At 52.3% G+C, this 69,608-nt stretch overlaps 2 protein-coding genes and 1 pseudogene across 2 annotated transcripts; 2 read left to right on the top strand and 1 right to left on the bottom strand.

The window, feature by feature from the left end:
• Positions 1-11,347: 11,347 nt before the first annotated feature.
• On the top strand, positions 11,348-41,159 carry KCNN1 (potassium calcium-activated channel subfamily N member 1). The gene is made up of 9 exons (XM_021009009.2): positions 11,348-11,641; positions 16,130-16,609; positions 18,621-18,716; positions 22,729-23,147; positions 27,703-27,844; positions 28,135-28,245; positions 28,564-28,691; positions 35,409-35,478; positions 35,935-41,159. The coding sequence occupies exons 1-9, from the start codon at positions 11,348-11,350 to the stop codon at positions 36,163-36,165; spliced, it is 1,971 nt and encodes a 656-aa protein (XP_020864668.2). The 3' UTR covers positions 36,166-41,159.
• Positions 41,160-42,789: 1,630 nt separating this feature from the next.
• ARRDC2 (arrestin domain containing 2) lies at positions 42,790-65,130 on the top strand. The gene is given in 10 exon segments (XM_021009010.2): positions 42,790-42,865; positions 57,002-57,318; positions 57,629-57,651; positions 57,653-57,696; positions 58,110-58,257; positions 59,314-59,416; positions 59,984-60,240; positions 62,803-62,965; positions 63,473-63,624; positions 64,072-65,130. Coding segments are annotated over 9 exon segments (1,212 nt in total). The 5' UTR covers positions 42,790-42,865; positions 57,002-57,050; the 3' UTR covers positions 64,126-65,130.
• On the bottom strand, positions 43,392-52,434 carry LOC144457105 (uncharacterized; annotated as a pseudogene).
• Positions 65,131-69,608: the final 4,478 nt, after the last annotated feature.

Here is a 69,608-nt window from a genome sequence, read left to right as displayed (position 1 = left end):
GTTAGGACCGTTGAGGTCCACTTGGAGGGAAGTCTCCCGTGGAGCGTCCCCGGGATCTGTACTATTTCTACAGCCAAGTGGATGGAGGGCAGGAGGTGGCCTGCTGGTCAGAGAGACGGGCTAAGGCGCTGGAGGACCCCGAGCTTCTCCACGAAACCACAGCCCATATTTTAAACATTGCTATGCTTTCGACGTGCTCTTATGGGAGCCAGTAATTGAAATTGAAGCTAACTCTCCCCCACCCCCAAATGGCAATGGAGCCCTGGAGGGGTGGCATGAATGGACTGTAACACGTGACAGAGGAGGAAACACCCGGGGAAATCGTGGAAAGGAAGTCATCAAAGAAATGCATGCGCTAAAATGGGCTGTTCCTATATGGTGAGAGCCAAGGATAGCCCTTGAACAGCCCAAGTTCTCCTCTGGTAACCTAGATACGTCGAGAGAAATGGGAAGCCCGGCCCCACCCCCAGCGAGTTGTCTGGACCCTGGGAGATGAGCTCCCAAGGAATTTTTTAATAATGAAAGATAGGAAATGTAGAACATCCCAAAAGGATGAGCACGAACTCCGTGCACATAGTAGAGCCACACCTAATACACGGTTCTTGAGCTCAACTGGATCAGGACAGGATAGACCGATCTAGGAAGATGAAACCATGGGTGGGGCTGGACCAAATGTAAATTCTTCCATTTGGGTCCAAAGAATCATCTTCCAAACCACAAGATAGAAGAGGCTTAGCCATCCCAACAGTTCATCAGAAAAGCCTGAGTCTTATTGGACTTCAGGGTGCCTTTGGCGGCAGTCCAAGAAGTCAATGCTTTTAACGGTAGGATGGAGGAATAGAGTCCAGCACCCGGGAGATATTTAGTTCCCCTGCCCTCTTCCCTGGTCGTACCCTGTTTGGAGTATTTTAGGCTACAGGAGCTGAATTTTAGTAAATGATTAGACAAGGATAAAGTACAGATGAGCCAGAGGAGCTCAATCAGGATGCTGAAGAGGCTTGAGTTCGTGCCACTGTAAAAGGATCAAAGCTTGGAGAAAAATGAAACAGGAGGGGGACATGACGGCTGCCATCAAGTATTTGTGGGGCATTCATGAGACTTGTGCTTGGCCCTAGAAGACAGAGCTAGAACGAATGGGTGTCATTTGCAAAGAGGCAGATTTAGGTTTGATTTAAAGGAAAACTTGTTAACAATGAGAGGAGTGGGCTGCCTCCAGAGGTGGTGGGTTCTCTGTCACTAGATATCTCCAAGCAAAGGCTGGATGACCACTGAGGAGGTAGGTTATAAAACAGAGTCTGTTTCAGGCATAGGTCTGAGAGTCTGTGGTTCTGCGATAGGGGAGGGTTAGCTGGAGGGGGGAAGACAAGGGAGTTATAGGGAGGGGGATGAGGGAAGGGGAGGAAGATAGAGCCACAATCAGCTAGGATGTGGAAGGTACTGGGACTCCTGGAGAAAGGCCCCTCCTCAAGCTGGTAGCTGGCCAAGGCAACAGCCAGCTTGTCAAGAGAAAGGGGGATGGGATGCAGATGGGAGGGAGGATGGATGGATGGAGGAGGAAAGGGGGGAAGGGAGTGGGAGGAAGAGAAGAGCCCTGGGCTGGGAGTCTGCAGACCAAGATCCTGCTGTCTCTGTGACCTTGAACAAGTGTCTTCACACCCCTAGCCTGTTTCTCTTGGACTGCAAACTTGGGGAGCTGGGCCTGCTGATTCCTAAGACGTCTCGTGTCTTTCTCCTGCTCTTTCTTTATTGCACACAGACACACACGCCCTCTATCACCCTCCCCATACACACACACACACACACAGAAACACACGCCCTCCATCACCCTCCCTATACACACACACACAGACACACACATGCCCACTCACACGTGCCTGAACATACACACACATGCATCCTGACACACTGAACACCTGGCATCTTTCCCTACTCTGTTTCCTGGCCAGCACTGAACCCATACAATTCAGCCCTTCTCACCCCCTCTGACTGCTTTGTTCATGTGTGTGCCATCCCCAGTGCCCACTCAGATCCACACATGTGGCATCCTGCACACAGCCTCACATTTTCCTTCTCTCCTGACCCTCACGTTCTCCTTTGGTGCCCTTGTGCTGTCTTCCTCACCCTTGTGTTCTCTTTCATTAGCATCTTTTAACACACCCCCATTTGAGCTCTCTCTCTCTCTCTCTCTCTCTCTCTCTCTCTCTCTCTCTCTCTCTCTCTCTCTCACACACACACACACACACACACACACAATTGTATCCTCTCTTACACCCTCTGATTTCTACCTCATATCCAACATTACACAACCTTGTTCCCTCATGTGCACAATTGTGTTTCTTTTTCTCACCCCCCCTTATATTTCTCCACATACCTTTGTATATTCTTTCTTTCACTATCATATTCTCTCCTTAAACACCCTTGTTGTTTCTTTGACACATGACATACATGCCCATTTGTGTTCTCTCTCACATACCCATTCTCTCTCTCTCTCTCTCTCTCTCTCTCTCTCTCTCTCTCTCTCTCTCTCACACACACACACACACAACACACACATACATCCCTGTATTCTGTCACTCACACACCTCCGTATTCAGATGCCCACCTTCTTTCTCATATTCCCTTTGTTCTCTTATCTGTCTGTCTCACCTCCTTTCCCTCTCCCTTCTCCCCTCTCTTTCCCTCTCTCTCTCTCTCTCACACACACACACACACACACACACACACACACACTTATTCTTTCTCACAACAACGGTGTGTGAGCAATGAGAGACAGAGACAGAGAGATGAGAGAGGGGAAGAGACAGATAAGAGGGATAGAGGAAAATGAGGGGGAGAAGGAGAAAGACACAAGAAGACGGAGAAAGAGACAGAGAGATGGGATAGGGAGGAGAGAGGCAGACAGAGAGGGGGAGATGGAGGAGAGGGAGAAAGAGAGAGAACTTAAGATATATGAATGAATCATATTCGATGTTCTCTCTCTCTCTCTCTCTCCCTCCCTCCCTTCCTCCTTCCTTCTCTCATCTTACAGTGTTCCCTCTCTTACGCCCCACCTCATTCTAGCTCACATATCCATTGTTCTCTCACACACACTGTTGGGTTCTCTCACATACCCCCATGTTCTCCCACACACATATCCCTGTTTTTTCTCATTTACATGCACCATTGGTGTCTCACACACACACACACCCTTATGGTTTTTCTCTTACAAACCCTCATTCTGTCTCTTACACACTCTTGTACTCTCACACATCTCTCTCTGTCTCTCTCTCTCTCTGTCTCTGTCGCTCTCTCTCTCTCTCACACACCCCCACCCCCACACCCCTACCTCTATGTCCTCTCTCTTACATAGACACACACTCCTTCTGTACTTACACGTATTTCTGCTCTCACACACAAACATCTACTTTCCCTTACACACCCTCTTGTACTCACACACTTGTGTTCAGTTTCACACCCACCCATATTCTCTCACACATACCTCCATGTTCTCTCTCTCACCTCACCTTACTCTCTGACACTTCCATGTTCTCTCTTTCTCTTACACACTGATACCTTTTTCTCTCAGACACCCCCATATTCTCTCACACTTCTCTCACAGAGAGAGGTTCTCTGCCACACACCCCTGTGTTGCCTGTCATATCCACCCTTGTTCTCTCATACACCTACATTCAAGTACACCCTTGTGTGCTCCCACAAATGCCCCCCATTCTGTCCTCTCGCTTCTGTCTTTCTTACACAGACTAAGCCCTCCCAGATCTCATTCCCTTCAGCTGTTTTGTCTTCACTTTCCTGGGTGGGAGTGTGGGAGAGGGAGGACGATAGAGAAGTGGGAGCAGGGGTGGAGAGGGAAGTAAAGAACATGATGGAGGGAGCCCACCTGCAGGGAGAGAAGGGAGGGGTTGCTGCATGGACAAGATGGAGGGGGAGAATCTTATCCAATGACTGCAGCTCTTCCGTGCTGGCCCAGTGCTGTGGGGAGGGCTCTGAAGAGCATCAGTGCTATTTTTAGAACAAGAAGGAGAGAGAAAAGGAGAAAGGGACAGCCCCAGAGGAAGTCCAATTGGGAAAGAAAACTCCCCCATTCAGGGGACTCAGGAACACCCTGTGCTTGGGCATCCCTCACAACCACCAGGCTACCTAACCAGCTGAGAAGAGGGGAAAGGGGGGTGATGAGGGGCCTCCCCCTGTCCACCCTATACCAGTCCCCCTCTTCCCATCAAAGGTTAATAGTTGGGATACCCCTGGGTTGAAAAAGAAACCAAAGATGGTACAAGTCATTTCTAAGGGAAGAGGAAAAAGAGGAAACAATCTTTACCAAAAACAAAACTAAATTCACTTCTTGCATGTTTATTAGCCACAATATGAACCACGGAGTGTCAGAAGTAGGAGAGATTTTAGAGACCTTGTAGCTGGAACCCCTCATTGTAGAGATTGGGGAGTGGGGGACAGGTAGGGTCACGGTGATCAGAGAGGTGAAGAGCCCTGAGCTGGATGGGCTTACAAAGGGATCAGAGATACAAAGTCCAGACAAGATTCAACAAGGTCCCAGGACTCCAGTGGAAGCTTACACTGCAAATACGGCTGACATTACATGTCAAGTGTATTAGGGAGGTTAAAAAAAATGCTATGTGAATGCCATGTCCATCCAGGGAAGGCTTCCTGAAAAAGGTGGCATTTGAGTTGGGCTTTAAAGGATGGATAGAGATTTTTCATCATCATCATCATCATCATCATCATCATCATCATCATCATCATCATTATAATCCAGCCTTAGACATTTACTAGCTGTGAAACCCTGTGCAAACCACTTAACCTCTGTCTGTCTCAGTTTGCTCATCTGCGAAAAGAGGAATAATAATAGCGCCTACCTCCCAGAGTTGTTGTGAGGCTCTCATGAGATAGTAATATTTATAAAGCACTTTGCAAGCCTTCTATAAATGCTAGCTATTATTAATATTAGTATTAGTAATGACAATGTATATAGGAGGCAGCCAGGCGTAGTGAACAGGGTGCCAGAGTTGGAGTCAGAAAGACCTACATCTAGCAAATATTAACTGTGCAATACTGGACAAGTTTCTTGACTTCTCTAAGCCCCCAGGCCATTCTCTAAGGCTAAAGTATAGACCTGGCACTGATCCTTATCACTAGAGGGTATTTCCACACTGAGCATTCCCTACAGGCATGAGATAGTCAGTCTGGACCAAAATAATAATCATAATAACAACAACAATTACTACTACTATATAATTACTGACACATATGTTGCACCTTAAAGCTTTCCAATTTTTCTACACACAGTTATCTCAAGAGGAGGGTTTGGGGTGGGATGGGGCAGGGAGAAGACAATGCAAGCAAAAGGAATAAGTGGAACAGTATATAAGCAAAATCACAGAGATTGGAAATCAAGTGGCATATTTGGCAAGCAGATCGTAGCCTCATAGACCCCAAAACATGCAAAGGGTAGCTTTTGTGGAGGGCAGGAATTGTGAGACCAAAATCTTGGCACCAGATTGTTGGAAAGCCTTGAGTGCCAAGCAAAAGAGTTTGAATTGGATGCACTAGATATAGCTGAGATGGCCAGAGACCCAAATCAGGACCAGGGACAGCAGAGTTTAGCCTCAAGACCTGGGAGGAGGCTTTTTCGGAACACGGGGCATTGGCAAGAATGAAAGCCTGTACTAGCTAGGGCAAAGGCAGGGGGCGTAAATATAAGAGACAGTGTGGTAAAGTGGAAAGAGCGCTAGGCTCTCACTGGAGTCAGGAGTCACTCTAAGCCTCACTTTCCCTGTCTGCAAAATGAGAGTAATAAACAGGGCCTGAAGTAACTGACCAAACAAGCCAAGTGGTTTTGAGGCCTAAATGAAGTATTGGATGGTAAGGTACCTTGCAGTCCTTAAAGGGCTATAAAAATGTCAGTCGGCATCATCACTGAGGGAAGACACTTCAACACTTTGTTGACCGTGAGCAACAGAAGAGAAGGAAAAGTCAAAAACAGCACCAAAATTTTGAACAAGGGAGAGTAGGGCAGTGCTGGTGCCCATGACAAAAGAGAGGAAAATCAAGAGAATGGGGAGAGGAAAGACCAAATAAGTTTGTCCTTGAACTTGCTGAATCTGAGGTTCCAGCAGGACTTTTAGGTGAAAATGTCCTGTGGGCAGATGGAGATGGGAAACTGGAGCTCAGCTGTACACAGGGATGGCCATCCCCATGATCTGGCAGTCTCCCAGATTTGTTCCCCCTCCATGATGGAGAATGCCAAAAGCCCTCTGTCTGATCACTGCTACCTCTCTTTCTCCCTAACTTCTCCCACCTCTCTTCTTAGTCCCTCCACCCACCAACCCCAGTTCTCCCAGTCCCCCCCCATTCTGGCCTTGTTTCCCTGCCTTCATCATCTTGGCCTTAGGGTGGACCAGCTCAACAGAAGCTCTCAGTTACTCTTTGATCCTTTGCCCCCTCGTCCTATTAGCAGTTATCCTTTGCCAAGCCCCAAAGCTGTATCCCTTCCTCCCAGTTCCCAGTCCCATCTCTTCTACCTAGTTGTTGGTGAGTGCTGCTGAAAAAAGTCACCCTACCCTGAGCTAATTGGGTTCTCTACAATTTTATGTCCCCTGATATCAACTTGACCTTCAAGGTTGCCCACAATGCCTTTTTTCTTCCCTGTCAAAATTTCCACTGCAACTCTTTCAGACCTCCTTCTCTCTCCTCAAATCCCTCAACCCTCAATAGAGGACCCAACTCCTACTCCATCTAGAAAAGAAGCTATCCACCCACCAGCTCATCTACATCATGACTCAAGACCATCATTCCTCATTCTCTCCTCCTAGGATCCAGTCTTTAAGGAAGAGGTGACCCTTCTTGCTAAGGCCAACTCCTTTACTCATGCCCTCAACCCCATTCCCTTCTGTATCTTCCAAGAGTTTGCTTCTTTGGTCATTTCCTCTGTTTTTCTCATCTTCAGTCTCTCCTTATTCACTGATTTCTTTGATGCCATCTATAAACACTCCCAAGTCTCCCCATAGGCTTAAAAAAAAATCACTTGACCTTGCAATCCCCTCATGCTCTTCTCCTACAGTATATCTATTCTCCCTTCCATAAGTAGAAAGGGTCTCCTGTCCTAATTATCTCAATTTCCTCACCTGCCACTCACTTCTCAATCTTTTGTGATCTGATCTCCAAAGTTACCACTAGACTGAAGCTTCTCTCTTTAAAGTCACCATCAATTTCTTCACTGTTCAAACCAGTGGTCTTTCTCAGTCCTCATTCTCCTTGGCATCTCTGTAGCTCTTGACACTGTCAGCTACCCCCTTCTGCCAGACACTCTCTCCTCCCTTGGTGTCTGTGATACCTTCCTCTCTGTGTTCTTCTCCTACCTGTGTGACTACTTATCCTTACTCTGCTTTGCTGGGTCATCATCCTTCTCAATTTCTCCAAGTACAGGTGTCCCTAAAAGGCTCCATTCTGGGGATTCATCGCTTTCCTATGGAGATCTCATCAGTTAACATGGGTATACCTGAGTATCATTTCCATGCAGATTCCCACATCTGCACATCCAGCCCTAACTTCTCTCCCAAACTCCATTCCTACCTACATCATTATCCACCTGATGTCCCATCAAATTCAACATTTCTAAAACAGAACTCATTATTGTGTACTTCCCCCAAAATTCTTTGCTTCTCTTAAGGTCACCACCATAGCTCCAACCAACATAAGGTTTGCCACCTCACCCTCATCTTCCTTTTCCATTCACTTGCCAAGTCTTATCAATTCCCTCTTCACAGCTCAGATATCCATCTCTTTTCCTCCTCTCACCCTTTACCCTGTTTCAGGTCCTCATCACCTCTTGCCTTGACTCAGAGCCTTCTCATTAGTTGTCCTGCTTCTAGTCTCTCCTCTCCCTAGCCTGCTTCTACACAGCTGCTAAACTGGTATTTCTCAAATATAGATCTCCTCATCTTACTTCCCTGTTCACAAAGCTCCACTGTGTCTCCTTTGCCTCTGGGACAAAACACAGCCTGGTATTGAAAGCCCTCAGCAATGTGGATCCCACCTCCTCTTCCTGTTGGATTTCATAATATTCCCCCTTTTGTGCAATCTCTGTTACAGTCAAACTAGCCTCTGATTGTTTCCACCCATGTGATATTCCACCTTCCACCTCGATGTTTTTGTCCGATTATCATGTAGCCCCTCCTCATTTCTATCTTGCAAAACCCTTAGTTTCCTTCAAAGCACAGCCTGGGCCTCTCTGGACTGCCCTGCTTCTTCACAGTGTCTCCTTCACTTTTGAAATGACTTATTATTTATTGATTTGCTTTCCCATGGTCTCCCCAGTAGAATGGAAGGTCCATGTGTGTGAGGATCTCATATTTTTCTCTGTATCCCCAGTGCCTAGTACAGTGTCTGGCTCCAAGGAGCCACTTACTAAATGTTTCTTGAGCTTAATTGCCAAGGAGTTTCAGAACTGTACACAGAGATTTGGGAGTTCTCTTCAGTGGCGCTAATTGAATCTGTGGCAGTGGATAAGATCACAAATAATAACAACTGACATTTATCCGGAGTTTCACATGATCTCGTTTGAGGTGTCCTCAAGTTCCCCAGCCCAACACTCCATCCATTCTGCCACATTTTGTCTCAGTATTCCAGATGTGGTCTGACCAGGGCACACACAATTTAACAGGACCATCACCTCCTCCCTCTTGGGAGCTTTGCCTTTCCCAAGGCAGCTCAAGATCACAAGAGTTTTTTTGGATACCATCTTACCCTGTTGGCTCATAATCAGTCGGTAGTCCGCTAAAGCACTGAGATCTTTTGTCAGTCAAACTGCTATCTAACAGTTGCCTCCCTCGTCTCATTCGTGTAAAGTCCATTTTTTGAACCTAGATGGAAGACTTGACATTTATCCCTGTTATATTTTATCTTACTAACTTTATTAGCTCTGTGTTCTAGCCAGGCAAACTCTTTCTGTATCCTTTGCGATCCAGTGTGTTAGCCATTCTCTCCAGCTTTGTGCAGTTATTATGATGGGGTACTATGTTCTAAGGGGCTCCCCAGTTCTGACATTCTGTGTCCTAAGGGCCCTCCCAGCTCTGACACTGTGTTCTAAAAGCCCCCCAAGCTCTGACATTTGTGTTCCAAGGGCCCTCCCAGCTCTGACATTCTGTTCCAAGGGCCCTCCCAGCTCTGACATTCTGTATTCTAAAGGGCCTTTCCAGCTCTGACATTCTGTGTTCCAAGGGCCCTCCCAGCTCTGACATTCTCTGTGCTATGATCCCTTCTGACAGAACCTCAAGGCCGCAGAATCTCAAATATGGAAGGGACTTCAACAGTTAGCTAGCCCACCCTGCCCTTGTTTAGGAATCTCCTCTATTATATCTGTGACAGATGTTACACATCTGTCTCTTAAAAATTTCTGGTAAGGGAGAAATGCTACCTTCCAAAGCAGCCCATTTCATTTTTGGACAGCTCTAATTGGTAGAGACTTCTTCCTTCGATTGCATTGAAACCTATCTCTCTGCAATGCTCCCTTTTGCTCCAAGTTTTGTCCTGTGGGACCAAGCCTGTGGTCTAATGTCCATTTCTGTTTCGTCATGCTTTGTTTGAGGTTCCTTCCCAATTCTATGTCCTATATTCTAAGGACTCTTCCATGTCTAAAATTCTGTTTATTCAAAGGACCCCTTCCAGCTCAGCTGTTCTGTGTTCTAAGAGCTCTTTCAAGCCTAACATTGTGAGATTCTAGGAAGGCATGACCCAGACTGGCAGAGAAAGGGCCACCATAGTAAATAGAGTTGCTATGGGCAGATGAGATGGAGGGGCCATTCTCTTTCAAATCACCATCAGTCTGAGGAAAGAAAACCCAAAATAGAGGTCTGGGCTTCAGCTACTAGGCATGATCCACTTTCTACCTGGTGAGACTTGTTACAAGCCACTCTACTAGCGATACTGATTGACAGTTCAGCCCTCCAGTGAGAGAGGAGAGGCAGGACTACTTACCTATCATGCCTACCCTGGATAAATCTCATCCAAGGTCAAGGCAAATACCTGGTCCTTCTAGGCTACTGAGTGGGGCCCTTATATCACAGAGAGGCCCGGGTTCCTTGCCCAAAGCTACTCAGCCCTTTAGCTTAAACCTGTCCCTTAAACCTGTCCTTAACTTAAACCTGGGGACTAAGTGAGGGAAGACGGGGCAAGAAGGAAACTGAGCAAAGAAGGGATATCAGCATAGGGCTCACTTTGGTGTAATGGAAAGAGTCCTATGCTGGGTGGGAGTCAGGAAGGCCTGAGTTCTAGTCCTGAGTCTTCCCTTCATGCTGTGACCATACTCTCTGATCCTGAGGTTCTCCAGCTATAAAAATGAAGTACTGTTGATGTCAGGGCTATTGTGAAAGTACAGTGAGTTAATGTGTGTTCAGCTGCTCAGGCATTGTAAGGCCTTAAACCTGTATCTGAGGGAGAAGTGATTATGTTATTCTTTCAGGTACAACTCAAACACCCCCTTTGCCATGAAGCCAAATGATCTTTTCCTCTGAAGCCTAGGAACCCTGTATTAAGGCCAAGAGTCCTTAGCATGTAGAACATGGAACAAGGAATGTCAGAGCTGGAAGGAGCTATAGAACACAGTCAGAATAGAGGATGTCAGAGCCGGGAGAAGCCGTCGAATAGTGACTATCACAGATGGAATGATCATCCTGGAAAGGCCCTTAGAAATCATCTCGTGTGCTTTACACATGAGGACCCTGAGGCTGGGGTGCGCTGTGGGACTTCTCCAAGGTCACATAGGTAGTAAGAAGGAAAACCTCTGATCCCCTAGCCTGAGAGCACTCGCTTCCCTACAACGGGAATTTCTCTCCTTTCTCGAGCTGGGGACCAACAGCTAATCGAGACCCCCTCCACCCTCAGCGCCCCACTTCCCAATCCCGGGAGAAAAGAGACTCGCGTGGCCGAGCAGGTGAGCACACGGCAAAGGGAACGGGTGCGCATGGCACCAGCTAGAGATGCTGCCCTGCGCTCCCCGGGGCCCTGTGCTCACCGACTTAGCACGAGCCCGGGACCCCGTAGGGGAGCGGAGATGGGGGGAGGCGGGGCGGGGCGGGGCGGAGCTTCAGGGCCGAGCAGGGGGCGGGGCCTGCGGGGCGGGACGAGAGCGTCACGAGGGTCTCGCGCCCGCCTGAGCCCACCAATCAGCGGGCCGGCGCGGACGTCCCCGGCCCCCGGGAGGGCGCGGGCCCCAGTCGGGCGGGCGGCAGCGGTGGCTGCAGCGGCTGCAGCCCCCGGTAGAGGTGGAGACGGCGCGAGGCGGCGCGGCTGCTGCCGGCGCGGGGCGGGGCGCGGGGCGGCCGGGCCAGGGCAGGGCATGCACCAGCCGCCGCCGCCGCCCCCCGCAGCCCCCTGCCCGCGCCCGCCCCGCAGCCGCCCCCCGGAGTCCCCGGGCCATGGCCCGCCGCCGGGCTACTGGCACTGCCCACTCCCGCCGCGGCCCCGGCCCGCGGCCCCGGGGGGGAGCCCGCCGGGACCCGGGGCCGCGGCCAGGACGCGGCCGACCCCGCCGCCTCCCCCGGCGCCCCTCGGAAACTTCTCCCGCTCCCCCTCCTCCTCCTGCTGCTCCGCCCGCGGCCCCTGGAGCCCGAGCTCAGCCCCGCTCCAGCAGGTAGGCGGCCGGCTCGGGACCGGGCTCCCGGGAGTCCTGGGGCCCCCGGGAGGCGGCAGCTCGGGCCGGGGGCGCGGGGGGCAGCGGGATACAAGTTGGGGATAGCAGGCTACGAGCGAGGGGCTGCGGAGGACAGCAGGCTACAAGCGGGGGGCAGCGGGCAGCAAGTGGGGAGCTGGAGGTAAGGGGTCGAGGCGGGCAGGGGGTTCCTGGGGGTCGAGGGCTTCGGGAAGGGGTCCGTGAAGGGCAGGGGCCAGCCCTGTGGTTGGTGAGGCGACAGTCGCCTGGCTTCCAGTGCGCTGGCCAGGGATCTGGGCGGGAAGATTGGGGGAGGGGGTGCAGGGTCCCTCAGGAAGGAATCCTGGGAGTCACCTGGGACCCTTCCCCATGCCTGGGGCCTGGCAGGTGCCCCCCCCCACCAGTGCCTCAGCGGCAGGGGCGGGTGTGAGTGCGTGTGTGTTGATGCCGCACCGGGGAAAGAGACACAGACGGAGGGCGCCCGGTGGCGGCGTCAGGCTGGCTCGGGAGAACCGCCACTAATTGCACCCTGCTGATGGGGTTGCCACTGGGGAGCTATAGGAGGGAGCCCCGAAGCCCGAGACACTTAGCTTAGGCTGAGAGAGGCACCAGGCAATTAGTCGGGGCCGTTGCATAATGCAAAGACCTTCCTCCTTTGTCTGGAGGGAGAAGGAAGTCAGAGGCTGAGCCCCAGGTTGGCGAAGAATCCAGCCCCAAGGGGAGGGGAGGGTCCTTGCTTGGAGCCTATGACCCGAAAGAAAGGGGAGGACCCTGGCTGGGTAAGCTGCTCCCGTCCTTCACCCAGTACTGCCCATCTGCTCTGTAGGAAGGTAGCTCCCATCTTTCCTGTGCCCTATCCTCCAGACGCTTCGTTCTGGGAAAGTTGAAGTCCCTTTCCCAATGGGAGGGGATGCGGAATGCTAGAGCTCTGGGTCAGTTTTAAGGGGGACTCCCGCCCAATTGTTTCCTTCTGGGAAAGTTGAAGTCCGTTCCTGAAGAGGATGTGGGGATGTTGAGATTGAGAGTAAGGTTTTGGAGTAAATCTGGGGTGGTTCTACCTCAATCTTGTTGGGGCAGGAAAAATCAGTTCCTTTTCTAACCTCACCAAATCGGGAGGCCTGGGGGGAGCCTCAGACCCTTGGAGTTCCTCTTTTTCTCAGTTCCTTTGGAGAGCACCCTTCTCCAGGATGGTCTTTCCCCCTACCACTCCTCTGAGTCACTTGATTCAAACTAGGTCTCTGCCCTCTGCTTTTATTCTTGGAGTGGGAGATGTGCTTGGGCTCCCTGATCCTTTCTGTGACTCTGGGTCCCACATTTGACCTTGAGCAAGCCCCTTCTTTTCTTGGGAGTAAAATGAGGGAGCTGGTCCCTCCCAACCCTCATATCCTGCGTGCTGAGGTCCTTTTCAGCTGTCATGTGTCGTTCTAGTGTCTTTCCTAGCCCTCAGGATGTATTCTAAAGGCCCTCCCTCTCTGATAGTCTAGCTTCTATGACTAGTTGTTCCCAGGAACTTATTTCAGCCATATCATCACTTCCCAGGGCTGGTAAACTACATAGGCAGGGACCACCAGCATGGGGGGTGGGGGGGGAAGAAACCTTTCTCTTGTCTTCCCCCAGTACCACCTGAGGCAGCTCTTTCAGGTCTTCCACTTGACAGAAAAGCCACCCTCTAATCCCCGATTGCCAGAACTGGAAGGGCACTGAGACATCTTGTTCAACCCTCCCCCTGTTATTTTACTCAGTTAGGAAACTGAAACCCAGAGAGGAGAAAAGACTTACTTAGCATCAGCCATAGAGTGTGACCACAGCTGACTCCTTTTACCCAGTAGATATGAGGAAGGAGGGTTTTTCCTGAAGCACACTTGGTCCATTTGACACTGGGTACATCTGCCAGGGGCCCTTTTGGCCACTCCAGTCGAGTACTGACCTTAGGAGTCTCCCTGAGCCTGCCCCCACACCAACTCGGGCTCTTCACAACTCAGGTCAGATAAAGATGGGCTGGGGGGAGAAGGCCAAAAGCAGCCTGGCAGGACTCCTGCTGCCGTGGACTGTGCCCCGAGGCATTCAGCCGATGAGCCAGATTTCCAAATGGCAGCTTTGTCAATGAATTTCTAGAAGGTCACTTGTTCCCAGCCCTCCAAACCACTCCTCTCCCTTCTTAAGCCCCTTTAATAGCCTTCAGCCTCTACAGCCCTAGTGAGAATTCCACCATGATCCTGCATGTGGATTTAAGGTGCAGCATTTGCTGGGTGATAGAGAATCATAGACTTACAGAATCACAGAACCAGGAAAGGCCATTAGACCATGTGATTTCAGAGCTGAGAGGGCCCTCAGGCCAGACTCAGAAGACCCTGTGGGCCAAGGGACATAGAAAAAACATTCAGTAAATAGGGAAGAAGCCCCTCGGTAAACATCAGATTGGGAATCAAGGGAACTGAGCTGCTTCCCCCCCACCTCCCCCCACTTTTGCCACCCTCTGACTTTCACAAGGTGTGACCTTGTGCTCCCCAAGCCTCAGTTTCCCCATGTGTAAGATGAAGGCCTTGGGCTGGCCAGTTTTCCCTGTCCCTTCCAGCTCTGACGTTCTAGCATGTTTTGTCCTTTGTAACAAGGGTTCCTTCCCTCCTTGTGGCTTGCCAGCTTTTTGCTTCGACCTTTCTTTCTCTGGCTTTTTGGTTCCTTTTCCAGGCAAAACAACATCTCTGCCTGTTCACCTTGGGAGTATTTTTAACAGGTCGTTCTGAGACTGGGGAGTGAAGGGATAATTAGCCCTTTGTTTGGCTGTGGGAGCTGGGCAGGCCCATAATCATCCCTCACACAGGCACCCGGTTTTATAGTTTACAAGGTGTTTCTGCAAAGTGATTTTGAATAATCCAATATCCTTTTTTGATCCTTACAAGAGCTCCAGAAGGTAGGTGGTGTAAATTTTGTTAGCCCCTTATTAACTAATGGGGAAACCGAGACCCAGAAAGGGGAAGTGGCTGCCTATTGTCCCAGGTCTAAGCAGAGTCAGATCTGGAGCCCATGTCCCCAGACTCCAGCCCCCAGGGTCTTTCATCTGTAGAAGGCTGTAGAAGGTGTCTTCTTCCTATTCAAAGGTTTCCTCCATCCTGATTCTCAGGCCCTGGAAAAGAGGCATGTTGGGAGCAGGCAGTCACCCTGATGCCAAGATTTACCCTCCAATAACTTTGCCCTCCTGCTTCCCTGACCCACCCCTGGCACCCTCAGCCCTAACCCCTGCCAAGCCATGGACTCTTTCCCCCAGAGCTCTGTCCCACATCCCCCCCCCCCCACTCCAGGAAGGCTGCCCAGATCAACCTTAACCAGTCTTGACGACATTTACTCGTCAACCCTGAGCTGTCGTAGGCTCTGCTGGCAGAACCAGCTGGTTGTTATTTGTTATGTGGTGACCGTTGTGGGGCCCGGTCTACCTTGGTCACACTTGGGGCTGAGTAGTCTTGGACAGCTAAAATGAAGGGCCTAGCTCCGAGTTCCCTTTCAGCTCAGTGGTTGTGATCATATAATCCTCAGTGACTCCTCCTCTCAGGGCGTCAGTTTCCCCAGCTGTCCAATGGATAATGGATATCTAAGATCCCTGCTGGTTCTGACCTGAAAGTTCTGTGGTTCCGTAATAGACAGGGAAGTGCCATCCCCACTGAGGCCAGTCCAGATCAATGGTGTGCCCTGAAACAGCAGACGCTAAGTTAAACCTAAATCAAACGTCCCAAGGAAAGGCTTGGAAACCCCAAAACACACTGCCTGAGAACTGAGGTGAAATTTGAGCGCTTTTCTGATGGTCTCTCCTAACCTGACTACACTCAGGCGCCCTGAGGCCTTCTCTTTTAAGAACCTGAGAGAGTAGTTTTAGGGACCAGAAACTTGTTCCCAACTTTGCAGTGAGGAAACTAGCATAAAAGGAATCTGCAACTTACGTCTGAGTCTCAGTTTCCTCATGTGTAAAATGTGTCAGATTAGATGATTTCAAAAATCCCTTTCAGCTCCAAATCCTATGATTCGGAGAGTGAAGTAGACCTGGGAATCAGGAACTAGAGTGTTCATGTCCTGGCTCTTACCAGCTGTGTGACCCACCCTTGGCAAGGCTTTTTCACCTCTCCCAAGCCTCAGTTTCCACATCTGTCAAATGGGGGTGATGATCCTTTGATCATCTCCCTCCCAGGGCTGGTAATACTTAAAGAGCCCTAGAAATAGAAGCTGCCATCATAGGAATTTTATTCCATTGAGATTCAGGCAGAGTTCATAGGAGTGGGTTGAAAGGAGCTGTAGGAATTTTATAGCTGGACAGCAGCTCAGAGATTACTCAGCTGACCCCCACGACTGACCAGGAATCCCCTCCATGGTGTGCTAGACAAATGGGCTGTTTTTGTTCCCATGCCATCCAATGATGGTGACACCTGCCTCGCATCATTGCTGGGGCCGTCCTGACTCACAGCCTCCCCTTGCTGTCCGCAGGTTGGCGCCGACAGTGGGAGGCTGAGCCATGCTGCCTCGAGATCAGCAAGCAGCGAGCCCAACCCCTTTGTCCCGAGAGCCATGAACAGCTGCAGGTACAATGGGGGCGTGGGACAACCCCCAGGTGGTCTCGGTTTCTCTGTCCACGAGCCTGAGGGCCAGCCCTTGCAGGCCCTAGGTGGTGGGGGCACCAGTCGAAGCTCAGGCCTGGAAGTAGTTGTGTCTAAAGGGGAGCAGGTGCGGGTGTCCGCGGCCAGCCTGCATGACCGAGTGGAAGAGGAGGAGGAGGAGGAGGAAGAAGGAGACCACGCTCCCAGGAGGGGCCTCAGGAAGACCCAGAACGTCGGCTACCGGCTAGGGCACCGTCGAGTGCTCTTTGAGAAGCGGAAGCGGCTCAGCGACTACGCTCTGATCTTCGGCATGTTTGGCATCGTGGTTATGGTGACGGAGACGGAGCTGTCCTGGGGCGTCTACACCAAGGTACTCTTTCCCTAGTATCATACCCTCCCTGGCAGAGTCCGCTCTCCTGGGAGACTTGATCGGAACTCAGTCGGGGCCTCCGCAGATGTGTTCTCCCCCAGTGTTTTCTCAGGCCCCCGTCACTTCAGCTCCTGTCTCTTTCCCTGACTGGCCATCCCTTCTCTTTGAGCCCCAGTAAAGCTGTGGCGTGGGATGGACCAGAGCAGGGCTCTCACCCAGGGGCCCCCAAGCCTGCAGGAGGGCCACAGATCAATATCAGGGCATCTGTGAACTTGGATGGGGAAAAAATAACGTCTTTGTTTTCATTGACCTTTAACTGAAATGTGGTCGTTGTTGTGTTGTCTTTTGGCGTGACTTTGGTTTATTACATGAATGAGATACTCTGGTCCAAGGTAAACAGCAGACCCCAGGTGGTTACATTACACAAGCTGGGAGGTTGGCTTATTTTAAAATACTTCTGAGAAGGGAGGGGTCCATGATACAAAAAAGAGTAAGAAGCCTTGGGCTAGAGGATAGTGTTGGTGGAAAGAACACCTGGCTCCCGGTGAGTTGGAGGTCTTGGGTTCAAATCTCACTTGTGGTGTTTGTTACCTGTGTTACCTTGGGCAAATCACAATCTCTCTGGGCCTCTGTATTCTCAAGTGAAGAAGGCAGGGTGGGATGAGACCCTGAGGTCCCTGGGCCTATCCTTCTGAGCTGTTTTGGAGCCAAGGCTAGGGCAGGGACCAGCTTAGCTCCTGCCCATCCTTGGTCTTTGGCCTCAGAGCAGGAGCATTTTGTGGACAATATTCGTGGAAGCCTTATCTACAGAAATGAGTGTCTAGAAGAGAGCCCAAAGGCAGGGAAGGAAGGCTCTAGAGGAGGAAAATCCAGAGGAAAGAGGAGGAAAAAGGAAGAGAAGGACCCCGGATGGCCAGAATCAGAGGGGAGAAGGGGCCTTCCTCCAGGACCCGTGCCTCTGGGCCTTTCCCCCAGTGCTCTGATTCCCTAGAGGCTGTGTGACCTTAGAGCAATCGCTTATCCTCTCAGGTCTTCACTTCGCTTCTCTGTCTGTGTAGCCCCTGGGCATCGTGAGGAGGGTGTCCCCTGCTCTTCCCTCCAGCTGACTTCCCAGGCTTTTGCAGGGAGCATGTCTGAGATCTAACCAGATCATGGGCCAAAAGAGCTAAGATGAGAGACTTAGGGATGCCGTGTAACTCCCTGTGTGACCATGAGCAAACTGTCTCCCCCTCCCAGAATCACTTTGGCCATCTGCAGAATGGGCATGATAATGCTGACCGCCAGGGGATGCTCTCTGTTCATCAGCTGTGTTTCATGCCTGTCTTTTTCCTCAATTAGCCCCGGGAGATGTGGCTGTTGTGTGATGGCAGAGGCCTGGGTCTGAGTGCTAGCTCTGGAGCGTCTGACTGCATGACTCTGGGCCACTGGTTAGACTTGCACTCCAGACCCCACTTTGTCATGACAGATGGTGGTGCACCCTAGAAGGGTCCGAATTCTTGTTATCACCTAGGGAGGAGGATGGAAGAAGGCTGAAAGGCCCCCGGGAGGCCAAGTCCTGTGACTGCTGGCTCACTGTGCTTCTCAGTATGTCACCTGGCCTCCTGGGACACCGTGCCATAAATACAGGTTTCGTTTTTACAGGAAGCCTTGAGGGTAGCATGTCCCACTGCCCCAGACTTTTCCATGGAGGATTGTTCCTCTTTCCCCATAGACCTGCCTCCAGCCCATTACCAAAAGGAAAAGCTGGGGGGCTTTGCTGCTGTCTAGGAAAGAGTCTTGGAGTTGAGGTCAGAGGATCTAGATTCAAATCCTGCTTCTTGTAATAAGTCACTGTATGACTTTGGGCAGATCACCTGACGTTTCTGAGTCTTCCTTTCCTCCTCTTTAAAATGAGTGTGTTGTAATCCCTGTGTTCTGAAAGTCTTCCTGGCTCTAAAGCTACAATCTTGCGTGAGGTGTGGCCACTCCCCCAACCCCGACTCTCATGGACACCTTGCTCTCTCGTTCCCAGGAATCTTCATATTCATTCACACTAAAATGCCTTATCAGCCTCTCCACTGTCATCCTGCTGGGTCTCATCATCATGTACCACGCCCGGGAGATCCAGGTGAGTGCCCCTGCCTCAGCCCCACCCTGTGCCCAGAGCTTCCGCAGCCCAGCAGCAGAGGGCAGCTCCTTCTAGCCACAGCCTTGGAGAAACCCCTCTGCTGGGCCAGGGGAAGTGGGCTTCTCTGTTAAGGCTTCTGCTCTAAGAGGCCAGCCAGCCTGGGCTTTCCAAAGGATGCATTCAGCTCATTCAGCAAACACTGATTCAGTGCCCACTGCGGACAGGGCCCTGTGGATGGAAAGACAAAAATACATCAGTTCTTGTCCTCTAGGAGAGAATTTCCTTCTGGGGCAATCAGCATACCCTCAGAGAGGTAAAGAGCAAGTAATTGGAGCAGGGAGTAGAGATTGGAAGGAAGGCTTTCTCGAGCCTCTCAAATGAGCCAGTGGGACCAGACGGTGTCTCAGGCCCTCCCAGCCCTGCCATCCTGTGTTCTAAGGACTCTTTCAATTCTGACATTCTGTGGTTTTTGTGTTTTACATTTAACCCTAATTTTATTCATGCTTTGGGATGGGGATCATTCAGTAAAAACAAAACGTGTCTTACCATATGTACCTTTTAACCTACAATAGTGATGTACCTTAATTATGCCCATGCACACAAGTCTAACATTACAATTTTTAAAATGCATGAACGAGCCCAAGTGAGACGAGGAGCCCTTTATTATGAAGTCATTCCTAACTGTTCTTTGTAGATGGATCAAGCATCTCCAAGTACATCAGATTCCCACACCCAGTGGGTGCTTTACATAAAATGAACTCTTAAAGACATTGGGCACAAGGCTTGGAAAGAGCCAGCATAGCATTCAAACAGGCAGGCAACCAAATACAGCCAAGTGGAAAAACTTTATTTGCAAATAAATTTCAAAAGCTGTTAACTTTCTGTAATTAAATACAGAAAATATACTGACTTGCTAAAGTAAATAAAATGTGACGTCCTACCGCTTCCTAGAGTGCCCGCCAGAACGCTATGAACAGTGACTGACTCTGGTTAAGAAGTTAATGTAATAACCCTGACTGAGTAGATTGTGAAGCACTATGGGAGCTACAATGGCCACATGCCTTGGTGGGTAACATGTATTATTTGGCCTTCGTTTTCAGTTGCTGCTCATGTCATGTGTTGTAAGACATGTGTACAGTATGAAAAATTTAAATACTCAGGAATGAAAAATATTTCAGGAAAAAAATAGATTTTTTCCCCAAGCAATTATGCATAGGCTCACTGTATAAATTTCAAGGCAAGATTTTTTGTTTCATGTAAAACAGATAATGTTTTACCAAGAGGATGTTTTCAGTTGGCTTGGTGTATTTCTTTTGTCTCCCTGCATTTCATTATTTTGCTCTGTTCTTTAATTTCATGTGCAAGCGACATGCCAGTTTCAAAGGAAAACTATTTTATGTATCAAAAGTAATTCTGAGATTTTAAAAACCAAGAGCTAAAGAAATCCAAATTAAAATGACACATCTGATTCAAGGAAAAATTGGCTTAATAGAAGAGACTAAACACTTTTCGTGAGAAAGAACTATCTGCTGAGAGTTTAGTTCCAGTGTTTCAGAATTCTGCTGCAGGTATTATCGGGAATCTGGGGGGAGGATTCCTGGCAGAAGGCATCAATGTGGCTTGCATCGATCCAAAGGGTGGCTCATGAAACTGAGCAGTGCCTGTAGACTCCGGAACCCTCTTCTCCTTCACTCTCCCCAAACTCACCTTCCTTTGCTGGCTCAGTGTCTAGCATTTCAGTCTCTTCCTTCCTACTAAAGAACATGTCCAAGGAACTGGTATAAGTGTTTTCCTTCTCAGTTGGTTCATCTAGGAGAAAGCTTTCGTCCCCACCACTTACAAGCCGCAGTGCGAAGAAGATGGATACAGAGATTCCAACTGAGCCAAAATTGCCTGTTTTTCCCGCCTTCAGACTTTAATATCAAACTTTTCTCTTCCACTGGGGACCCTGAGCCATTCAGGTCATTTAATTTATCAATTAATTAATTTATCAAGTAATTTTATCCATTTAATTGATTAATTTATCACGTCATTTAATTTATCAATATCACTAGACTCCTTCAGAAAAGGAATCCAAGTCAGAGCCTGGATTCTTCTCCCTTTTTCAGCCAGTTGCTGTGAGGCTTCCTCGGGGACTGTTTGCGCTGAAACCGATGCTTTGCTTTGCTTTTCCGTCCTTGCCTTTTGACTTGCCTTGCTTATCAGATTGTTCTTTGCTTTGTCTCTTCCAGTTAGAAAGATCTGTATTAGTGTGGGCTCCTGACTCCACTCTTTCTGCAGACTAAGTTACCTGGATAGGATGACAAGCTCACTTTGTGCTCACAAGTGTGGCCGCGTTCTAGGTCACGGTACTTTTTTCATGATGACCTGGAGGTGGCCAACAAGGTTCAGTAGAAAAATGGTTTGGCTGTCAAAGGAAGGATCCTTCAGATACTTTTCACGATCTCCGTCCAAATATTTTCAAGGATCTATGTGTACTTCCTCATGAGTGACATCGGAAAGAGCCCTTGTCACGCTGAATTTCACTATCAGAATTATCGCGTAGGCCAGTCATAGTCACATTCTCTGTCCCGAGGGCCCTCCCAGCCCTGATAGACATCCTGCTCTCTAAGGGCCCTGCCGGCTCTGACAGCCTGTGTTCTGAGAGCCCCCTAAACTCTGACATTCTTTGTTCTAAGGGCCCTCTCAGCTCTGACATTTTCTTTAAAATAAAAAACCAAAACACTTTTTAATGCTTTTTTACACTGCTCTCACTTCCCGGTGTCCCCTCTCCCTAACAGAACACTCCCTGGCAAACAGCTTAGTGACCAAGTCCAGCTGTGCACTCCCGGTTCTGCAACCATAGCCCACCACCTTTCTCCCAAGAGGAGGGGCGGTGCTGGGAGTTGGGACTGCTTTCATTTACGTTATCTAGGCCTCACAGAGATTGTTCTGCTCTTGCTGGCTTTGCTCAGCTCACTTCCTCCAGGTCTTCCCGTGTTTCTCTGCATTCATCATGTTCAAGCCTTCTCATCTCACTCCCTTCTCCAGTTTGTTCTGCCATTCCCGAGTCCAGGGGCACCCCTGGCGCTTCCCTTCTTTTCCTGCTACAGAGTGATGCTTATGAGATGTTTGTGCACATAGGCGTTTCCCACCACCTTGGGTTTCCTTGGGGTGGACGCCCAGGAGAGGAGCCGCTGGGTCAAGGGATGTGGACGACGTTCTTAAAACGTATGTTGTCGGTGCCTTTTGGGCTCCTGAGGCAGTCACTTCCCAGCCCCCACCAGGAGGAGCCCTTCCTGGCGACAAAAAGATTCATCAGAGCCATCCTTTAGAGTGAATGCGTCTGGTCCACGTCTGTCTGTTCTGTCCCGGCCGTGCTCGGCCTCCCTCTGGCCGGGCATCGCGTGGGTTCGTCAACATTCAGTTTGGCTGGGAGAGCAGTGTTGTGACGTTGGTGATATACGCTGTTTTCCCAAATGCTTGCATCACCTTCGCAGCTCTCTAGCCTTCTGTTCCCTAAAGGTTCTTTTGGTTTTGTTTTTTGGTTTTTTGGCTAGGCAATGGGGTTAAGTAAGTGTTATGTGTCTGAGGCCAGATTTGAACTCAGGTCCTCCTGAATCCAGGGCCGGTGCTCTACCCACTGCACCACCTAGCGGCCCCACTAAAGGTTCTTTTGACCCCGACATTCTTGTCTCAGGGAACCTTCCTTACTTGGCAGTGGCCAGAACATGCTGGTCCTGGAGTCTGGAAGACCCAAGCTCAAATCCAACCTCATATATGAACTAGCTGTGTGACCCTGGGCAAGTCATTTAACCTCTGCCTCAGTTTCCTCAACTGTAAAGTGGGAATAATAAGCACCTCCCTCCCAGGGCGGTTGTGAGGATCAGAGTGCTTAGCACAGTGCCTGGCACTGTGGGTGCTTGTCCAAATGCTTCTTCCCCTCCCTCTCCCCACCTGCACTGGGGGCTCGGCCAGCCCCTTCCTCCCTCTCCCCTGGCGCTGAGAGTCTCCTCCCTTCCTCCCTCTGCAGCTCTTCATGGTGGACAATGGGGCTGACGACTGGCGCATCGCCATGACCTATGAGCGGATCTTCTTCATCGCGCTGGAGCTGGCCGTGTGCGCGGTGCACCCCGTGCCCGGCCAGTACCTGTTCACATGGACAGCCCGCCTGGCTTTCACCTACACTACATCGGTGGCAGACGCGGACGTGGACGTCATCCTCTCCATCCCCATGTTCCTGCGCCTCTACCTCATCGGCCGCGTCATGCTCCTCCACAGCAAGCTCTTCACAGACGCTTCGTCCAGAAGCATCGGGGCCCTCAACAAGATCCATTTCGACACCCGCTTTGTCATGAAGACCCTCATGACCATCTGTCCCGGCACAGTACTGCTCGTCTTCAGCATCTCCTCCTGGATCATTGCGGCCTGGACCGTGCGAGTCTGCGAGAGGTGTGCCTGGCGCCTCTGGGGCTTGCCACTTTTCTCCCCCTTCCAAAGTCAGTGTGGCCTTGACTCTCTCTTGCCTTGGGAGTCCTTGTGACCCTGAATTAAGCCCCTCATACCAAGGCTCTGATCTCAGCTCTTCCCCACCCAGCCAGGGCTCCTATGACCCACCCCCCACTCTTCTCCCAGTGTGGCCCTGATTTCCCCTTCCCTTGAGGGGTGACCCCCTCATACCGAGCCTCTGTGACTTCAGCACTTTTCCACCCACCCAAGGTCCTTGTGATCCCAGCTCTTTTCCTCCTTCCATCCTTAGTGTGACCTTGACTCCCCCTCTAGAGGCCCCTGTGATTCCCGCTGCCCTGCAGGTTCCCTGGGAAGCCCAGTTAGCCCCCCTCATACCAGGCCTCTCTGTTCCCAGCTCCTTTTCTGCCCCTTCTATCCTCAGTGAGACTCTGGCTCCTCTCCCCCGGGTCCTGATTTCCATTTCCCTCTAGGTTCTCGAGACCCACCCCCTCAACTCTGCCATCCTGAGCAGCCCTCTTTTCTGCACCATGGGATACTAGTTCTCCCTGTGGGCTCCTCTGTGATCCCTCTCTACTTCCTTGTTCCCTTGGGGCCCTCAGTGATGTCCCCCCAATCCTTCTCTTATCTGAGCCTCTCTGTAACCAAGATCATGTATCTCTGGGGCCTTCAGGGCTCCTCACCCAAGTACCTCTCTGCTCCTGAGGCCCTCTGTGACCTCCGATCTTCTGGGAATCCTTATAGATCTCTTATATCCTGAGCCTGCTGCACCAGGTTCTCGGTGGAATTGGGGTGTAAGTGATCTCCTTGCCCTGGACCCAGCTCCACCTGCTGCCTCAGCTCTTCTCCTCTCTGACACAGGGGAGTTCCCTTCTCCATCCTGTCCCCCTTTCCTCTTTTCTGATTCCTCTTGACCATCCTTCTTCTAAGCAGCCTCAGGGGCCGGAGAAGCTGACAGACTATCCCTGCCTTGTGCCCTTTAGGGCAAAGAACCCATTTTCTGTCTGTTCCCCCATTGGAGCTCAGCTCAGAATCAGATCTGAGTGGCTAGAAGCACTAGGCCCAGGTAGCATCATGCTTGCTACGTGGGGCAAGGAGCCTTGGCAACATGGCGGATGGTGTGGGTCTCTGGCTTCCCAACCCCCACTCGCCTCTCTCTCCATCTCCCCAGAGGGTAGGCAGATGCTTCATTTAACCACCTCTCCTCTTCCCTCCCCTTGCTCCGTCATCTGGTAGGGAAAAAATGTGAGTTGGCCTCCCTGGCACAGAGCTGTTCTGCCCTCCCCCCCCCTTTCCCTGACTCATGCCCGTCAGAATTTATGATTAGCTGCTGTGACTGGAGGAGGGTGGGCTAAGGGAGGGGGCAGGTGGGGAGAGGCTCCCTGGGGGAGGCGGTGAGGCCAGGGAGTATGAACCTTGAAAGGTTGGAACCAATGCCCTGGGAGATGTGTCTAGGACCCAGCTCCAAGGGGTCTCTCAGGTATTGGCCCATCTTCCACCCCCTCTCCATTCCCACCTGTGATATGGGGCCACCATTTCTCCAACCTGAGCTTGAGAGGAAGAAGGGAGAAGGGAGCCCTGGGGTCAGGCTGCCCTCCAGCCTGTCAGGGCCAGCCCCTCCTGTCTTCTTCCCAGCCCTGGTCAGGGATGTTACCTTAGAGCTAGGAAAAAGACCTAAGGCCAGTACACAGACCCTCCCCCCTGCCCTGCCAGGAGTCCCACATTCCCCTGGTAAGGTGAAGCTCATCGATCCATTCCTGCCCACAGAGCCTCAAGTGTAGGTGAGGACATAGGACTTGGCAGGGAGGGGGAATCTGAATGATTCAGAATCGAGTTGGGTGGGGTTGGCTAGCATCCCAGAGAGAGGCTGCCTCACACTGCCTTGGGAGTCAGGAGAACCTCGCTCTGCCGCACACTTGGTGTCCTGGGGTCGCCATCTGTAAAATGAAGGAGCTCTGCTGGATGGTTTTTGAGATCTCACCCTGCTTCAAATTGATAGCCCTGTGACTTCATAGAAGGGCGTCCTAAAACTTTAGGATTCTGGCTCCTTGGAGCTGGAAAGAGGACTCAGAAACTCTAGTCCATCTTCCAAGTATGACAGTTGTCTTGCAGTGGGTATCCAGCCTCTGCTTGTATACCTCTGGGCTTGGGGAACTCCCTACTGCCCTACATAGCTCATCCCACTGGAGTAGCCCTGGCAGTGAGGGAGTCCTCGCTGTCGCCCTCCCCATAAGCGGCCCACATGAGGTCTGTTGCCGCTCTCTGGGAGCAAACGATAGTGAGTTTCTTCTGCTTGCCCCATAGCAACAAGACAGAGTTTGAAGACAAGAGTGACATCTTCCCCAAGTTACCTCTAGGCTCAGGAGAGAGAAGTGTGAGTGTGGGGGAGGCAGGGCTTCCAGCTGGGCCTCGAGGGATCTGCAGGGAGCTTCAGAGGGGATAGAGACCTCCTGCAGCTGTTCTCTCAGGGTCTAGGGACCTCAGAGTTCCTTCTCCTCCCCTCCGCCTCCAGCCCCTACCACACACAGCCTCCTCCAAGCTAAGGAAGGGATGAGCCTTGTCCTGCTCAGCCTCGGAGAGCACAGCTAGGAGTGTGGGCTTAGCAGACGCGAACTGAGGCATCATATGAGGAAAGAGGGGTCCCACAGTGCCCTAGGCTGCCTCCTTGCTGGAGCAGAGACTGCTCCAGAATAGGTATAAGATGCCTTGGAGGGGATGCCTGCTCAGGGAGGGCTTGGACAGCTCACGCTCTAAGGGGTGTCCTGTCCCCTGGAGCTGTTCTCTCAGGAACCTGGTGCCTGGGCCACAGAAAGATTCTTCCCTTCTCCCCTGCCCCGGGAGCAGCACATCCTCCCCAGGCTCACAGGATAGCAGGGCCCTGACTTGGACAATGGGGCCTCTACCAGCCTTAGACCTCTGCGGCCTTTGGAGGTAGAATGGGATCAGAGATCCCCAAGCTGGACCCCCTACCCACCTCAGCCTGTTCAGCCTGGGGCAGAGCCAAGCCCTCGGGTCCTTCTGGGTATGTGTGGGGAGGCGGGGCAGAACAGGTCCTAGCACTCATTGCCACCCTGTCTCTGAGGTTCCAAGCTACTCTCTTCAAGGGTCACTTCTTGCCTTAGCCTCCCTGGTCCCTGAGGACCCCTGGAGAAGGAACCAGGAGCCTGGGGAATGTGTGTGTGTTGGGGGGAGAAGCGGCCGATCCTAAATTCTCAGCCCAGCGTGCTTCAAGCTCCCTGTATCTCCTCTGTGGATGTGTCCCTTTGGCCCTGCATGACCCCTTGTCTGTCCCCTTCCTGAGGGGCTTTCTTGGCACCTCAGCCCCTTTGGGGGTAACCCTACCAGGGTGGAGCAGGCAGGGGTTAGTCAGGATTGGGGGGAGGGGTCTAGGATGACCCAGGACAGAGAGAGTCTTTGCTCAGTATTGTGGCTTCTCTCTGGCTCATGGGCCCCAGTGAGGGGTGGAGAGGGGAAGGACTTTCAAGAAGCCAGGAGCTCTCACTCAGCCCCTCATTGTCAACATTCTTACCAGGATCCTGTGGCCACCTTTGAAGGTGAGGGGGGACAGTGTCCTTGAACCCAGGGTAGGCCCTGGGAATGTCCTCCCTTTACCCTACTGCCCACAGGCTTATCACTCTGAGATTCCAGGGTGCGTTCTCTCCCTCCCTTTCCCTTCCTGATCCCCCCCCACACACACACACACACATCCCAGGCTTTCTTCTGTCTCCCTCTCCTTCGAAGTAGGTTAGGCATCAGGAGAGCCAGGTTCTGGCCACTGTTCCACTGCTGATGGTATGATGTGGACAAGTCCTTTTCCCTCTTGGAGCCTCAGTTTTCCCACCCATAAAATGGAGGTAATGTTCCCTGTCCTCCCTCCCTCTCTCATCAGAGGGCAAAGGGAGCAGTTAGACCCTGCAGACAGTCTCAAGACTAACTCAGGCCTGTCCCCCTTGCCCCTGCCACCTGGTTGGGAGAAATCCTCCCCCACCTCCTCATGTTTCGGGTCATTCCTCCTAGCTTTCCCACTTGCCGGCAAAGTACTTCCTTGTGTCTGGCCCGGATCTCCTCCTCTCCCTGCTGCAGCTTGTGGTACCCGCTGCTGCCTCGCCACAGTGTCTCTTGCTGACTGTCTGTCTCTCCTTTTGTCTCTTCGGTGTGTGTTTCAGTCTTTTTCTGCCTCCTGGGCTAGGGGAGGGGGACCAGTAAAAGCCCCCTCCCAGCCCAGCAGGCAGTGTGGGGGGTGGGAGAGGATTGGATTCCCAGGGGCTGGAAAAGAGCTCTGACCCTCTTCCTCCCACTGAAGCTGAGCCCTATCTGTCTGGGGCCCATGTAAAATCTTGTGTTTTCAGAGCGTCCCTCGGGTCAGACTTCAATCCTTCCTGCCTTGTGGGTCTGCTCTGGGCTGCTTTAGAGCTGCTTCCCCTCTAGGCAGGGGCTGAGAGGGGGTAGTCCCATGCCTGGAGCTCCTGTTTTGGCAGCTGACTGGGCCGGAAGAAACGGCCACGCGTTTGCCCTGACCTCAACCTTCCCTTCCTTCTAGGTACCATGACAAACAGGAGGTGACCAGCAGCTTCCTGGGGGCCATGTGGCTGATCTCCATCACCTTTCTGTCCATCGGCTATGGGGACATGGTGCCCCACACCTATTGTGGGAAGGGTGTGTGTCTCCTCACAGGCATCATGGTAAGGGGACCCTGCCCTAGGTGGGGGAAAGATGCAGTGTCTCCTGCCCCATCCCTGCTTTGGGTTTCTTGGGAGGAGCCTATGCCCTGCCTACCCGAGGGAATCTGAGTCTTAGAGCAAGCATACCCCACACTCCATCTGTTAGCACTGACAGGGACAACTTCTGGAGAGATTGGAGCCCTGGGGTTTATCCAGGAAGGCTTTCTAAAATTGAGAGAGGGGGCTAAAGAGAGAAGGACCCCTTCTCTCATCTCCCTCAGTCACTGCCTCACCTTAATCCCCTTCCCCAGGGCGCTGGCTGCACAGCCCTGGTGGTGGCAGTGGTGGCCCGGAAGCTGGAGCTCACCAAAGCGGAGAAGCATGTTCACAACTTCATGATGGACACTCAGCTCACCAAGCGGGTGAGTGTCTGCCCCTCCGTGAGCGGCGTATGCCTGCTGGCACTGCCAGACACAAATGCCTCGTCCTCTCTTCTCATCTGTCTGCAGCTGCCCCCAGGCTCATGGGGGTGTCCCAGGCACACACAGACGTGCAGAGAGATGGGCTTCTGTGCCCTCATCTGTGGTCAGCATCCTCCATCTAAAGATTCCTAGAAGAGGAGCTGATTAGGGGAAAGGGGGCACACGTGGGCACCAGGAATCCCAGCGACGTGCCCTTGTGCCCAGGCACACGGGGGCCCAGCTGATCATTGGTTTCCTGTGTGTTTCGCTCTGGCCCAGGTCAAAAATGCTGCCGCCAACGTACTCAGGGAAACGTGGCTCATTTACAAACACACCAAGCTGGTGAGGAAGCCCGACCATGCCCGAGTTCGGAAACACCAGCGTAAGTTCCTTCAGGCCATCCATCAGTAAGTGCAACACCTTTCCCTGCTTCTGTTTCCGGGTCTGTCCTTCCCCCTCTGAGTCCACATGAACTGCCCCAGCCTGCCACTGCTGGACAGTCCACCAGCCCTCCCTCTGGCCACCAACCCTAAATGTATCCACTCATCACCAGAGGAGAAGCAAGATGTGGGCAGGAGGCCTAGCTCTCCCCTCCTTGGTGGCCATTCTGGGCCCCCCACCTCTGCCGTCCTGTGGTGCCCTGAAGCCTGGGGTGTCACAGCTCCGGGAGGAGATGACCCAGATCCTAGCCAATAGGCAGTATTTTCCCATGGGGAACTCTGCTGTGATTGGAGGTTGAGTTTCTGACTAAGGACATTACTCAAATTAATCCAGCACACATGTATTTAATACCTGCTGTGGGGAAGGCCCGTGATACACGTGTACTATTTAGATTATAAGTGAACTGTTGAGTAACACGATGCCTTGTCCACAGAAGGTGACACACGAACGTTCATTGACTTGTAAGTGCCTGCTGTGTGCCAGGCATTGTGTGGGAGGTGCAGGAGATGGCAGGAAATTGGGGTTGGGACATTGCGTGTGAGGGAGTAACACGTAGTCAGCCTGGAAAGGCCGTCTGGAGCCGTGTTGGAAATACAGGGCATACAGTGTCACAAGCGGCACCTCAGGGCCTTGGGGCCTTACGCGTCCGGTCCACGCCTTCCTTTTGCAGATGAGGGAAGACTGAGACCCTGGAAGGGAAAGAGTTCCACCAAGGGGATGCCGAGTCCAGCACTGACCCTCCTGGCTCCCAGGCCAGGCCGTTTCCATGACCACATGCTAGAACACGAAAGGGCTTTGAATAGCAGGCTAAGAAGCAGAGACATTCTCCTTTGGGCCATGGGGAGTGTCAGGAGGATAGGGGCTTAACCAGAGCTGCCTTTTGGAAAGGGGGCTCTGGCAGCTGGTCTTGGAGGGGCAGAGGGAGAAAGAAGGGGAGGCCGGTTAGAAGGCTGGTGCAGTAGGCCAAGCTAGAGGGGAGGAGGCTATGGGCCCAGCCAGAGGCTGTGGGGGTACAAAAGAAGGGAGTGGCCAAGAGAGATAGATGCCTTGAAGGAAGACAGGTTGATTGGACTTGGCTGTGGAGAGAAAGGGATGAGTCTGAGCTGTATCAGGTTTGGAGCCTGGAGAATGGGCAGGGCAGGAGGCTATCAGGAGAGATGGGGGAGCTGGAAAGGTCACTGCCCCATTAGAGGAAGAGGAGGACAAGCTTGCGTTGACGTGGTGGGTCACATCTAGCAAAGGCAGTCAGAGCTGTGGGGCAGGCCTGGGAGCTGGTGTGAGACAGCAGGGAGGGGGCTGAGCTCGCCTAGGGCCTGGAGGAGCCCGCAGGCCAAGGCCTGAGGCTGGGAGGAGGCCTGGCAGGCTGGAGGGGGCAGTCTTGGGCTCAGAGCAGTGGGAGGCCTGGGGGCTGGTGTGAGACAGCAGGGAGGGGGCTGAGCTCGCCTAGGGCCTGGAGGAGCCCGCAGGCCAAGGCCTGAGGCTGGGAGGAGGCCTGGCAGGCTGGAGGGGGCAGTCTTGGGCTCAGAGCAGTGGGTGGATTCCTGGATGCCCGACCTGGGCTGGGCAATCCTAAGACCAGCTCTTCCTCGCTTTTTGGTTTTCTAGGCGCTTCACTGATTGTTGATATTAGGGCTGCCTGAAAATTAATTTTATCCCTACACATAATTAGGAGAATGAATTCGCTGCATAAAATTAGTGTGATGGAGGGTTGGGCTCAGAGTCAGAAGGCCGGGTCTCAAGGCTGGCTGGGGCACTCATGGTGACCAGGGCGAGTCACCCCCTCCTGGCCTCAGCTCCCTCCTCTGGAAAATGGGGAAGCTAGCGGTCATCATGTCTACCTCCTGGGCTTGCTCCCAGGGAAGCACACTGTGGACATTAGATTGGGAGGGCATTGAGGCTGCATGTTCTGAGGATGAATTTGAGTGCACTGCTCCTGTATTTTTAATGAGGCAGCTGATGCCAGCCCAGCGATTTGGGCCCAGAATGAGAATGCAGCGCAGCCCTCCCAGACCAGGAAGGTGACGAGAGCAGGTGTGGGGCTGGGAGACAGGGCTTTTGGGCTCAATCCCTCTCTGTCCTGGCGCAGGCTCCTTTACCCTCCCTCAGACTGCATTGCCCTGAGTTGCGGATAAATCAGTGGAGCATTTATTCAGCACTTGGGGCACAGTAATACTTTCCCTGCCCTCCGAAAGCTCCCATTCTAACGAGGAGACCACATGGATAAATAAGAACCTACCTAGGAGCTGTGTACAGAATAAATGGATGGTAACCTTAGAGAATTAGGCCAGACTGTGAGCTGAAGTCAAGAAGGCCCGAGTTCAAATTCTGCCCCAGCCACCCTCAGCGTGGGCAAGTCACTTAACCTCTTGGCCTCAGTTTCCTCATCTGTAAAATAGGGATAATAACAGCACCTGGCCCCAGGGTTGTTGTGAGGATCAGCTGACATATTTGTAAAGCACTTTGCAAGCCTTATTAGAGAGGAGGGGGGAACCAGGAAGGGCCCCCTGGGGGGGGTGTTGAGCTCAGTCATGAGGAAGGTGGGAGTTCCCTCACTGGCATCCGTTGTACTGATAAAGTCATGGAACACCCACCTCCCCCGAGTGTGTTCTCAGAGCGTGTGTGTATGTGCATGTCTGTTAACACTGGAGGCACAGAGAGGCACATTTCATTTTGCTGCCCAGAAAATCTCTGCCCCTTTTCCAGCTGCTCCCAGAGTGCACCAGGCCCCCTTGCTGGGAATGGGGCAGCGGTGGGCCCTGCCAGCCTAGGAGGAGCCCTCAGCACTGACAGTCTGTACTGAGGACATGCAGGGTCCCCGGGAAGGACGCTTGCACGGCTCTAGCTACCCCTCACCCCCTCCTGTGAGTTAGGGAGCACAAGTCATGTCCATTTTACAGGTGGGCAGACTGAGAGGGCTAATGAATATTTACCCAAGTTGGGTCAGAGCTACCAGGTGATGGAGCTGGGATGTGAACCTGGATCTTTCAGCACCAAGGTCGGCGTTTCGCCCATGGATGAGGCACCTGCCACGTACTAGGCATTGTTGATAAAGGGACAGTAAGGAGACACTCCCTGCCAGAGCTGCCAGGAGGGACCCCAGCAATCCTGGGGGACACCCCCGCCTCAGAGTGAGAACTAAATCCTAGAGAGGGTCTGAGACTTGAACAAGGTCTCTGCAGGTGAAATAGTCTGCAAGAGACGGTCCGTTCCCCTGCTGCACACTGCCTCCTTGTGGCACAAACACTTAGTAACTCTTTTACAGTTACTGTGGGGGTTTTTTCTGTATTGTTTTAAGGAAACAAGGATAGAAAGCTGGTTCTCAGCTCGCTAACAAGCAAGCACTTACTTTGTGCCAGGCACCGTTCTGGGAACACAAAGAGGGAACTATGTGGCCCCTGTCCTCAGGGAGCTTCCAGTCTAATGCAGTAGTCCACGTGCCAACAACCGTGTGTGTGAGATATAGACAGGGTAGATGGAGAATAATCTCCAGGGGAAGGACCAGTAGTGGGGGGGGGGAAGGACCCCAAAGGGGACTGAGAAGGAGCCGTTGGACAGGTCAGAGAACCAGGAGGAAGCAGCATCCCGACAGCTGAGGATGAGAATCTGTAGGGAAAGGTGGTGATCGGCAGTGTCAGAGACCTCGCTTAGAGAGGTCAAGGAAGCTGAGGACTGAGAAAAGCCCATTCGATTTGGCCATTAAGAGATAATTGGCAATTTTAGAAAAGTTTCGGTGGCATGGTGAGAGTGGAGGCAGAAATGCCAAGAGTCCTGGCTTTCTCCAGGAGTCTGGCCAGGAAGGGGAGGAGAGACAGAGGATGGGAGCTAGCGGGGAAGGTGGGGTCAAGCTCAAGCAAGGCTTTGGGGAGGCTGGGGAAGACATGGACACGCAGCCGATATTCAGGAAGAGACAGAAGATTAGAGGGAGGGGATGAGAGGAGACACTGTGCTAGAGAAGACATGCCTTGACAAGGAGAAGGGTCACCTTGTCACAAGAGACGGGGTGAAAGAAGAGAGTGGAGGAAGCATGTGACAGGAGATGTGGCAGAGGGAGAAGAGGGGTCTGGGCCTTCAGTGAAGCACCTCAGCTGAGGGGAGCTCGAGAGGGATGAAAAGGCTGGGAATCACTGGTGTGGTGAGAGGGAAGGGTAAGGGGCTCGCTTCCAGGCAGTGAGGGCCTGGCCGAAATGATGTCACAGGAATTGGGGGCACACCCAGGCCCCTCAGTTTTCATGCCTTCTCCAGCTCCATTCAACAGCCCATGAATAGGATGGAAGGTGGCAGATGAGGGAGCAATCCAAGGTTGCATGAATAGTAGGACATGGGGGCAAGGGATTGGAGCAGAGAGCACAGGGAAGTGAGCTGATTTACCAAGGGGCAGAGGGCAGGAAGAACAGTGGGGTCAGTGCAGGGGGGGCGGCCTGGGAAGGACTGGGAGGTGGAGGGCTGAGAGGGCAAGGTGAGGATGGAGAGCAGTCCGAGGGATGGTGAGGCAGGTGCAGGGGGGGCAGCCTGGGAAGGACTTGGGGGCAGAGGGCTGAGAGGGCACGGTGAGGATGGAGAGCAGGCCGAGGGATGGAGAGGCAGGTGCAGGGGGGACGGCCTGGGAAGGACTGGGGGGCAGAGGGCTGAGAGGGCACAGTGAGGATGGAGAGCAGGCTGAGAAGACAAGATGCTAGGAGGTTATGTCTGATGATGGTGGTCTGAAGTGTATGAACTGGGAAGTCTGGCACTTGGGGGTCGTGGCAAGATCCGGGTTCTGACCATCTCTGAAGGTAGTAGAGTTGAGATGGAGGAACTGGGAAGGCAGGTGCTAGAGGGGATTAATATGTATGCTGAAGTGTCTTCCCATGAAGGTAGCAGGTGGGAAAGAAGAGAGAAAGCTAATCTTTCTCAGAATGTCTTAAGGTCACGACATAAATGAGTCAGTGATTGGGGTGGGAATAGCAGCCGGGTCTCCTGACCCTCGTGTCTCTCTGCTGAGGGCTTGCTCGGTCTGCTTGGCACACAGCTGGGTGCTCTGGGGCCCTGCTGGCTGCTGGGTGGGCTGAGAAGGCCCAAGCAGCTGGGACTCAAGGGAGCCCATCCAGGAGGTGGAATTGCCCCCAGTCTGTGCACACCGTGAACAGGGGAGAAGTGGCTGACTCAGGCTGCTGACTCAGAGCTGGGGGTGCTTCTGGTTAAATGGGGAGGGGCACAGATCCTAGACACTTCCCACTGGTGCCCTCCTCCAGGAGTGCCCCAAAAGCCATGGCTGGGAAGGGCTGTAGTCATCATTGCTCAGCATGAGAGCCTTGGGGGCATCTGCTTCTTTTAACCCCAACGCTGTGTGAGCTGCAGGGCAGGAAGGCCAGGGACTTGGGTCCCCACTGTGGAATGTGGGGGTGGCAAGGGCTTTGGAATCCCTACGGCCCATAGTTGTCTCCTTGCCTGGGTTTGAGAACAGAGGTTGGAGCCCCAGACTGGTCAGTTTTTTGGGGGTTGGGATATAGCTGGTCTGCCACATCCTGACCAGGGCACTGCTAGCCTGCTCTTTGTTCATATTCTTCTACTGGGTGAGAGCCCTAGCTGTGCTGGGGGGTCAGGGGTAGGCTCTGCAGTAAAACAAGTGCCATCCCCTGCTGGCTGGTGCCTTTCTTCCTCTCTGAAGATTCCAGGTTGAGAGGCAGCTGTTCAAGGATGCTAGCTGGTTGGGCAAATGTCACAGATTCTTGAAAAGGGTCCCCAAGGCTAGCACAGCTTGGGCCTGTCCCCTCCGGGGTGTCCTGGTGGGGAGGTGGGCAGAGCTAATGGGCACCATGCTTGGGGCAGGCGCTGATTAAAATCTACACTGTGATTTCTTTGCTCTGCTTGGTCTCACCAGGGCTCAGAAGTAAGTCCCACCCCCACCCACTGGGGGTCAGTTGCTTGACCACTACCTGCATGGTTCTGCATCAGGGGAGGGACAGGGGAAGACACAATCCAGCCCATCTTTGGCCATGAGAACCACCGGGCAGCCCCTTCTTCCCCCTCCCCAGGGAGAGTCCAGACCCCCAACCCCAAGGATAGGGCCCAGGACCTAAAGACCAAGCTGGTCTGAATGGGTGGGCCTCCTGGGGTGAGGGATAGGCAGAGGGTGTCGCAAGGCCACTGCCTATCTGCAGTGGGGGCCAGGGCGTTTGCTCAGGCCCAGGTGCAGGGCAGCTTCTGCCCTGGGGCTGGTCTAGGACAGAAGGGGCTCAGTGGCATAGCCAGCCACCATCACCTTGCACCTTAGACATCTGGGCATCATCACCACTGGCCTGGCTTTGGGTCCCAGGTGCTCCCTCTCTGGGTGGAGGGAGGGAAGGGAGGCAGCCCCCAAGTCATGCATTCCCTCACTGTTCAGTCACCATGCCCCACACCATGACGCCAGCTTCGTTTCTGACTCCGGGTGGATCACAACTAGGAGCGGAAAGAGTGGAGGAAATGAGGGGGCCCGGGGGAACTGCCCCTCGAAACCCTCCATTGCTCTACAGGCTGCCCCCTCCCACCTCATCCTCCTGCTGCATGTCCTGTGAGGCGTATCCCCCGGGGCTGGAGGGGAAGGGTTGGGGCACCTGCATGAAGGGGTGGAGGCCCCTGGGGCCACCCCCCAGCTCTGGCCCTGAGTCTCACCTCCTTGGCCCTCTCTCCCCACCCCCACCCCCACCCCCATGTCTCTGTAGGCTGAGGAGTGTGAAGATGGAACAGAGAAAGTTGAGTGACCAGGCTAACACTCTGGTGGACTTGGCTAAGGTGAGGTTTGGGCCCTGCCCATGACGGCCGGGGTGGGAGAAGGTGGCACAGTGTGCTAGGAGGGAGGCTTTTTCTTTCTGGACAAGCTAAACTAGTTTGTATCCCATCTGTGAAGAGGATTTCTGCGCTTGGGATGGACAAAGGGACGCTTCTTCCCTTTCCAGTTCTAGAATTCTGTGGCTCCCAAGGTCCAGGGTTTTTGGAATAACCCGGTGCCAGCCAGCCTCTGAAGTGTGGGGGAGGCCCTGTGCCCAGTCCTGGCAGCAGGGCTGGAGGGGAGCAGAGTAGGGTCTGTGCCTTAGAATTGGCTCTCTGGCAAACTCAGAGAAACTGAGGCCCAAGAGCCAAAGATTGACGAGCTAGCGTGGCTCATAAGCGTCCAGAGCCAGGCCCTAGCCTCCTAGGCCAGGAGGCCTTCCTCTGGGGCCCTCTAACCTTGGTGCCTGTCCTTCTCAGACCCAGAACGTCATGTATGACATGGTGGCTGAACTCCAGGGGCACAGCGAGGACCTGGAGAAGCGGATCACAGCCCTGGAGACCAAGCTAGACGCTCTGGGGGCCACCCTCCAGGCTCTGCCCGGCCTCATCACCCAAGCCATACGCCAGGTGCCGGCCATGGCTGGGGACTCAGGCGCCGGGACCTCCCCCCGCCGGCGCCTGGCCCCGCTGGCCCCAGACAGTGGGTGAGCCTGCGGTGGCTGGGGCAGGGAGACTTGACTCGGACCTTTTATGTTTAGCCATTGTGTGGCTGATCTCATTTGCTTTTTCTGTAAAGCCCTGTACAGTTATCTCTCTTGGAGTTCAAGATGCTGGAGTGGAGCCCGGCCTACTTCAGCTGGGGCCCTGAGCCCTGGCGGCACCTCCTCTCCTGGTCTGGGTCCCCAGGGCTGAGGGCAGCGGCTCCCCCTCCACAGCTGCCTCTCCGCCTTCCCCTCCAAAACCCCAGTGCTCCCTCTGAGGGGAGGGAGCCTCACAGCAGGGACTCAGCCACTGATGCTCCTTGGAAATTGGGGGGGGCCTGCAGATGCTGAGCCCCCTTCCTCCCCCAAGCCCCATTCCGCTGGCCAGCTTCTGATGTCAGGGTCCGAGGGAAAGAGTCTTTGGGTCTTTTGTTTCTTGGGCAGCTGAGAATTGACTAGAGTCTTCATAGAGAGTTGGGGAAGGCTTGAGTGAGGAGGACTCTCTTCCCAACCCCTCCTCCCATCCCAGGGGAGGTGATGGGGTAAGAGGTTGGCTGCTCGCCCACTTTCAGATCGGGGGTGTGTGTAAAGGAGCGAAGCCCTCCCTCCCCTTCTCTGAGTCCTGTTCCTGTGGGGTTGCAGTGGGGTGGGACAGGCTTGCTCTGGCTTATGGTGAATATGGAAGTTGGGTGGTAAGGGGAAGGGGGGGTCAGGAAGTAGATGACAAGAAGAAAATGGCTGAAAACAGGCCTGAGACCCCAGTGTTCTTAGCCTTCTCCTGGAAGGTCCCTTCCACTTCTTTCCTAACACCTTTCTGACCCATGGAGGCTGACTTACACAAGGGCCTGGCTACAGAGTTAAAACTGTATGGGGGTGGGGGTGGGATGGGGAAGGTTTCACTGCCATTCGCTCCTTCTTTGGCTCAACATCTCAGCTGACCCTCCTCTGGCTCACTGGACCTCGTAGGGCCTGAGAGGAAGGAGGCTCAGTGGTGGCCAGCTAGAGGTCCACGAGGGAGGGAATGAGGCTGGATTGCCCCCTGTGCCCTCTCCCTCCTCCAGGCCCCTCCCTGAGGGGGCCCCACCTTGACCCCCCCCCCCGACTCAGAGGCCAGGGCCCTAACAGATCTTCAGCGCCATCGAACACTGCTTAATCACCCATCGTCTGCAAAGGTTCTTAACCTGGGGCCCATGGGGAGATTTCAAGGGATCCATGAACTTGGGGGGGGGGGAGAAACTGACATCTTTATGTTCACTAATTTTTAACTGAATTTTAGTATTCTCTTCAGTTATTTAAAAACATGATTCTGAGGGGCCCCTAGGCTTCAGGCCACTTGATGCATCCATGGCACAAAAAAAGGCTGAGAACCCTTGGAGAAGGGGGGTGAGGGCAGTAGCTAAGCTTATCCCTGCCCTGGCAGTCCAGATGATAACCAACCCAAGAGTGCGGGGATGAGAGGCAGAGAGAGGATGGGCTCTGTAGACATCCCGTGGTCAGGGAGTGCTTCCTGGAGGAGGTGGTTGATGTGGGCTTTTAAAGAGAGACCAGAGGGCAGGAGGGGACAGAGTGGCTGGAGCCACTCTGGGGGAATGTTGTTGAGGGCCTTAGAAGGGTTTTGAATTGTGCTTGGGAGGTAATAGCTCAGAGGTTCTCAATCAGCCCAAACTATGGTTGAGGAAAATGGATTTGGCAACATGGGAGCCACAACACGAGAGTGTGGTGGTCGGCTCTTGGGCCCTGCCCACCCTCAAGTGGCAGGGGAGTCGGGCGTATTCAGTTCGGTCCATCTGGTCCCGAGGGGGTTAATCCTGGGAGCACAGACACCAAGGCCTCGACCACAGATTAAGCCGAGTGGTTCCAGGATGGCCCAGAGAACCACCCTCTTCTGGGTGGCCCGTCCTCCTTAGTGTAGAGCAGCAGGTCTCCAACTTTGTGGTCTCAGGACCCTAAAGAGCTTCTGTTTATCTGGGTTCTAGCTATCGATATTTACTGTATTAGAAATTAAAATGTCTTAGTATTATGATGAATACAGTTTTGATCTTGCAGACCGCCTGAAACAGGCTCAAGAACCCCCAGGGTCCCTGGACCACACCCAGAGAACCACTGGCCTAGAGGATGTGTATTGTTTTCTTTTTTGAGTGGAGGCAACAAGCATTTATTAAGTGCCTGCTGTGTACCGGGCACTGTGCTGAGTGCTGGAGGACTTCTTCATCCTTTTGGGGCCCGAGTGCTTCGCTGGACCAGGGTGGTGAGGTCACTTTGGAAAATGGATGAATTGGTAAGGCAGGTAGCTTTTTGCTTTCAATTGAGTACAACAAAAGGAGGAGAAATCATTGAAGTCCTTCACTGTCTATAAGTCTCAGCCTGCCCACCTACAAAATAAGAGCATTGGGCTGGCCCCTTCAGCATCCCTGGCATTCTGGGTTCTACTGGGTCTCCCACCTCCTAGGCGGCAATTCCATAGTTGACCACAGGAGGGCACCCGGAGACTGCTTGAAAACTCTAGGAGTGTCACCCAGAAGGGACCGTGGGCTCAGAATGGGACTTAGATGGGGTTCTGGAGATATGGCCCCAGAAAGGCCAACCTGTGTATCTCTGCTGGGGACAGTTTGAGCCCCTAGCTGAGCCTCGCTCCATCTCCCAACCGTTGAAAGCTTCTTCGAGGCTCCACCATAAAGCCTCCCTCGATTTTTCCACATACACCCCGTGAGCGCGCACTCCCCTCCTCGGACTTTCCTAGCGCACTCTGCTTCGCCCCTCCTCTGCCCCCGTGGCGTCCTACTTTGTATCATACTTGTCCATCGTCATATTCTCCCATCAGGATATAATGATCTCCTTAAGTGCAGGGATTGTGACACATCCATCTTCATCTCCAGCATTCTTACAAATAGTAGGGGGTTAATAAATGCTTGTTGTGATTAAGATAGAGGGAAAGAGTGAGACTTGTGGTCAAAGGGCTAGAAAAGGGGGGGTGGGAATTAAAAACTGAAACTGAGGGAAAGGAAGGTCCAAATACCTCCTCTCTCCCAAAGCCCTCATTTAGAATAAGCTGAAAGTACTGCATACAGTAGGTGCTCACTAAATGTCTTGAATCCATTTCTTGGCGTGGAGTCCTTCGCTCTATGCTGTCACTACTGAGTGTAGCAGCTTCAGTCTGTCCCCCCAACAGAGAGCTGGCCTTGGGCTACTGGCTCTATCACTTATCTGGGTACCTCTCAGCAACACCCTTTCAGTGGTTCCCGGTTCATCCCCAGTGAGAAGCTTCTTCACCTTTATCGTGTCATGGAGCCCTCTGGCAGTGGCTAAAGCCTCTGGGTCTCTTTTTAAAATGAATAAAATCAAATACAGAGGGTTAGAAAGGACATTCATTCTATTGAGATTCAGTTACCAAAATATTTTTAACTGGTTCATGGGCCCCAGGTTGATAAGCCCCAAGATCACTCCTATCTAAAGCTCTTCCTTTTACTTCAGCGGCTGCAGGGGGTTGGGGGAGGGGCTTGTTGTTGGGAATCCCAAGGGGTGATATCAGGCACACCAAATACAAGGGCCCCAGACAGGACAGGGCCTGTATCAGGCACTGAGCCCAAGTCAGAAGGAGGCCTGGGCACCTCAGATAAGGCCTGTTTTCCTTTCCGCTAGGGCAGAAAACATTACGTGCCCTCACTCAGGCCACAGTCAGAGCCTCAAGAGAAGCAAATCCAGCCAGATCCTTTTCTCCCTCCCACCAGGACCTGAGCCAGACAGTTTTAGACTGAGAACATGAACACTTTTAGAAAAGGACATCAGAGCTGGGAGGGCCTTTAGAACCTAGAATGTCAGAGCTGGGAGGGCCCTTAGAACATAGGATGTCAGTTGGAAGGGTGTAGGGAGTCTTAGAACACAGAATGTCAGAGATGGGAGAGCCCTTAGAACATAGAATGTCAGAGCTTGGAGGGTCCTAAGAACATAGGATATCAGAGCTGGGAGGACTCTTAGAACACAATGTCAGAGAGGGCCATCAGAACCCAGGAGGGTCCTTGGAGTGTTGAGTGTTGAGGGCTGGGAAAGACCTCAGAGCACACAGTAGATTCTATAGTAGCAAGTTAGAGCTGAGAAAGATCCTAGAACCCAGAATGTCAGAGAAAGGACCTTAGGGTAAAGAATAGCAGAGCCAGGACTGACATTAGATACAGAACCAGGATCTCTGAGGAAAGCTCAGATGCTACCTAGACCAAGCTATGCCCATATAGCAATCCCTTCTGCAGCTTTCCCTATAAGAGGTCACCCAGTGTCCCTGGAAGGGCAAGGTTCCTATAAGTGGGAGTCTAGGAAAAGGGATGACTTCCTAATGATTAGAACTGTCCAAGCATAGAATGGCCTCAGATGGCTCTAAAGTTTCTATTTAGATGGAACCAAATCTGCCTCTCGCTTCTACCTGAAGACATCTATCATATCCCCGCTGTCTTCATTTTCCCAGGGCAAACATCCCCAGTTTCTTTAATCATCATAAAGCCTGTTTTCCACACCCCTCACTATTCTGGTCACACTCCTAGTCCTAAAATACAATGTCCCAAATTGAATGCAATATTCCAGACATGATATGACCAAGACAGAGGGGCAACTGAATCATCACCCCCTTCATTCTAGATGTGACACTCCATGCAATCTAATTGCAGATCTTTCTCAGCCACAATTCCCTTAGCTTGTAAGGTTAATTTTTCTTTCTACCCAAGGTTATATCTGTTCAATTCCATTAGATGCAACCTAATGCTTTAGCCAATTGAGATCTTCATTCAACATCTCCAACTCCATTTTCCAAGTCAAGAGCGCTAGACTTGGAATCAGGAGGACCTGGGTTTAAATCCTGCTTCTGAAAATAGCTGTGTGGGCTGTGGCCAAGTCAATTGCCTTCTACGAGTCTGTTTTCATATTTGTGAAATGGGGCTAATACCTGTGCTACCTACCTCACAGGGTTGTTGTGAGGCACAAAGGAAATAATGTTATGTGAAGTGCTTTGGAGAATGGAAAGGCCTTGATTCTTACTGTCACATTTGACAAAATGCTATTAATGCTGTCATCCAAGACATCCAGAAGAATGGACTGGCCCCGTTCAAGGAGCTACTCAGCACACGGCACTAAAGACAGCTCTCCAGCTGCATGAAGACTGCAGTGACAACTGGGGGGGGGGTGTCAGTCAATCAGCCCTAAATCCTCCCAACTGTGTTGTTGTCTCACCCACATTGACCACCTGGTCCTCAAAGATATGCATGAAGACTTGCTTTGCTGAAACCTAGGGACACTGTTGTGAGCACAGAATATAACAGCAGGGTGGGGCCTTAGAACACAGGATGTCCGAGCTGGAAGGACTCTTAAAACAGAGAAGGTCAGAGCTGGGAGGGCCCTTAGAGGAAAAGATGTCAGAACTAGGAGGGCCCTTAGAACATAGGATGTCAGGCTGGGAGGGCCCTTGGAACATAAAACAAGGTCTCTGAATTCCCCACTCCCTACTCCTCAATGAGTCTGTTCATCCCACCACTTGACCATTGGTGATTTTTTCTGGAATTGCTGGATGGAGCCGTTCTGAAGTGTTGTGCAAATTTAGTTCTTCTTGTCATCCACATTCAAGTCACGAATACCTTTTTTCAACATCCCTGATAAGTAGTCAAAGGGCCTCTGTTTAAACCCCTCCGGGGACAAGAAGTGCATGACTTCTCATAGGTGAGAAAAGAAAGAACACGGTGGATGGATGGATGGATGGATGGATGGATGGATGGATGGATGGATGAGCTCTTTGCAGACCTTAAAGAACTATTTTTTAAAAGTCCGTTATTTTTGCTTCCCCGGCCTGCACGGTTCATCAGTGCCTCCGAATGAGTCTGCCCTGTTTCCACTCTCCTCTTTGACAGTCCATTTTTCCACGCCCGGCTAGAGCTATGAGCCACCTTTCCCAAAGCTCCCAGTAGTCTTGAGCACGCAGCGACAAGCCCAGCCTCGCCCGTCGGTGTCTCCCCAACTCCGCAAGCACGGAATTTCCAGCCCCGAGGGTGGGAACCTTCCGGGCGGGGGCAGGGAGGATGCCCTTGGGCGGGGCTTGCAGACAAGGTGTGGCCTTGGGCCACGTAAGGGCCCCACAGAGTTCAGCTTCAAGCCCAGCAGCTGCCTGCCTCCGACTGAGTCTGAACCCAGACCTCCCAACCTTGACAACCTAGCTATCCTGCCACGGTGGGCAGGGCTGAGCGAAGGGCCCAGAGAAGACCCTACCCTGGTCCTCTTCCTTCCTCCATCTCTCCATTCCCTGGGGCTCAGAGCCCCCAGACGAGAGCAGGCTAGTCCCTCCACCTGCCCCTGGCTAGAGGCACAGGCTGCCCAGAGCAGCAGCAGCCACCCGGGACGCTTCCTGCCCGCCCCCATTCCCCCAGCCTGGACTGTCAGTGAAGCGCTGCTCCCCGCTTAACCTGCCCTGAGGCACCACGCTATGGGCCCCAGCGGAATCCGCATCTTCCAACTGGAACTGAGGCCCGGCGCCTATCACGGTGGGGAGCTGCTGAACGGCCTCTTGGTGCTGGAGCTGAGCCGACCCCTGCGAGTGAAGGGCCTGGACGTGGCAGCCAGGGGGGCCGCCGCCGTGCACTGGCTGGACAGCCGCAGCGTGGGCGTGAACGCCGTGTACAATGACTACGCGGCCTTCCAGAGCTTCCTGCGAAGTCGTAGACAGCTGCTTCCCCGAGGTAAGCCCCGCCCTGGGCCACACTGCCGGCTCCGAGGCCTCTTCCCCTAGCCGGGGGAAACAAGCACGTCTATTCTGGGTCCATGCCTTCTTGGTCTAGAAAATGGGCTTAACTTCCCCCCATAGTATCCTCTATTTGTGAAATTGGTCTCGGTTTCACCCACCACCCTGCCTCTGAAAACGGGCCTCGGTTTCCCCAGTTTGTTTCATTCCATCTGTGAAAATACACATCCTCTCCCCTGCTGACAAATGGTCCTCAGCTCACCTTCCCAATTCAGTTCAATTTCACCGGCATTTACCAAGCGCCTACTACGTGTGCATTCAGGCCTGGAGAACTGCCTGCCCCAAGGCATCTAGCCTGAACATGGAATGCTGAGTTGGGGAAACAGCAAGCAGCCAGTTTGCTGGGAGCTTAGAATAGCTATTATTAGCTATTATTAGAATGCTAGCATTTACCCTAGGGTACAGGAAAGGGAGTAACAAGAAACAATTCTGGAAAGGTAGATCTGAGTCGGTTTGAGAAGGGCTTTGAATGTCAAAGTAAAGAGTTCTTTAATGTGTGTGTGTGTGTGTGTGTGTGTACACATTTTTTTTTACAAAGGAGGCAATAGGGAGCCACTAAAGATGTTTGAGCCAGGGAGTGACATGGTCTGACCTATGCCTTCTCCTTAAATTATTTGGCAGCTCTGTATGTGGATGAGGGATTGAAGTGGGGAGAGACTGTAGGCAGGTAAAGCAATGAGGAAGCTGTTGCTGTAGGATGAGGCAAGGGGGCCTAAACTTAGGTTGCTCTGTGAATGAATGCATAAATGATTAAAGCATTTATTAAGCACTTAGCATGTACAAAGCACTTTGCTAAGCCATGAAAATATAAATAGAAAAGTAAGCAAGTTGAGGGAGACAACACATGGAAAGTTTCTGTTGCAAGTCAGATGGAAAAGTCCCATGATCCTCAGGGTGATGTAGTAGCAAAGCAGATGGTGATGCCTCTTCTGTAATGTCATTTCCTTTGATGAAATCATAACAGTTTCTGATGTTGAGCCAATGAGAATGCCGATGACTTTGGGGATGAGAAGAAGGCTTTTCTGGGTCTTCGGTAGCTGTGGCTACAGCCCCTGCAGGAGCAGGGCCAGGCTGCATCTCCATGGGGGCTGCTTCTAGGAGGATGCCTGAGGGCTCTAAGCTGGAAGCCCTGCTCTCCCCATGGCTCTTGTACTGGGATGCCTCCGTCAGGGTCTCAAGGGAGATGGTGGCCAACAGGGTAGGGGTTTGACTTGTCTGTCCCTCCCTCAGGGGTCCAGCAGCTTCATCTAGGCTGGCTTGCCTGCTTGGATATGGCCTCCGGGAGGCAGCTGGTGGGGATGGCTGGCCCCTTCTCCATAGGAGCTGTTCCTTGGATGATGGCTGTGAGGCCTGGGTTGGAAGCAGGATCTGTGGTCTGGGGGATGCTGCCAATCCTGGGGCTTCTGTGTCTATCTGACTTTTGGGGGCAGCTGTCCCAGTTGGTGATGAGGCAGGCAGGCCTCCCTCCCCTCAATGGTGGCTTTGGGGGCTGGGCTGGAGGCTGAGCTGGTGTTTTGTGAAGAGGGGCCCCTACTGTTCCCAAGGCTCTTGGGCTATCTTCATCAGGGTCTGAGAGAGAATGGTGAACATGGCAGTAGTGGGGCTGTCTTGCCTGCCTTTTTTACGCCAGTTGGCATTGGTGGCACAGCTGCTCCCTTTCTCTGCAGAAGCTATTTCCCCAGATGATAGCTGTGAAGACTGTGACTGGTGGGAAGAGCTGGGTGACATATTGTGGAGAATTTATAAGACCAGGAGGATTACGGTGTCCTCCAAAGAAAAAAGAGGGGAAGGAGAAGGTAACAAGCATTTATTAGACACCTACTATGTGCCAGGCCCTGTGCCAGGAGCTTTACAGATTTCTCATTTGGTCCTCACTGTAGCCCCGGGAGGGAGGATCCCATTTTTACACTGGAGGAAACTGAAGCAGAGAGAGGATAAATGACTTGCCTAGGGTCACATAGCTAGTAAGTATCTAACAGTGGATTTGAACTCAGGTCTTCCTGATTTCAGGCCCAGCACTGTAACCACTACCCCACCTAAGTGTCTCCAAAAAATATCAGTTTGGAGGAGGGGCAGGCTTAGGAAAGAAGATAAAGAATTCCATTTCAGATATGGAATGTTTGATGTATTCCAATGGGACATCCAAGTGGAAATGTCTGGCAGGTAACTACTAATGAGAGATTGGAGCTCAGGAAAGAGACCAGAGTTGGATGGACATGTAGATTTGGGAGTCAGCCATGATTCCCTGTCATCATGAGAGAATCCTTGACCCCACGGTTGATGAGATCACCGAGGGAGGGTGTAAGGAGAAGAGGGGAGGACTAGAGATCAGGGCCTTGTGGGACAGTGTGGGGTAGCAGAAGGGGCAGTTGACGTGGTACTTATTCGGGTACCTGAGGTCTTGCTTGAGTCACTAGACCAGAGTTCAAGGCCTGCCTCAACTACTTATTATTTCTGGGACTTTGAGAAAATCACATCATCTCATCTGTAAAATAAAAGAATTGAGCTAGATACTCTCTGAAGTCCCTGTGTGAATCCATGACACTCATATTTCGAGTGGATCAGAGGTGACTGAGAAAGACCGGGAAGAGGAGAACCAGGGGAGGACAGACCCCAAAGCCAAGGGAGGGATGGCTTTCTCAGAGAGCGTGGCCTACGGTGTCTGGAAAGGAAGAGGTCCAGAAGGCTGCAGTCTGACAAGAGACCGTCAGCCCCAGCGGGGACGTCACCGCTAACCAGGGAGTGGACCTTCATAGAGTGATGGGCTTAGAAGCTGGATCAAAGACGGTTGAGAAGTGAGTGTCAGGAGAGGACTTGGAGGCCATGAGGAAAAGGAAATGGCAAACTGCTCCAGCATCTTTGCCAAGAAAACCCCAACTAGGGTCACAAAGAGTCAGATGTGACTGAAATCCTGAAAACGACTAAACAAAGAATAGGGAAATATTTAACAAAATAAATAAAACTACAATAAAAGATAGATAACATTACATTTGAAAACAGTGTGCAGCCTGCAGGGATCTTTCTGTATGCCTTTCTACTTGAGTTAGGTACCCTGGTGTAGAAGATGGTTGGAATGGGATGTTGACCCTGTCAAGGAGAAGGGCCACCTCTTCCTCAGAGACTGGAGCAAAGGAAAAAAGAATGAGGAACAATATGGAAGGATTTTAAGGAATGGGGAAGGGAAGAAGAGTATCACTATGGAGGGGGATCTCAGTAAAGTACAAGGAAAGGCTTTGCATTGGAAAGGTGGGGGACAATGGGTATGGAATGTTGTATACATTGTCCCCAGATATCACTATGTGTCACCTGGTTTTGCAGTTTTCTTTGTTATAAGTGAAGGTTCACTGGCTATGGAGAGGGGGGTATAGGGAAGAGAAGATATATCCAGAAATTACTCTGATGTTAAAATTTTAAGCATCGATAAAACTTTAAAGTAATAAAGTAGGAGAGTGTCCTTTGTCTGCAGAGGAGGAGGGAAATGGGTTTGAGGAGAGAAGAGAAGGCTCAGGACAGTCATCGTGAGGCCTTTCATAATATGAAAGATCCATTTCTCTTCCCCATATCCCATGTCCCAGGAAGAGGGCCTTGGTTTCTCCTCTCCATTTCTAATTTGGGAAATGAAAGATTAAGCCCAGCCAGGAGCCTGGAGTTTGACCTAGTGTTGGGATGGTGAGGGGGAGGGTGTTTCTGGAGCCCTGAGCTGGCTGGCCAGCCTTAGACGGAATTAGGACGTTTGGACTCTAGTCCTGTCACGGCAGGAGGAGAGGGTTTGGTCTGTGCCCTGGAGGCTGAAATTTCCATTTGGGCCCTGCCACTGCCCAGCCAGGCTATGTCTGAGGTCTACCCTCTTCTCCTACCTGGGGACTGCAGGGAGGGGAGTTGATCCTGCCTCTCTCCCAAAGGGAGTGAGTGAGTCTGACGTTCCTGTGAGATACAAAGGGTGAGAAGTGGGAGAACCTCTAAGTTGGCCGTTTTACAGTTAAGGAAACAGGCTCAGAGATGGGAACTGACGTGCCCAGGACTGCACAGGCGGTAAATGGGCAGAGGTAGGATCTGAACCCAGGTCCTCGGACTCCCAGATGGTGCTCTTTTTACTCCACACTTGTTTTGTTTTTGGAGCTCCCCAGCTTGGGAGGCTGGACATAAGAGCTAAACGGGACCTTGCTGTCCATCTTGTCTAACCTACTTACTTTGCAGATGAGGCAGCTGAGGACCAAAGACATTAAAAATGACTTTTCCAAAATCCCGTAACTGAAGTGGCAGATTCCAACCCAGGAACTCTGATTCCAAATCCAGGACTTCATCTGCTCCTACTACAGAGGGAGAGACTGAGGCCTAGAGTAGGACAGGGACTTGTCCAAAGTCACAACGCCAGCTGCCATCATCAGTCAGTGAGTTTTTGTTAAGCACCTACTATGTGCCGAGCACTGGGCTGGCTTAGGGCTGGAGACATAAAGAAAAGATAGTCTCTGTCCTCACAGAGCTCCCAGCCTAATGGTCACCATTAGAGAGAAGACAGCATGATGCAGTGGAGGGGGTGCTAGATCTGGGGGCTGAGGACCTAGGTTCAAATCCTGGCTCTGCCACTTACTCCCTGTGTGCCCTGGAACAAGTCCCTTAACTGATCTAGGCCTCCGTTTCCTTCTCCATAAAAGGAGGGAGTTAGATGAGCTGGACAGTAAGGTGCCTTCTAGTTGTCCACCTATGATCCTGAACCTTCTCTGGCCCCTAATCCTGAATCTCCTCCCCTCCCCCCACCTTCCACCTCCACTGGAGGCCTTTTCCTCCTCCCTCTGTGTCTTCCCAGCTCAGTCCTTCTATGATGGGAAGGCTGCAGAGCCAGCCCAGAGGAGCTGTTTACACACAAGAAAGCAGATGAAAGGCCTGAGGTTTCCAGGTGTGAAGATGGAGCCCTTTGGCCCATGGGTAAATATTTACCCCAGAGTTTATGTCAGCTTGGAAGCAGGGAGGAGAGGCAAGAGGGTGGACTCCTGAATAGAGGGCAAAGCTGAGGAGCTGCCTGGTGTGGAACCACCACCAGGGCCCTTCCCCTCTCTTACAACCAGAGGGTCTCCAAGGCTCTGCATCCCCATCCCGGCCCAGTTCTCCCAGAGACTTTCTGGAGAAAGCCTCACAAGGGAAGGATACTGAACCCGTCGATCTGGGTTCAAATCCTGATTCTACCATTCACAGTGTGACCTTGAGGAGTTTGCCTCCCCTGTCTAGCCTCAGTTTCCTCATCTGTAAAATGAAAGAGTTGGAGCGTCCAGCTGCTACACTGAGTGTAATTCTGAAGGATGGAGGCCACGATTGCAGGCAGGTGGAAGAAGGGCAGAGCTGTTAAGTCAATGAAGAACCTGGGGGAGCGGGGGGAGTCGGATTCTTAGGGTACCTTTCAAATCACAGATACAGAGAAAGCCAACCCTGGGTGTGGGCACCAGGATCTGGGAGAACAGACAGAGGGTCCCCAGGTGTGTTCCGGGGTGGGGTTGAGCTGTGGTCACTTCTCCTCCCCCATACACCCCCTTTACCTCAGGAGCACTTTAAAACCAGCTGGGGCCCAGTAGGGACCCTTTCCTAAGGAAGCTCTCAGTAGCTTGCCCTGGGCCATTTACCATGTTGCCCGATCAGCTCTATCTAGCAAACCAGGCATGCCAAGTCATGGGCCAGGGCTGAAGTATGCAAAGCAGAGCCCTGACAGCCCCACCCTGAAGCCCCAGGGAGGCTCCTCCCCCCTCCACTTCATACAGCAGGCTGCAGGTCTGCTTGTTCATTCATAAGACATTCATTAAGCACCTACTATGTGTACAGCAGAGACAACAGAGTGGGGGCAGATCCAGAACCAGCCCCCCAAATGAGAAAGGCCTGGGTTCAAGTCCCAGATAGTGCCTAGCAGTGTGACCCTGGACAAGTGACTTTACCTCTCCATCTCCTAAGCAGCTAAGTTCTGAAGTAACCAACCTGGTATAGATTTGCACCGGTGGAGAGAGTTATGTCATTGGAAGTTCCCTGGGCCAATGAAATCACAGATTCTATTCCACTCCCCCACTCCTAATATTTGGAAGACTGCGGTGGGTGCTAGGAAGGATAAAAAATTTCCCTAAGACCAGAGTCCCAGGCCTCATAGAGCTTAACAGTCTAGTAGAGGGCTAAGGCACAAATATGGAATATTCTGGGACATAAAAGGTGAAAACTGTTTTGTGAGGTTCCAAAGACAGTCGTTACCAACAGTAAGGGCATCTGCAGGAGGGGGCATTGAGTGGGGCTTTAATAGATTCAAAAGGCAAAGAGGGAGAGAGGAGGCCCCTTTGAGCAAAGGTAAAGGAAGGAGTCAGGAAGGTGGGTGATGTGTTTGGGGGACAGAGGGTGGACCAGTGTGACCGGAGCCCAGGGCAGGAATATGAGAAGAGTCAGAAAACACAGAGGGTGGCATCAGGTCCTCAAGGGTCGGACAGAGGAGGTTAAATTTGGCCTTGTGGACACCAGAGAGCCCGTGGGAAAGTCTTCATGGGAAGGAGGAACTTGGCCAGACCAGCTCCATGAGGGAGATAAGCAGGTAAGGGACAGACTGGAGGCAGGAAGACTTGTTTGGAGGTTATTGTGATCACCTAAGTGAGTGGTGATGAATGGGGGTGGGGGCCGGGGTGGAGAAAGGACCCAGGTGGGAGATATTCTGATAGACTACGAATGGACCTAACTTAGGAGAGCAAAGAGTCCAAGATAACCCCCCAAGGGGTTTCAAACACAGGAGACTGAGGGAAAGGTATCACCATAGAGTACTATGGGTAATTCTGGGCCTAACTTTTTTCTTTTTTTTTTTTTTTTGCTAGGCAATCAGGGTTAAGTGACTCACCCAAGGTCACACAGCTAGTCAGTGTCAAGTGTCTGAGGTTGGGCCTAACTTTTTAGGAAGGATAGTGCAGACTTGGGGATCGGGCCATATGGGGATCGGCCAAAGGGGAAAGAGGGAAAAGGAGGAAGGGAACAAGCATTCATTAAGCACCTACTGTGTGCCAGGCACCGTGCTAAGCATTTTACACAGACTATCTCATTGGATCCTCACAATAACCCTGGGAGGGAGGTGCAGCTGAAGGAAGAGGGGGAGTTCAGCCTACAGAAGAGATAGTGGGGGGACGCGGGCTCCGCTTCTAATATTTGAAGGGCTCGTGTATGCAGAAAGGGCCAGGCTTGTCCTGTTTGGTCTCAGACAGCAGGGCTAGAAGCCCAGGGTGGAAGAGAGGCAGGTTTGGGGACATTTCCTAAGAATCGTCTCTGTCCAAAAAGGGAAATGAGCTGCCTGGAGTGGAAGGGAGTTCCTCCTTACCGGAAGTCACTAAGTAGAAGTTGCTGGGGATGTTAGAGAAGGAACTCAGCCAGATGCCAGTACTGCTCTCTCGCTTCTGTGAGTTGGTAATGGTGAAGATCCAAGCAGGAGAAAAAGTGTCATTGAGTCCTGTCAGTTGTGTCTGACTGTCCGTGACCCCGTCTGGCATCTTCAAGGCAAAGATACTGCAGTGGTTTGCCATGTCCTTCTCTAGCTCATTTTACAGATGAGAAAACTGAGACAAACTGGATTAAGTGACTTGCCCAGGGTCACACGGCTAGGAAGTGTCTGAGGTCAGATTTGAACTTAGGAAGATGAGTCTTCCTACCTCCAGGCCTGGCGCTCTATACACCGTGCCAGCTAGCTGCCTAGGAGCAAGTGTAGGGGAAGGATAACTCTTATTGGGCATTGTGAGTTTGTGATGTTGGCAGGACATCCAGGTGGAAGTGGCCTGAAGGCAGCTGGAGATGCAGGTCTGGAGAGCCAATGAGAGATCACGGAGATGTGGGAGTCATATACATAAACTGTTTAGGGAGAAAAGATCAGAGGGAAAGGGCCAAGGGTGACCACTTGGGCATGTCCACATTGAGGAGTTCCTGAGGTTTCATTTACATCCTGTGTTCTAAGGGCCCTCCCAGCTCTGGCATCCTGTGCTGTAAGGGCCCTCCCAGCTCTGATACCCTGGGTCCTAAGGACCCTCCCAGCCCTGACATTCTGGGTTGTAAGTTCATTCTAGCTCTCTGTTTCCTAAGGGCCCTTCCATTTTAGATATTCTTCAATTTTTTTCTTCTCCTGTTAAATTCCTAACCATCCTTTAAATCAGAGGACTTGGTTCTTAAAAACCATTCATTTGATAACTGTATTTCAATAAAAATGGTTTCATTTGTAATCCTACGTATTTGTTAATGCATTTACACAGATTATTCAGAAAAGGGATCCCAAGACTCCCAGAGGGGTCCATCACACACACACAGACACACACACACACACACACACACACACACACACACACACACACACACACAGAACAGTTAAGAAGTTTTGCTTTAAATTGGAGCTCAACACCATTTCCACCTCCTCCAGAAAGATTTCCCTGATTTCTATCCCACTCCCGTAAGCCTTTTGGGAACTAGATTCCTCCCTAGGGCTTCCCCTAGAGACTGTGCCTGCCACAGAATCAAAGGTTATCTGAGTTTCTGACTGTGTGCTCCAAGGAGGGGACCATTTCTTTCCTAAAACACTGACCCTTCCCCAGGACCGAGCTCTGCCATTTACATCAAGTGGTTTACTTTGCAGTAACTGAATTCCATGCCAGGGGGTTCCACAGCACCTTCCCGATTCCCCCAGTAGGTGTCACTACAAGTGCACAGTCAGACTATTCCAGGTGTCCAGTGGAGTGGGTGGGGACAGGTGGTGAGGACCGAGGAGGTCCAAGTCTGACCTCTGTGTCCTGGGCAGGAGCCAGGCTGAACTTGTGACTGGGTGTCCCAGTGTGAGGAAGGGTGGGGTTGGAAAGGGATCAGCCCTGGCTGTATTTTTCCATCCCTCTGGGATGCCTGGCCAGATTGGTGGGTGGGGGTAGCCACCTGGCCCAGTGGGCAGCATGAGGACTCAGAAACAGGGCCAGTAGACTGACTGCCTTCCTGAAAGTGGGCTCACCCCCTCCAGTCCAGCAGCCCCAGGAAATGCCCTCAGAGGGCCTGCTTCCTTCTTTGCCCCTTCCCTGGTTGCCACCCTAACCCCCACCCCCAGCACAGAGAAATCGTTTGATTCAGAGCTGGAAGCATCCTCTGGTTACCCACTCCTCCATTTTACTGATCAGGAAGCTGAGGTCCAGAGAAAGGAAGTGTGTTTTGTTTGAGTTTGTACATGCACGTGGTGAGAAGGGAGCTGAGGAGGGATTGGAACTCAGCTCTCCTTCCACTCCAAAGACACAGTCTGATAGAATGAGGAGAGCCCCTGGAGGTCAGACCTGGGTTCAAGTCCCTTGGCCCTTCTCCAATCTGTAGTTGGCCGTGCTATGTCCTTTCTGTCTCCTTAGTGGAGACATCTTGGCCATTCCTCAAACTCCTGGGAGGGAGGTCAGAGGGGGTCCATGCCTCTCTTGGACCAGGGGCATGTTTATCTCTTGAAACTCCTTCACGCGTGTTCCCTGAAAGTACAGTCTGATCTCACCCTCCCCCCTCCTGTGCCCTGCTCCATCGAGCCCTGCCCCCAGCCTCCATGGCCCTCTGCCACCCCCCCCACAGCAGGAGGCTGGCTGGCTCTGGCTCTGGGGGAAGAGATCGGGCTGAGCCTCCCCTTCTCCCCCACCCTTCCTCCAAGCCCAGCTTCCTGAGGACAGAGCCAGGCCCCAGGCAATGTAGGGACTCTCATCCTGATGGTTTCCAGTCCCCCAGCAGAGAGTGAGAGAGAGAGAGAGAGAGAGAGAGAGAGAGAGAGAGAGAGAGAGAGAGAGGAAGCAAAGGAGAAGGCGGAGGAAGAAGGGAAGGAGGGGAAGTGGGTGGACATGGGCACTAGGGCAGGTGAGTCACCAGAACCCACAAAAGCTGGTGCCGGAACAGGACAAGGGGTCAGCAAGGGAAATGATTGCATCCTGGGAGGGAAAGCTGATACCCTCCCTACCCTTGCATTCAAATCCCTCTGCTCCTGCACTTCCTCACTCAGTCTCTTTCAATCTTTAAGAACCTACTCTTAGAAGAAAAAGAGCTGCAGTGGAAAGACCATTCATTAGGCTTGGAGTCAGAAACCTGGGTTCAGATCCCACTTCTGTGACTCATGACCTGAGGTGAGTGAGTCCTAGGAGCCTCCAATTACCAACAACAACTGTACTAACTGCTTGACCAGGCTGTTATGGGGCTCAAATGACATCACAAACTTTGTAAGCCTTAAAGCTCTTTAGAAATGAGCCATCATCATCATCATCATCATCGCTAACATTTATGTAGCACCTACTGTGTGCCAGGCACTTCACAAATGTAATCTCATGGGATCCTCACAACAATCCTGGGAAGTAGGTGTTATTATTATCCCCATTTTACAGATGAGGAAATGAAGGTAAACAGAGGTTAAGTGACTTAACCAGGGTCACAAGTAAGTGTATGAGGCTGGATTTGAACTCGTCTTCCTGACTCCAGCCCTTCTACATCCTCATTTTTTTTCAAAAGAGAATCATAGGGATACTAGCTCTAAAACTAGAAAGGATCTCAGGGGCTGTCTAATACAACCCTCTCATTTCACATATGAGGAAACTGAGGCCCAGGGTCACATAGGCAAAGAGTGACAGAATCCTGGGAAACTAAGGTCCTCTGGCTCCCAGCCTGGAGCCCTTTCCCCTTCTGCCATGCTGTCGCCACCAAAATGAGGAAATGAAGCAAAACACGCAAAACAAAGCAAAATCTTAGAGCAAGTACAGCAAAGCAAAAATCTTAGAGCTGAGATTTGAAGGCAGAGCCTTCTGATGACTCAGATTCTCTTTCTCTCATGCTTACTCTTTAATATCTCTCTTGCAAGATTCTTCCTCTGACCCTTTCTTACTAGCTATGTGACCAGGGGCAACACATTTATGTTTCCATTATCTTGATTTCCAAATACATACACCTCCCAACCATCCAGCCATTGTAACTTGACTGTCATGTTGCGTGGAGGAGAAATCAGCAGTAATCAGCGGAGTTAAGGGGGATTGGGAAAGGTTTCCTGTAGAAGGTGAGACTTTTGGCTGGAATTTGAAGGAAGCCAGGAAAGCCAGAAGGCAGAGATGAGGAAGGAAAATACTCCAGGCATGGGGGACAGCCAGACAAAAAGCCCAAGTGTCTGACAGTGTCTGCAGAATTCTGTACCCATAGCCCTCACCCCCTGCAAAGAAGAGAAGGTCACTCTCACTCTTTCACATTCTTTCCCTCCCTCTCTTACTCAAACATAAGCTCAAATTCACTGTCACCAGTACATAAGGTCATTCCTCCTCCTAGGCACAAATGGTCACACACACACACACACACACACACACACACACACACACACACACACACACACTCATAATGGATGGGGACCTTAGGGTGAGGAGTCCCATCCTGGGTCCCAGCTTTAAACAACGATGTACCAGTTTTCTAGAAAGATGGGAACATTCTGCTCCTGCCCAACTAGATGGGTGGGTGGAAGTCTGCCTCTCCAATACTGGCCATGCCTGGGCTGATCTCACAGCTGAGGCCCCCACACCTGGGCCTGGGCCAGTAGGCAAGCTCTCTTGGGAAGAGGAGCCTTCCTGACCTCCTGATCTCCCCCCCCCAGGACCTCTCCCAGGAGGATTCCAGCCCCATGTGTCCCTGCCAATGCAACGCCCTTATTCTCTCCTTCCCTTCTCACAGACAGACTGATGTCGGGGGGAGGGAGGGAAGGGCTGTGGGAGAGGGAACAGAAGCAGCACACCCCCCTCTTCCCCCGCTAAGGAAGAGAAATTAGTTTTATTCTCCTCCACCGGAGAGGGCGGAACTAAAACAGTAGGGGGGAGTTACAGAAAGACAAATTTTGACTTGATGTCAGTAAAAACTTCCTAACCATCAGAGCCTGCCTAAAATGGAATGGGGCAAAGGGGGTCAGTGGTCAGAGTGCCTGCCAGTCCTGGAGTCAGGAAGACATCTTCCTGAATTAAAATCCAGCCTCAGATACTGGCTAGTTGTGTGATCCTGGACCAGTCACTTCACCCTGTTTGCCTCAGTTTCCTTCTCTGTAAAATGAGACAGAGAAGGAAATGGCAAACCACTCCAGTATCTCTGCCAAGAAAACCCCAGAAGGGTCACAAAGAGTCAGACAAGAATGAAACAACTGAACAACAACCAAAGTGGAATGGGTGACTTTGAGAGACAGTGGGTTCCCTTTCCTTGGAGGATTTGAAGCAAAGCAGGCACGGCAATCTGGCCAGTATTTTTCTGTGGGGATTCCTTCTGTGTATGGGTTATACTAGGTGACCACTGTGGTCCCTCCCTAGGGAAAGCCTGGGACTACAAATACATAAAGCAAAGTCAGTTCTTGTACTGGAGCACTCCACTTAGGATGATCCCTGAAATGAAAATAAAACGATGTAAATAGAGGAAGGTCCAGAAAGGCTTATAGGATCATTGTTTTTTAGAGAGGGAAAGAAGGGACTTCCCAGACCATCTGATCATACTCTCTGGTTTTACAGAGAGGGAAACTGAGGCCCGGGCAAGGTAAGTGACTTACCCAAGGTCCAGATGTATCTGTGCTCTTTCTACCCGAAGGCACTGGTGGATTCCTCTTCCCAGGAGGTCTGTAAGGAGGAGTCTGTAAAGAGGAGTCTTGTAAGGAATTCCCCCTCTCAGGAGGCCGTGAAGAGCCTTCTGGTTCTGGTAGGAGAAGGTCTAGAAGGCCTCTTTATTCACTTTCTGCTCAGGGACTCTGTAATTGAGGAAATCCCAGCCTTGTTTCCCCTTCACTTTGTTAAACTGACTGATTAACTAGCTCCTTGGGGGGGGATGGGAAGAGGGGGGTTGAGGAGTGAGTGTATCCTCCACAATTTCCCTCCCTGCTCTAAGCTGTGGGGAAATTCCCAGCTCTGCCCAATAGTTCCATCTCTAAAAAGCTCAGCACAGCGCCTGGGAAAACGGTTTCCAACCTGTACTGATGCCTAATCCTTACTTAGAACACAGAATGTCAGAGCTATAGGTGCGGAAAGTGATCTCCGAAGATGAAAAGTAACTTGTCCCAGGGCACCATCTTTTGTTTCGAGCCACAAGCTCTTTCCGCCACCCCCAATTAGTGAACAGTCCTAAAGAAGTTCAGCCCTGAGGGTTGGAGGGGGGCGGGGATAGGTAGAAAGGTAGTGAATCTTGGCCCAGGGCCACGGACTCCTTGGCGCTCAATAAATATATTAAACTGAAAAAGCCCCAGGGGTCGGGAGGCTGGACTTCTGGGTTCTAGCGCTCCTGGTTCCATTACCTTACTGTGTGACCTTGGATCAGTCCCTTAATCCTCCCGGGGCTCAGTTTCCCCATTTGAGGGCACTGGACTAGATTCTTCCTCCGACCCTTTATTCCTAGCTGTGTGACCAGGGACAAGCCACTTTCTTCGCCAGCCCCCAGAGTTTTGCGTTCTCTCTGTAAAACGTGGACAGACCCCGTCTCAGAGAATGGTTTTGAGGTTCTAGAGCGACGAGACCGGCTCTAAGGGGCTCGGCCGACTTTAAAGCAATAAATTGGCCTCTTTATTATTGGGCGTGGTTTGGGGGTGAGGGGCTGGTTCTAAGATCCCTCAGGCTCTTTAATTGAGATGTAATTCCAACCCTTTATAACTGAAGGGGGGGAGGGTCCAACGGGCTGGACTTTGCCCGGGCCGCTCCCTCGAGCTAAGGAAGGGCAGTCGGGGCCCTAGAGGCTTCTGGTTGTTGGTGTGTAGGTGAGGGGTGGGGTAGCACCGAGGCCTCCGGAGGCCTGGGGTCCTGGGGTGCGCGACGAGCCGCTAGGCACGCAGGAACCCAGCGGCCGGAGATCCCGGGCCCTCCACCTGGGCGGGGGAAGGGGACGGCTCTCCCACGTGTTTGTTTTTCTTCGCCGCCGCGCCCCGCCGTTAGCCACGCCTCCGCCGCCGCGCCATTGGCCGCGCCTCCTCAGGGGCTCGCGGAGCGGCGCCGCCATTGGCCGCAGGCCTCTTCTCGGCCCGCCCCTCGCCACATAAAAGGTGCTGCAGGCGCCCTCGGGAAGTAGAGCCTCCGAGTGAGGCAGCTTCTGGTACGTGCAGGTGCGTGCTGTGGCCTCCGCCCCACTCTCGCCGATCTCCTGTATCCGCGATGATCTTCGACAAGGTGAAGCGCTTCGCCGTCTTGCTGGACGGGCCCGAGCCCGAGCCCGCTTTCAGCGGCGGCCAGGCCGTGTCCGGGACGGTGCTGCTGGAGCTGGCGGCCGCGGCGCGGGTGGGAGCCCTGCATCTCCAAGCCCTGGGCTGCGCCCGGGTGCACTGGACCGAGTCCCGCAGCGCTGGCTCCAGCACCGCCTACACGCAGAGCTACAGCGAGCAGGTGGAGCTGGTCAACCACCGCGACATGCTGCTGGCCCCAGGTACGGCCCCCCCACACCGGCGCTGACGCCCAGAACCCTGGGGATGGGGGTGGGGCGCACCGTAGGGCGCCGGAGCAGCGGCTGCGACCACCTGGAGCAGCCAGCCTACCCAGTAGCCTCTGCACTCTCCTCCCCTGGAGTGCGGATGAAGACGATCCTGGCAGTCTGAGCGGATCACTCCCTGGTCGGTTTTGTTCGTCTGGGGAAGAGTCGGTCCTAATTAAGGTCCCTTAGCCTGCCCTACAGTTCTCCAGCCCCGCCCCCCTCACAAACCTCACCGAACCCCCCCTCAATCTCTTCCGACTTTCAGACTCTGGGGACGCTACTACCTTAACAGCCGGGAAGGCACGAGTTCCCCTTCAGCTTCCAGTTGCCCACGTAAGTGTCCGAGCTGGGCAGCTCTTGATGGGACCCGGGGACTGACACCCCAACCTATTACTGTGGGTACTAAAAAAACCAAAGGGCCTCTGCGGGTGGTACCACCTAGTGTCCTCCCATCTGTGGCTGCTTCCCTCCCCTCTCCCCTCTTCTTCTCCCATCCCTTTTCATTCTTTCTGTGTCTGTCCTCTCACCAACCCCCTTTTCTCTCTTTCTTCCATGACCATCTTTCTCTCTGTCTCTTTCCCCTCTGTTTCCTTTCTCTCTGGGCTACCCAGTCTCCCCCAACAGCCCACATGTACGTTCATGCTCAGCCCTTCCTAAGAAACCAAGTATAGATAGACGGGGTTTCCTGTAAGTTCTTTCCCAGTGCCTTCCACCCCCAGATTCTTACCTACATCTCTGCTGGCTAGGACTTTGGTGACCTCATTTGAAGGGAAGCATGGGAGTGTTCGATACTGTGTGAAAGCCAAGCTCCATAGACCCTGGGGCACAGCCAAACGGGCCAGAAAAGAGTTCACAGTGATCGAGCCCATCGACATCAACACTCCTGCCCTGCTGGTATGTCAGTGGACAAGTAACATCACTGAGGCCGTTCTCCCCCTTCTGTCCTGGAGGCTAGCCACCCCTCTTTTCCAGTGCCACCTTTGGGTACTAGTCTAGGGAGTACACCCATTCCCGGCTCTTGGCCTTGACTTTGCATACCCTGGGTGCCCTGAACTATGCCAACAAGCTGCATTAAAGGAGGATCTTTAAGGAACTCATCATATGACCTTGAGCAAAACGTCCAACTCTCTGGCTTTAGTTTCCTCACCTGCCCAAAGGGTGATCATATCTCTACCTCATGGGATGAAGTGAAATAATAATAGGTCATAGACTGATCGAGGGAATCTTGTCCCATCCCCTCGTTAAAACAGAGGTGGGGAGAGGGGAGGGAACTTGTGGTCCCCACAGCCAGTGAGTCACAGAGCAGGACTTTGGAAAAACCATTTGCAGAGGGTTTATGTGGAGCATGGCTAGAGGCAGCCTTAAAGCCAGGAGGACTCCTGACCGTACTGACTGGCTAACTCTGGACAAGTCACTTCACCCATCAGTGCCCCAGGCAGCACTGGGAGTAAGAAAAGCCATTTCTTTATTTTATTTAGAGGCAGTTGGGGTTAAGTGACTTGCCCAGGGTCACACAGCTAGTAAGTGTCAAGTGTTTGGTCTGAGGTCGTATTTGAACGAAGGTCCTCCTGACTTCAGGGCCGGTGCTATATCCACTGCGCCACCCAGCTGCCCCATAAAAGCCATTTCTTAAGCGCCTACTCTTCGCCAGCTGCTGGGGCTGCAGACTCAAGTGGAGCTGACCCTTCCTTGGAAGAGCTCACGTTTCCTCCCAATAGAGCGTAAGCCCATTGCAGGCAGGCACAGTTCCATTTGGGTCTGTAGCCCCAGTGCCCAGCACTGTGGCTGCCCCTTCACAAACACTGGTCTGAACCAGCCAGAGTTTCTTGGGATGAGAAAAGGTACAGAGAGGTTGCACCCACCCCAGCCCTTCCAGTGTAGAAGCAGGTGTGGCTTTGGTGTGGATAAGCTCTTGTTTATTTTTGCTTTTTGGGTTTTACTTTTTCACAGGAGCCTCAGGCAGGTGTGAAAGAAAAGATGGCTCGAGCCTGGTACTGCAATCGAGGCCCAGTTTCCATCACAGCCAAGATTGACAGGAAAGGCTATACCCCAGGTAACTGGGGCACTGGGTGTTCACCTGAATCCTGGTGGGGAAGTCCAAAGGGAGGCTGCTCCTTCTTTATCTTTTATCTTAACCATCTGCCGAGGGGGCCAGTGACAGCCAGCTGAGCAAGCTGGTCTAGACTAGACCGTGTGGTGTAGCTACTATTCTGTGGGGGCGGGAGGAGCTCCCTGTACAGGTCGGTCCCCGAAGGAAAGGGGCCACGGGGAGAGTACAGACCACTTCATCTTTGTCCCCTCACCCCTTCCCCATTTCTGGCTCTGATTTGGCCCAAGGCCTTGGCAAATTCCCCTTCTCCCTGAACCACAGAGATTTCCCATCTGTAAAACGGGGACATCGATTCAAAGCTGGAAGGGACCCTGGAGAGTTAAACCCCCTCATTTTAACAGAAGATTCAGTGACTTGGTTAGGGTCTGCTGCGGGATCAGATCCCCTGTTTTGGAAAGTCTAACTAACTAACATTCCATCATTGTGAGCCTAATTAGGGGGGGGGCCAGACTCTTACCCCAGGCTCTCCTCATTCCCTCCTCATGCCGTCATCCATCTTCTCCCTCCCAGGTGAGGTCATCCCCGTCTTTGCCGAGATAGACAATGGCACTAGCAGGCCAGTTGTGCCCAAGGCCGCCATTATCCAGACCCAGACCTTTGTCGCCCGTGGGGCCCGGAAGGAGAAGAGATCGGTGGTGGCGAGCATTGTGGGGGAGCCCGTCGCCGCGGGGAAACGGGAGCTCTGGCAAGGGCGAGCACTGAAGATTCCTCCCGTGGGACCTTCCATTCTGCAGTGCCGAATTCTCCATGTGGATTATTCTCTCAAGGTAGGACACTCAGCTGAGTGGTGTGGATTGGGGGGGTGGGGTCCCAGGAGTACCAGAAGTGGGGGCCATCTGACCCTGGTGGAATTAGGTGCCTTCTGCTCTGAGCCTCAGTTTCCCCCATCTGTAAAATGCACTGGTTGGACTAAGATCTCCTCCAGCTCTTAAAGCCTCTGACAATTAGAGATCCTTGATACTTGCAATTCGATTCAGTAAGCAGTGACAGGAGGTACCTAGGATGCAGAGACAAAAGCGAAGTGTGACCCCCGAGCAGCTGCCTTTGCCGGAGTTTACTGTGGGGTCAGTTGAGATAGTTAAGGGTGTTTAGCCTGGACCACAGAAGGCCGAGGGAGGAGGGGACCATGGGGCTGTGGTCCTTGTCTTCAGGGATGTTCAGGCTGTCCTAGAGAACCTGGTTCTGCTTGGCCCCAGAAGGCAGAGGGGGAAGTGAGCGGGGCAGGTTGAGTCCTGAGGTCGGCAAGAACTGACTGGTAATTAGTAGGAGTTGTTCGGTCGTGTCCAACTTGACCCCTTTGGCTTTCTTGGGTTAAATGACTTGTGCAGGGTCACACAGCTTGGAAGTGTCTGAGGCTGATTTGAACTCAGGAAGAGGAGTCTTCCTGACTCTAGGCCGGGTGCTCTATCCACTTGGCCACCCAGCCTGCCCCATTAGAGCTACCCCAAAATGGAATGGCCTGCCTGGAAGTAAGAAGTGCCTTTGAGCTGAGCCTAGTTAAGGTACAGAGGAGTATTGATTCTAGGGCAGGGCTTCTTAAACAAACTTTTTTCCACTCTGCCCCTTCAGTGCTTTTAAACGGTGGGTCTCCCGCACTGGGGGTTGAGACCCACCATTTAAGAAACGCTGAAGGTGATGTCCAAAGCCCAAGGTATGTAATAAGCCTGAGAAGCAGGATTGGAACTCGAGTCCTCAGATTCCAGAGCATGTGCTCTTTAGAAGGGACTGCTGCCCAGGTATAGGGTGGGCTGTGGGTGCCTAGAAACCTCTTGTTCTAAGGATCTAGGTCAGGCATGTCCAAACTTTGGCCCACAGGCGCACCAGAGGATTTTAGGTGGCCCACCAAACAATGTAGAGGCTGTTTTCCTCTTTGGCAGGGCACAGGTTGTGCAGCCTGATCTAGGTGGTTCTAGAATGGGGTTCCAGGTTTCTCTTAAACTATGCCCACCGGGGAGGATGCTCACTGGAGTTCAGTGTGGAGTGCAGCACTTACATCTGCTGCCACATGTAGGCCCCTGTGTTTCATGGTGGGGAAAGCACTGGCTTTGGAGTCTTGGTGAGCTGGAAGACACCAAGGCCTCCTGGGCTCCAGGCCCAGCCCTGACACATGCTCCCCGTGTGACCTTGTTTGGGCAAGTCCCATAACTTCTGCACCTCAGGCCCTTCTGTAAAGTGAGAGGGGTTGGACAAGAGGGCCCCTTTCTGCCCTACATCTGGGACCTTAATGGGGCCTTGCTGGGTCAGAGAACTAAGAGAAGTTTAAGGGAGGAAGAAACCGCTTCCTTCTGATCCAGGAGGACTTCAGGGAGGAGGTGGAGCCTGAATTGGTCCCTGAAGGAAGAAAGGGGAAGGGGCACCGATCTTCCAGGGCAACTGTGCCAACATTATCCTTGAAATGCCTCAGACACATTACTTGTTCTTAGCTGAGGGTGAGGTGGCACTAGTGTTGATGCCTGGTACGGCCTGGGCCCCGAGTTCCAATCTACCAGGAAGCAGGGATGGGAGAAGAGGGGAAATCCTAGTCCCTGCCCTCAGGTAGCATGAAGAGAAGGAGACTGACACTCAAGGCCCTGAAAGGTCACTTCCACCTCCTCACAGTAGGTAGGGAGGTTGGATAGGGGTTCATCCCATTTGGCAGATGAGGAAACTGAGGCCCAGAGGGGGAAAATGACTTCCAAGAGTCAGGCTGACAGTCACAGAGCAGAGCTAAGACTAGAACCCAGGTCTCCTGACCCTGGGTTTTCATCCCAGCCCAAGCTGTGTGACCTTGGATGAAACCCTTCCCTTCTGTGTCTCAGCTCTTTCACATGAAAAATAAAGATAATAAGACCTGTGCTAGCTATCTCTGGGAGTTGTGAAAGAGCCATGTTCTTACGTGTCCTGTGTGACTGTGTGATTGTGTATCAGAGGCAGTGAGGCCTAGTGGCTGGAGTGGTAGCCTCCAAGCCGGAAAGAGCAGGGTGCGAGGCTTGCCTCTAACACACACAGATGCAGTCTGCACTGGTGAAGGGAGTTTCCTCACCAAGGAAGTTCCCACCATCTGGAGGGTCTGGTCCAAAGACACAGTAATACCAAGTATTACAGGACATCTTAGAGCTACAGAAACAAAGCCGTCTTTGCCCTCAGGGTATTTACCTTCAGCTCTGTTTAGTGCCTGGTGTCTGAGGAGGGGGAAGAAGAGGTTCACTTCTCAGTCAGTCGGTGCTTGGACATTCTGGCTCGCCCGCCCACTGAGCCCAAACGTAGCACCTTCCCCCTCCAGCGTGCGCACCTCCCCTGCCTTTGGCCTTCCTTGCTCCCAACCCCTCTGCTCCTCGATTCCTTCCCAGGTCTGTGTGGACATCCCAGGCACATCCAAGTTGCTCCTGGAGCTGCCCCTTGTCATTGGAACCATCCCGCTGCATCCGTTTGGCAGCCGGACATCCAGCGTAGGTAGCCAGTATAGCGTCAACCTGGACTGGCTGCATATGGCCATCTCCGAGCAGCCCGAAGGTGAGTCTGTGAGCCCACACCAGCTGAGGGACCTTCAGGGGTCATCCGGGCTGGTGCCCTGGGATATGCAGACTGAGGTCCAGAGAAGGGCCATGACTTGCAGAACTAGGACTAGGCCCCAGGCCCCCCCCCGACTCCCCAGGCCCTGGGGCCCTTTCTGAGGCACCAAGCTGTCCACTCTGCTGCTGGCTTCCATCCACATCTGGGCTCAGCACTGACTTGTGTGGGTGGACGCCTCGCTTCTGTGCCCACATTTTTTACTGCCGTTAAAATGAGAGTCCAAATGCCTGAGAACCAGGCAGGGGCTGAGGTCAGGCCCCCGAGATCCCTTCTTCCACCTCTCTGTTAGCCCATGACCTCCACTTCCCTGCTGAGAGTGGGATGGGAAGGCTCAGGCAGGTGGGAGGGCCTTCTCAGTGAGCAGGACCAAGCCAGGATGAAAGAGGGGGCAGACGTGGGCCTCTGGAGCCGAGGGACACTTCCACTTTGGCCTCACTGCCTCCCCAGCTCCCCCAGAGTACTCCGACGTGGTGTCTGAGGAGACAGGCCCAAGCCTCTCGCCACCACCCCAAGAGTCCAGGAGCAGCCAGGCCCCGGAGGGCCCTTTCTTTGCCTACATCCAGGAGTTCCGCTACCGTCCACCTCCCCTGTACTCTGAGGTCAGCCAGCCGCTTTTCTTGGCTTTGGGGGTGGGACCTTGGGAGGATTTTCTTTGGGAAATTTCCCTTTGCTGGGGTTCGTTCACTGAAGATCCCTCAGTTGGGGGAGGGGGATTGTCAGAACTAGGGCAGGGTCATTTTTCCTCTCTTCCTGCCTCCCACATCCATTCCACCTGGATTTGCCCTCCCATGTAGGAGTGGGTGGGCTTTTTTAATCAAATTTCTAGAAAAATAAAAATCTATTTTCTCTCACTTCTATCCATTGGAGAAAGAAAAACATAAAGTAAAGTCCTAACAAAACAGATTCCCACCTTGGCCGGGTCCAAAAGCATGCCTCCTTGTGTGCTACAAGGCCACGGCCTGCCACAAGTGGTTTGGGCTGTCGGGGGTGGACCTCAGGGTCCCCGGGGACGCCCAGGGCACTCCTGACTCTCACTTTCCTTACAGGTGGATCCGAACCCTCCCTTGCAGACCATTCGTCGGCGATGCATGACATGTTGAAGCCCAGAGGCAGTGGCTTTGATTCTGACCAGAACCAGCTCCTGGGATCCGATAAAGGGCATCCCAGCTGGAGTGAGGCCAAGGAGGCCCTCTGATCCGCCCTAAGGGAGAGCAGGCAGCTCGAACGCGCTCCTGAGGCTTTGGTGGCGATGGCGGGGGCACGGGGAGTCTGCTCCCCATGACTTTAGGATTCAGCTGCTGAGTCCCCCTCTTTTCCAGCCCCAAGCTGCTTTTGGGTGAAGATGGTCGCTGACGGGAGGCCATTTTGTTCTTTCTGGAGACTACTCTAAACTTCTTTGGCTTGGAAATGGGAGAGTATTTCTGCCCCTGTGCCTTCATTGGAAGATTGCAGAGGTGAAGCCCCTGGAGGGGTTCAAAGAGAAGCTATGGCTTGGCCACACACGGGAGAACCACCCCTAGAGGCTGGGGCCCTCTCATCCACAGGCTGGGGCCTTTGCCTACAGACTGCCTCATTTTGGACCAAGAAAAAGCTATCCCTTTCCCAACCAGACACCTGAGAATGCTGGGCTTGGCCATGGAGTGGGTGGGCCAAGGCAGCAGGAGCTTATGGGGCTGGCCCTACAAGCTGAGCCTGGGGAAGGGGGATGGATGGAGTTAGGGGTGAATGAGGGGGCAGAGCTTTATGAGGGATGGCCCGTGGGTGCTAAAAGTGGGCATGGCCGTGGGCTGGACGGCCCTTCTGAAGCTGGTGCTAAAGCTGGGAGGGACCAAGGGGTCTCTAGTCCACAGATGCCCCCCACCCGGGCCTCTGGCAACAGAAGCCTTCCCCTTCCAGAGCCCACCACAGTGCCCAGCTCAAAGCTAAGCAATGCATGCTAGGCTAGCTCCTTCCTTTCATGAGCAAGTATCCGCTTGGCCTTGGCTGCAAACATGCTGATCAGCACTGTGGTTTTGATGAAATCAAAGAACATTCGGGGAGGCTCCTCTTTTTGTACAGTTTTTTGTTTGAAAATAAATAAAAGTGAATACCGTGCTTTCTACTGAGATGGATGTTGGTTTTCTCTGTTTCACCCCTAAAGCAACTTACCTGAATAATAGTTAACCTTTCTAAAGTCCCCTAAGGTAATAGGATTTGAAGGTGGGTTTCTCTATTTTAAAAATCCCTTTTTTTTTAAATTTTGAGTTCCAAATTCTCCCTCCCTCCAGCTCCTCCCCCACCCATTGAGAAGGCAAGCAACACGATACCCATTATCCATGTGAACTCATGCAAAACTTATTTCCATATTAGCCACGTGGCAAAAACCAAAGTGAAAGAAGGATGTTTCAATTTGCTCGGAGTGGATCAGTTTAGAGGTGGATTTTTTTAAATTACAACTACTTTTTTACTTTGACATCACCCTCTTTTCCAAAAATAGCCATCCTTTGATACCACAGGAGGAGCAGAAGCAGTTCAGTATAACTACCCAAGTCATAGATTGGTCCTCCAAGCACATGCACTGTTTTGCACCCATAGCCCCCCACCTCTGCGAACAAAGGTGCCAGGTGCTTCTCTTCAGGACCAGGTCCCACCTCAATTACAGCACAGGCAGGTTTCCATTCTAGGAGTCATTTCTCTGCTTTTGCCTCCCTTACTGCATCCAATGAAATCCTCCCAGACGAGCCAGAATTCTCTAAATTTCCTCCCAGTTCATTTCTGAAGGCCCAGTAAGACTCCATCACACCCTTGGACCACAGGCTTATTTAGCAATTGGACAAAATCTGTGGGATTCTTTCATCTTTCTACAAATCCCTTCCCTAGCAACAACCCCGGGAAAGTTTCTGATGTGGAAAGAAAGGACTCAGAGAGGTTGTGAATCCCCTGAGGTCACACAGCCAGTCTGTTTTCAGAGCCTGCCAATGAGGCCTGCTCCCTTCACACTGCCCCTTGACCACTTTTCAGTGAAGAACCTGGCTCTGCATCCCACCTTGGAGGAATCAGGGAGGAAGAATGACAGGAGTTAGGCCGGTAGGAAGGGTTAGTAAATGTGGATTGGATTGAAAGGATTATTTGGCCTCTTGCCTACAGACAAGGGATAGCTGTCTTCTCTTGTCCTGACAAGTATAGAAAAGAGCTGTGGTCTGAGAGATAGAAAGCCAGTATTTTAGGCTCAGCTGGTAATTTGCTGTGTGACCTTGCATAGGTTACCTCCCCTTTCTGGGCCTCAGTTTACCCCTGGTTTAAAAAAAATAAATGATCTCATCGGTTCCTCAGATCTGTGAAAGCCAAGTCCAAAGGTCCCTTGCACTGTTGACGTTCTGGGTTCTGAGGTCACTCTCCACCTCTGCCTTTCTTTCCTGCTTTTAATAGAAATTCTCTGCTCCCACCCTCCTTTTCCCAAGGGAGCCAGACACACAGAGTCTGAGTAGGCCTGTAGGTTTCTGGGTGTCAGTTTCTTCGTCCAACCAGGGGAAGGTTGGGGAGAGGAGGACAGAGACCTGATCCCTGTCACGAGGTTTCTCCCCCCCTTCCCCTACTGGGCCCTCTGGGTAGAGCTAAGGGCCAGCTTCTCAGAGGAACAGGGCCTGCTTGTACACAGGAAATGCCTGCCCAGCTGTTCCTGGGACACAAAGCCGCCCCAGTTCAGATACAGTACGGCCGTTAGCCTCTGGCAGGAGTGCAGGGGGGGAGATGCTGGTTCAGCCTGTACCAGCACCCCGGGAACCCTGGCCCCCCAGCATCTCCCCACCGCAACGGAAATGACTGTTGTTGACTCTTCTGTGGATCTGGAAGCTTTACCAAGTACGAGTGTGAGGGTCACATGAGCCTCCTAAAATCCCTGTGAGAGTGGTGTTACTGGTATTATCCTCATTCAACAGATAGGGAAACTGAGGCCCAAGGATAAGGGTCTAAATGATGCCTACAGTCCCCTCCATCTCAAAAGCATGGAATTTGAGGTTTTTTAAAGGCCTGGGACTGTCCCTGAGACAGCTGTAACATCTGCTATTCTACAGGGGTCAATATAATTTGAAGGTGACCACCTCCCTAGGGCACTGTAGAGCAAACACCAGATCTGACATCAGGAAATATGGGTTCCAGACTTCTGGTATGCCTGGAGAAATAGGGAATTCCCCCATTCCTGGAGGTATAAAGACCCCAACCAGGAAGCTGGAGAGGGGATACCTATGTGCCGTGGGAGGTGGGGCTACAGACTTCCGAAGCCCCTTCAGCTTTACCAACAACCTGCTCTATCCCTTGGGCATGTCCCCTAACCTCTGTCTCAGCCTCCTGTCAAAGAGCTAGGGCAACAAGGTGGTCCAGTGGATAGAGTACTGGGCTTGGAGTAAGGAAGACCTAAATTCAAATCCAGACTCAGACATTTATTGACCCTGGGCAAGTCACTTTACCTTTGTCTGTCTCAGTTTCCCTATCTGTAAAACAAGGATAATAATAGCACTGACTTCCCAAGGTTGTCGTAAGGATCAAACTGAGATAACATTTGTAAAGTGCTTAGCACATAGTAGGTGCTGTGTAAATATTAACGTGTGTAACAATCCCCATTGAAGAGTATCTGAGGGGAAGGCAATCAGGCCAGTAAAGGGCCTGGAGGTCATGGCACATAGGTAGAAGTGGAAGGGACAGGGGGCGTTTAGCCTGGAGAAGAGACATGACAGTATTTGATTGGGATTGTCTTGTGGAAGAGGGATTCGCTTTATTCTGCTTGGCCCCAGAGGAGGAAACAACTAGAAACAGGGGACAGATGCAAAGAAACCAACTGAGGCTTACTGTCTGAAGAGACTTCCAACGAGTCAGAGCTCTCCAGGAGTAGAAGGGGCTGCCTCCCCAAGGCCCACGCTGGCCACCTTTTGGCAGAGACCAGATGACCACTAGTCAGATAGGTTGGAGGGGGGGATTCTTGTTCAAGGATGGGTCAGGCCAGCCAGCCCGAGGTTCCTGCCCGGCTGTCAGACTCTGTGATTCTACCCTGCCTTACTCACAGGCCTGGCATTTGAGGCCCTACATACTTGGGTACCAACCTGCCTTTCCAGTGCTATTTTCCACTCTTCAGTCCAGCCAAACTAGACTACAGGCTGTTGTCCGACATCATTCCACCCCCTCCCATCTGGGGGTATTTACTCAGGTCATCTCCCTTTCCCTCTTGCTGTCTCCTCATCTCTGTCTTTAAAATTCTTTCTCTTTCTTTAAGGCTTAGCTCAGGTGCTGCCTCTTCCATGAAGCCTTCCTTGGTTTTCCCAAGCCAAAGTATCTGTCTCCTCCCTGCTGAAGCTTTTCTAGAGCACTTGCGCTGAATGTCACCTTTCCCCACCTCACTCACCCCCTACCCTATATACTATTTTATCTGTGTCCCCTGCTATGTCCCCTCCCCAGTCGTACTAGAGTGCAAGGCCTAGAGTCAGAACATAGGTCAAACATCTCTTTTCTGTACTGACTTATAGGAGTTAGGGGGGTGTCGACCCCAAGCATGTGAGGACTTTTCCCAGTGGAGCGGGTGGATGAGAACAAGTTGTCTCAATGAACATGAAGGCAGCGGAAGCAGGAGCCGTGGGGTCTTAGAGCTTGGCCCGGCATCAAAGACACCAAGGTCATCCGCTGCATCCCGGGTCACGGCCGGTTGTCTTGACTTCTGTCCTGCCACTGGACTTCGGTGCCTTTGGAAGAGAGAGTGACTTTGAGCAGCTCTGCCTCACTGAAATCCAATTCTTGCCTGAGTCAAGACATCACCCTGTGATGTCACTGGTCCTCTTTGAAAACAAAAAACAAGCCACAAGACATTTAGTAAGAATGCTGAATTGAGGGGTGCCTAGGTGGCGCAGTGGAGTCAGGAGTCCTGAGTTTAAATCTGGCCTCAGACACTTGGCACTTACTAGCTGTGTGACCCTGGGTAAGTCACTTAACCCCGATTGCCTCACCAAAAACAAACAGCACGACAACAACAACAACAAAAAAGGTGAATTGAACATGAAGTATTTCATGGCCCCAGCTCTGGACTGGGAGGCAGGGCTGCGTCTACAGATGCTCGGATGGGCATCGAGCCCCTTCAGGGAAGTGGCATCTAAGTAACAAGGAAGCTGGCCCTGAGCTCCGTGAGCCTTCCCAGAAGCAGGGTGAGAGCTTTGTGAAGAATTCTCCCCCACCCACGTATGTGAAAGGTTCCAGCCAGGCTCCCCTAGCGCTGCCGTTGTTTCAAATGATGTCACCTGTTCTATTTAGATCAAGTGTCCATTTGGAACTTATTGTGGTCAGCTGGCCCAAACCTAATTTCTACCGAGCTGCCCTCCAGGTTTCCAGCAGGTCCAAGTGGAGGTTTCCCAGCAGTTAGGGAGGGGAGAACCCCTCCCCCAGTGGTTTGTGTTCTAGAGTTTATTGAACATTGAATTTTTATAGAACAGAGGCTCCCAACCTGAAGTCCAAGAAGAAACTTCACAGGGCCCATGAACTCACTGACTTCTCACTGAAAATTTAGCATTTCCCTCAATTGTGATTTTTTAAAAAAACCCAAAATGATCCCAGCATGGGGTTCTCA

The sequence above is a fragment of the Phascolarctos cinereus genome, unplaced genomic scaffold (assembly GCF_003287225.1).
Source record: "Phascolarctos cinereus isolate Bilbo 61053 unplaced genomic scaffold, phaCin_HiC Scaffold_4;HRSCAF=312, whole genome shotgun sequence".
Taxonomy (NCBI): domain Eukaryota; kingdom Metazoa; phylum Chordata; class Mammalia; order Diprotodontia; family Phascolarctidae; genus Phascolarctos; species Phascolarctos cinereus.
Note: the sequence above shows the minus strand (reverse complement) of the source record. Positions and strands in the feature narration are given on the sequence as shown.

Bases quoted from the DNA above. Each gene is read 5' to 3' on its own strand.
- KCNN1 (XM_021009009.2), top strand. From the start codon at position 11,348: ATGCACCAGCCGCCGCCGCCGCCCCCCGCAGCCCCCTGCCCGCGCCCG. The intron at 23,148-27,702 runs GTGTGCCTGGCG...CCTTCCTTCTAG, and splicing joins ACCGTGCGAGTCTGCGAGAG to GTACCATGACAAACAGGAGG. The intron at 28,692-35,408 runs GTAAGTGCAACA...ATGTCTCTGTAG, and splicing joins TTCCTTCAGGCCATCCATCA to GCTGAGGAGTGTGAAGATGG.